General features: G+C 32.2%; 5 protein-coding genes across 6 annotated transcripts; 2 read left to right on the top strand and 3 right to left on the bottom strand.

Moving 5' to 3' along the window:
* The first annotated feature begins 3,113 nt into the window (after positions 1-3,113).
* LOC111704514 (uncharacterized) lies at positions 3,114-13,542 on the top strand. Its single transcript, XM_023476768.1, has 13 exons — positions 3,114-3,408; positions 5,718-5,972; positions 6,375-8,036; positions 8,253-8,308; positions 8,509-8,586; positions 8,675-8,759; positions 8,838-9,282; positions 9,667-9,745; positions 9,891-9,966; positions 10,795-10,947; positions 11,631-11,723; positions 12,865-12,977; positions 13,192-13,542. Exons 1-13 carry the CDS (start codon positions 3,283-3,285, stop codon positions 13,295-13,297), a joined length of 3,327 nt encoding a protein of 1,108 aa, XP_023332536.1. The 5' UTR covers positions 3,114-3,282; the 3' UTR covers positions 13,298-13,542.
* Positions 13,543-14,314: 772 nt separating this feature from the next.
* On the bottom strand, positions 14,315-25,069 carry LOC111704516 (uncharacterized). Its single transcript, XM_023476769.1, has 17 exons — positions 25,017-25,069; positions 24,674-24,710; positions 24,094-24,182; positions 23,767-23,871; positions 22,499-22,662; positions 21,369-21,444; positions 20,932-20,985; positions 20,054-20,115; positions 19,431-19,504; positions 18,735-18,808; positions 17,452-17,530; positions 17,115-17,183; positions 16,438-16,514; positions 15,745-15,792; positions 15,383-15,459; positions 14,952-15,346; positions 14,315-14,447 (listed from the first exon to the last, which is right to left on the bottom strand). The coding sequence occupies exons 4-17, from the start codon at positions 23,842-23,844 to the stop codon at positions 14,398-14,400; spliced, it is 1,377 nt and encodes a 458-aa protein (XP_023332537.1). The 5' UTR covers positions 23,845-23,871; positions 24,094-24,182; positions 24,674-24,710; positions 25,017-25,069; the 3' UTR covers positions 14,315-14,397.
* A 3,293-nt stretch (positions 25,070-28,362) lies between these two features.
* LOC111704521 (inositol 2-dehydrogenase) lies at positions 28,363-40,946 on the top strand. 2 transcript variants are annotated; one of them, XM_023476776.1, is made up of 17 exons: positions 28,363-28,430; positions 28,847-28,874; positions 29,449-29,488; positions 30,527-30,630; positions 32,177-32,224; positions 32,468-32,540; positions 33,183-33,323; positions 33,613-33,674; positions 33,987-34,082; positions 34,855-34,930; positions 35,397-35,474; positions 36,734-36,796; positions 37,285-37,348; positions 38,045-38,123; positions 39,319-39,378; positions 40,061-40,112; positions 40,745-40,946. In XM_023476776.1, exons 1-17 carry the CDS (start codon positions 28,367-28,369, stop codon positions 40,808-40,810), a joined length of 1,194 nt encoding a protein of 397 aa, XP_023332544.1. In that variant the 5' UTR covers positions 28,363-28,366; the 3' UTR covers positions 40,811-40,946. The 2 variants fall into 2 exon arrangements, with proteins under 2 accessions (XP_023332544.1, XP_023332543.1); XM_023476775.1 differs by lacking the exon at positions 28,847-28,874 and having other exon boundaries at positions 29,421-29,488.
* A 1,623-nt stretch (positions 40,947-42,569) lies between these two features.
* LOC111704518 (speckle-type POZ protein-like B) lies at positions 42,570-45,843 on the bottom strand. Its single transcript, XM_023476773.1, has 5 exons — positions 45,743-45,843; positions 45,360-45,460; positions 44,616-44,774; positions 43,990-44,108; positions 42,570-43,297 (listed from the first exon to the last, which is right to left on the bottom strand). Exons 1-5 carry the CDS (start codon positions 45,786-45,788, stop codon positions 43,228-43,230), a joined length of 495 nt encoding a protein of 164 aa, XP_023332541.1. The 5' UTR covers positions 45,789-45,843; the 3' UTR covers positions 42,570-43,227.
* Positions 45,844-46,799: 956 nt separating this feature from the next.
* Positions 46,800-60,231, bottom strand: LOC111704523 (uncharacterized). Its single transcript, XM_023476779.1, has 8 exons — positions 59,594-60,231; positions 59,113-59,216; positions 57,409-57,540; positions 52,048-52,163; positions 51,441-51,533; positions 51,068-51,156; positions 50,037-50,147; positions 46,800-46,911 (listed from the first exon to the last, which is right to left on the bottom strand). Exons 2-8 carry the CDS (start codon positions 59,120-59,122, stop codon positions 46,800-46,802), a joined length of 663 nt encoding a protein of 220 aa, XP_023332547.1. The 5' UTR covers positions 59,123-59,216; positions 59,594-60,231.
* Between the last annotated feature and the right edge of the window lie 11,276 nt (positions 60,232-71,507).

Consider the following 71,507-nt stretch of genomic DNA (forward strand, 5'->3'; position numbering starts at 1 on the left):
GAAAATTTGACTTCTAAGATACCGAGTCTAGGAAGAAAACCAATGTGGTTTATAGAATCGGGGGGGGGGGGGNTGGGAGCTTCAGAGAAATCTCAATAAAATGACCATTTGTCGATATGGCAAACCCCACCTACTTTTCTCACCCGATTGCTAAATTCCTACTCTTTCATCCTTGCTCATCCGTTAAAATTAATTGCCTTATTCATTATTGCTAATAAATATATTTTTATCTACCTTTTCAAGTTTTCTGAATCATCTTTATCAGGTCTTTTTTCAAAACGTATACTTGTTTTCTCTCTAATCCATTCTTAGCTCACTTTTCTTTTAACATATTTTTCATCTTTTCTATTCTTGTTTACACATAATCCTTTCAGTTAACTATTGTTGTCCCTCATGATTCCCAATCATATGCCTAAAGTGGAGCAGTATCATTAATCTTGATTCTTGAACGCTTAATCTTGATTGCCAATGTGGACACCTTTAAATTTAAGGATCAATGCCATTTTGAAGATATCAAAGAGGAATCGAATTACTCCGTAAGTGTCTGCATGAGGTGGAGATCAATTGTCTTGATCCCGAAATTTACAGAAGTTGTGACTAAAGAGCTGGGAACTTTTGAATCTACAGATCAATTAACCTATCGGGATAAAGCATATCCCGTTCTAGAGTTCCCAGCTCAGATCTTTTTCCTGTTTCCTGTTTGTCATTCGTCCATATCCATCCTGATACCTTAATGAATTGTTGTCTCCCATCTTCGATCATATTCTCTCATCCATCTTTTCGTGTCTTTTTACTCCATATTTTCTTTAAAATCTTTTCATACTTCTTAAACTATCTTTTTTCTCTTCATTATTTAATTGTAACATTTCATAACGACAGAACAAGTTTCCCTTTAAATTTCGCGGATTTTTATTTAAAAAAACTTACAATTTTATAAAACTTGAACTGACAAAACTTATATATCCAACCGTAATGTGTTATTTTTTGAAGAAATATGTTTTTTGTTGTGATTTTTCCTTTTTTCTTTGCTTTCAATTGATAATCTAGATATTATATTGAAATTTTTTAAAATTTAAACCTTATAAACAAACAAACAAAAGTAAAAATCCCGGCAAAAAATATATTGTCCCGCATTATAGCACAATACAGCTGTATAAATAGATATTGTGTCTCTTATTTTGTCATCAATCTATGTAGGGCTGGGCTTAAAGCTCCGTTAACGGAACGGAGGTTTACGAAAATTATTCACAATAATCATAATCTTTTTTCAGTCTTTATCTTCTTACTCATCCAAGAGTTGGTCATGTACATTGTACACTGTACATTGTACATTGTACATTGTACATTGTACATTTTGCTTCGTTCGTATTTCAACATCCTGAGAGAAGATATTTAGCAAGAAAACTATCGTAATTTTAACTCCCTTTTTTACATCCTTTTCCTCCTTTTCTCATCCCTATTCTATCTCATCCAAATTCTTTCTCATCCTCTTTTTTTAAAAAAAATAGGAACATTGAGCAAGTTACAAGCTAGGAAAAAAAATGAAAAAACTATCAATTAGGAACAAAAATCAAAGAACTAGGTACGTAATTCGTAAAACATGAAATAATGATCAACACATGAAGGTACATCCTACAGGTTTATTAAGTAAGGAACAAAATATGCAAACAAACATATGCGCATAGCATTGTGCAAAAAAAAGTAATTCATACTGTACATGAACTAATGGAACAATAGTTAATAATAGGAACAAAAAGCAAGTTCAGACCAAAAAGAAATTACTAGGAAAGTTAGATGCATGTAAATTAGGAACAGTATTGCATTTTTGATTACTAGCCTTATAGGGCGCTTCGTGCCCATCTTCTAAATTAATTGTGAACATGTTCTCTTTGTGTACATCGTAAAACAAAACAAAAATAATTCGCGGATTTTCACAAAAAATTTCGTGGATTTTCAAAATTTTAAAAAATTTAATGAAGATCGAATTTTGATGGAGACAAATATTTGAAATTTCGATCATTCATAAACCTTCCCTGTGGTCACGTGATGTCCCACAAAAAATTTGGGCCCGATCGGTTCAGCCGTTTTGACAAACAGACAGACAAGCCAAATTTATATATAGAAGTAGTAAGGCCAACATTACAATGCATATGCAAGTTAGATAGAAACAATATTATAATAAAAACCTTCTCCAGGCCCGTATCTAGGGAGGGGTGCCTAGGGGTTAGGTGTACCCCTCCCCCCCCGGTTTCTCCTAAAATGGGGGTACAAGCAACGGCGAATATTCCCCCCCCCCCCCCTTTTAATTAAGTTGTTTGGATCTTCTCTTGAAAAATTGTTATCATTCTGTATAGTTCGAAACAATTGTTTTTGTTTAATAAAGCTGTTCCATTAGACCAACCAAATAAACCCCTTTTTAAAAAAATATTTATCCTGAGGTTTAAGATTTTCTGATCGAACTGGTTTGTTGTTCTTTTGCATATGTCGATAATCAAACATAATTGATACTATGTAACAAATAATATATGTTCTAGTAGGTATCAAAAATTGATACGTTTTACTCGATGATCCATGGGCTTAAATTAAAACAGAATTTTGGGTTCCTATTTAGAGATTTTTGTGCACCTAAAAAAGCTCCCCCCCCCCCATGGCTGAAATCCTGTGTTTGCCCCTGTCCTATCAAGTCAACTATCCTCATCTGGATTTTAAAAAATTCCTTAATCTTATCCTTCTTCCTGATCTCCACTCTAATAGTTTTCGTATAAATTACCCTTATATATAAATAATTTTTTTAACCTTCATAATTTAAATCTCGCCTATAATAAAATGCGTCATAATTTTAGTCATTCTTTCAAATAAAACTGAGTTTTTTTTATGATTAATATCGTCATCGACAAGAATACTTGGATGCATGCAAAATTTTCTATTAACAACTATAAATCTAAATAAATAAATAAATCTAATTATGGTCTCACATTGTCCTGATTTGAATTGAAACTTTAAAATTCTCAGAATTAGAGGAAATATTTAACCGGCTCGTTAATGCGCAATTTGACGTCATTGACGCAATAACTGCACTCAAGAAAGTTCCGTGTCGGCGTACTGTCTCGACAGCTGTACTCCCCGTACCGACCAATAGGAGCATGGAGAACAACCCATTCTTTTGAAAAATGAACCAGTTAGCAAACTAACTTTGCCGAGGCAGCAAATCAAGATGACCCACATACACCAACACTGATCTAATCAATTTTGTGATAAAACTTAAAAAGTGATAAATTCCAGATGGAATCTACAGATGATTTACCCTTTAACGAGATTAAAGTAGAAGCTGACTCCGTTGATATTAAATATATAGACGTAGAACCATTCCTACCAGAAGATGATTTAAATGCCGATATGTGCTCACAGGTACATTATGTATATATAAAGGGTGAGTAAAAAAAAGTATGATTTGAGGCGTCTGGTGCAAAACTGTACCTTTTTTGTGCAACTCTCCTGAATGGTGATTTTTCAATATTTTTTGAAAATTTGCATTTTTTTGAATAAAATACGCGGACCTTTTTTTCTCTCAAAATCAAAAGTTCAGAATTAAACAAAAATGTGTAAATAAATTGTTGAATCACAGAATCGGGGTCTGTCCTGTATACAATTTTTGGACCCCCCCAGGCCCCCTCCCCCCCCCTCCTATCAATTTTGTACATGACCATTTATTTTTCAGCAAATTTATTATTATTTTTGTTATTTAGGGTTAGGTTAGATTAAGATACTTTCTGGGCCGAGCGCTGCGGCTAGGATGGGCTTGGGGGCCGAGCGCTGCGGCCACGGGTTAGGTTAAGTTAAGAAACTTCCTGTCACACCCATGTACAAAATTGATAGGAGGGGGGGGGAGGGGGCCTGGGGGGGGGTCCAAAAATCGTATACTAGGAAATTACCATCTCAGAAAATTTGCAAAATTGTAATAAGAAAATTCGCAAGTTTCAGTTTTTACGGAAAAATTGTTTTTCAAATGGTTCGTAGGATTCAACTGAACAGCGTTTATTTAATACTTAAGAATATACTAAGAAGAATATATATGTATTCATGTATGTATGAATATATTTATATACATTTTATTAAAATTTAGGAATATGATGAATAGTTTTAGTATTTGTGCGCTGTTCATAGAAATGGAATGCTTATTTTTATTGAAAATTGAACTGATATTTATTACCGAATTTCTTCTAGTTTCAATGATGTAGTCTAGTAATATGTCGAATGCGTATGGGGTTAAATTTGATTTAATTTGGATCATTAAGGCCCAATTCTTTTTGCATGAATTATATTTGGAAATACTATACTTAGAAACAATGGCTTCTAGTTTAATGTTGTTTTTGGGTCTTCCTTCCATTTCATCTATTAAAGCTGTTATTCCAAAATACTGCCCCCCTAGGGGTTTTTTACGACCAACCCCTGGGCCTTAACAATTTAATTTCGTTAAAAGTAGATTCTGTTAGCACTATTCTTCTAGGAAACTCTAAATTCCTAATAACCCCCCCCCCCATTCCTTCTAGTACGCACTTAATCATATGAACGCAGTTTATATCTCATGATGTTTAAATCACACCATACCCCCTTTTATACGATCCTGCCCCCAGCGTATTAATCTTTTCTAAGAAAAATCCTGAAGCAAAAAAAATTTAATTAAATATTTATCAAGGTAATATTCATGAAACTATCTTGGGAACCCAGCTCTGTCTGGAAACTAAGATGTTCATTAAAATGTGCGCCTACTTAATTGACTCTAAATGTTCAAATCAAAACAAGAACATTCCGGTGGGTTTAATGAGTTCCCAATCAAAATTTAAGGCAAATCGGTCTAGGGGTTCATACGTTTTGATCGGACACGCATATTAGAAAGCAGTTGAGGTGTCAACACTTCCCCTCTCAGAGAGAAAGCATGCAAAATGCAATCCTTATATAACCTTTATACTGTTAACGAATATGGGTTCACACCCTTTGCTATAAATGGTAGATGTCAAAGTCTTACAGTAAACAAGAATGGGTTCACACCCTTTGCTAATATCTATTATGTAATAAATGCATTCCTGAAAATGATCTGATTATTTAAGTGCTGACTATAGTATCTGCTTGTAAATGCACAATGAATGTTATTCAGTTGAGATTTCAAAATTAATATAGTTTCGAAACAAATACCGATCAGAACAAAATTATTAAACATTATATTTTCAAATGGTTCATATAAAATTTTCTTTTGTGTTTGTTGTCAGCTGTACCATCATACCATTATTTTCATTTTGTGTAAATAAAATAAAATTATTATAGATAAAATTAATTTCAACCGTTAACTTTGGTCAGGTGGGTCGACCGGCCAATGCCTAAAAAGTTTCCACATTGAGAAGACTTTCACGTGACCCTTCAACTAAAGTTGCATATGTCCTAGTCACAATGGTATCATTTAAAACAAGAAGTTATCATCATTTTTTAATCTTAAAGCGTGTTGAATTATGACAATTTCCGTCATCTTCTATGGTAGCATAAATGCTAAATTGGATTTTTAAACGACAATCAAATGAAAGTAACCAAGTTTTCGAATGAAAAATGGATATATCATTCATTATTAATGAGTCATGTTTAAAGGGTACCATGTGCATTGGCCACTACTCAGTATCGTTTGAACCCGTCAAATACTAAATATTAGTCACAATTATTTTTTTTAGGTAAAAGTAAAGGATAAGGTCTTGGATACAATAACCTCCTCCTCCTACACCACAACCTCTACATCCTCACAGTACTTCCAGGTCGGGGTGATCAAACAAACCTCTCAGTTCAACCCTGACATGAAGAATCCAACCCAACCCGTCTCCTGGAGTAGCTGGACCAGCCAGGTCAAATCTGAGGACGGAATAACGGTTTACGATAAAACCGGTATGTACGCTGACACAGTGTACATAGACAACCTTCATGATGTACAGGTATGTGCAGATACCTTGAGTCGGAAATTGATTAATGAGATAGTTGAACTAGTTTAATTACTGGTTCAATTTGAGCACATAATAGTAGCTTTACTAAGCGTACCAAAGCACAAGTATTTAATTAATTATTGATTACGAACTCAATTAAAAATTACAACTCTGATTTTCTAACTCCCGTATATTTGCACCTCAATGTCGTACCCATTTAATAATTCAAACTATGAATTCTGTTTGAGTCAATAATCCAAGTTTGAATTACCTAAGGTTTTCACTATCAGGTTGCACAATGTATGTTTTAAAAAGAGTTTGTGGCAAAACTTCAGCTTTCCTTTTAACCCTTTCTAGAATTTTTTTTTAATAAATTCTTCGCCTTCAGAATTCTTAATAATTTACCGTGTTTAGATAAGCTCTGATGATCATGAAATAATTACCATCATGGATTCACATAAAGATATCAAGAATCCAGTATCTCTCAACACATATCTCAAGGATCTATCCCCTCCCTACTCTCCTATCATGAACCACAGTATTACTCAACTAGATGGTGCTCCCTCGCCCACCCTCTCAGAGAATTCTTCCGCCTACACGGCACAGAGTTCTCCCACCTACCCGGCACAGAATTCTCCTGCCTACCCAGCACAGAATTCTCCTGCCTTCCCGGCACAAAATTCTCCTGCCTACCCGGCACAGAGTTCTCCCACCTACCCTACACAGAGTTCTCCTCCCAACCCGGCACAGAGTTCTCCCGCCTACCCGGCACAAAGTTCTCCCGCCTATCCGTCTAAGAAGTCTTCCGCAAACTCTGAACAGAATTCTCCCTCAAACCGAGCACAGATTTCTACGGCTTATCCACTACAGAGCTCTCCCGCCTGTCCGGCACAAAACTATCCAGAATTTCCGCCACAGAATTCTCCAATTTATCCGCCACATAGTTTTCCCTCCTACCCACCCCAGAATTCTCCCGCCTACCCGCCACTGAATTCTCCCGACTACCCGCCACAGAATTCTCCAGCCTACCCGCCACAGAATTCTCTAGCCTACCCGCCACACAATTCTCCCGTCAACCCGCCAGAGGTTTCTCCTGCTTACTCACGACAGAGTTCTCCTGATTTTTCACAACAAAATTCTCCTTCCTACCCTGAAGAGAAATCCTTGGCTAAAAAATCAGAAATCAATTCCGCTTTTACTCAGCATAGCATCCAGTCATTCACGGAAATACATTCTAGTCATAACACTCTATCCTACCAGACCCAACATAATCAATACAAACTCATAAATAAGAAAGAACTATCTCCCACATACATATCAATTCCTGAGACATGCTCGCCGTCCTACAGTTTTCAGAATGTCCAAGGCTCACAGTACTTCCACGCATTCAACTCTCCGTTTGTATACGGTCACCAAGACCCAAGTTCAGAGGTGTATCCAGGTGTTGATGCTCCTATGGACTATTCTACCGACTCAAGAACCAGATATAACTCGGAGAATACTGATCTGAATTCAGTTCCATCTCCAACTTGTTATCCACTCAGTTTATCACCTGGAGCTAAACCTCTGGGATATCCAGGTCTAGGTCCTGATAATATGATTGACTCCGGGTATTCTGATACTAGCACGTCATGGATTCAAAGATACTCTGAGGACGGTAAGAGTTCGGATCATTCAACGTCATTAATAAATCAGTACTACCCATACCTGCAAGAGCGTACAAGTGATGTTGCTTCCTACCCAGTTAGAGAGTCTAGTCCTTCAGACTCCCAGTCAAATAAAACCTTTCAGTTTAATTCAAACACTGGGTTTTACCAAGGCGATTCCTCTGTTAACTCAAAGCAAGATATTCTCAAAACCGTTCTCAACACTCTTGGTTTTCCCTCCAGTAGTTCCAGTTCTCCAACTACTCCGGAGATTCTAATCCCAACCACTCTCCAGAATTCCGATCCAAGTGATCCCAACACCTCCGTCGTGGATGAAGACGGACGAAACAATGCCGCCACGAAACCTCGTGCACGGAAACGGAAACGAGAGCCAAGCAATTTCACAGCTAGATACAGAGAAGGAGTTCAAGTAGGGTTTATAAATATTAATCCTTTTTAATAAATGTATCCTAGCTTCCACTTTAATTGACTAAAAAGCAATCTCTTTTGACCAAATTAGGAGAAATTTTTTACGACAGTTTATCGATTTTCATAAAACACAAGTAAATGCAAAAAATGAACTTTTTAGTTGATATAATATTTTTTATAGATCTAATAAAATAGAATAGAAATTTCCTATTTTTAGATACCTGAGGCTGAGAAATCTAAATGGAAAGCAAAGCTGGAGAAGACGAACCAAACGTAAGAATATTTTTTTATTATATTTAATTGGTTGTTTAAGAAAAATCACAAAATAATATTTTGCGTCTGACTTAAAAATTTAGTTTTTTTACTACTTATTGTTAGTAATCATAATAAAAATGCTATTTAAAAATATTTACAAAATCTTTTTAAAAGTTGAATATTTTTGATAAAAAGTTTAAATTAAATCTATTTTTCAGATGTCGGATCTGTGGGGATGTATCCTCTGGAACTCACTACACTTGCTACGCCTGCGAGGGGTGCAAATCTTTTTTTAGGTAATTAAACATCATTTTCTGTCCTAAGATCAATTATATATTTTTTGAAGTTTAAAAATATTTTGCAATTTTATTTTAACTATTTTAGGCGTGCTGTAACGAAGAAAGCCACCTTTAAATGTAGATATTCAAACGGATGTAACATTGTCTTCAGTGTGCGCAATAAGTGTCAAGTAAGTTTTAAAATATAAAAAACACAAAACATTATTTTATTTTATCAAAAGATATATTTCATTGTTTTTTAATTGAAGGCCTGTAGGTTTGCTAAGTGTATAGCTATGAACATGAATCCCCAGTGTGTTCGTGAAGAAGGAAGGAGAGGCAAAAATCCCAAACTAAACCCAACCTCTGATCCTAAAACCCAGGATGAGAAAAAATCCCAATCTACAACAGAAGAACCTGTGTACACAGCTAGAAAATCTGTTGCACCTCTGAAACCGGTAAATAGTGAAACTAGAAAATCCACCGGAGATCTAATCTTAAATGCGGCAATTCGAGCAGTAGCAGACGCTGATTCCGGTATGACTGATAACCAACGCACTGGAGAGGTTTATCAGAATCCTACGATGACCTCCAGGTCCTGGCAAGGAGGAAATAATCCTGAAATAACCTGCAAGGAATATGAAGTGCTGATTAAGCTGGTTAATCTTTACAATCAGCTTGAACATCCTCACCCAACAGATCTTGATGAAATCGGTAGGGGTCAACTTTCAAAGAAAGAACCTGAGCTGGTAACTTTTGTATTGGAGACTCACAATCCCGACCACTTGATATCGATATCCACTGCGGGCTCTTTTAATTTGAGAATCAATGCTTATTTATTCTCTTCATGTCAGTTATTCCTCCAGGGTAACCTGCAGATTAACAAAAGATCTAGATCAAGCATTCAAAATATTGACAATTGACGATACAAGAGTTTCCAGCTCTGGACAATGATTCTTAAGTTTATTTTTAGATCAATTTGCATTTTTTAACTCTAAAACAGGGTGTTTAGTATAACTATTGATAGAAACATTATTTTAATTAAAAATAATTGTAAGATTAATTATATTTTCTTTAAGAATGTTTTTTTTGTTTTAGATGACCTGATTGCACAGGAGAAAACAGATGAGGATAAATACATGACAGAGGTTTTAGAAACTACTTGCCTGGCTGCTAGGTATTTAAATTAAATGTCAATTTAGAAAATAAAATGTTTTTTTCTTATCATAGTCCTTCTTGGCATTTTAGGATCTCAACACTTCTTCCTTTTTAGGGATTTAGTTTTATAAAGTCATTTTCCAGATGTTAATTATATCCTTTAGGTTAATTGTTCAATACAGCAAATTTTTGCCTGGTTTCATTGATGTGGATAGATCAGATCAGATGACTATTCTCAAGGTAGGTTTTACATACAAGTTTCATTTTACTTTTATTCTAGTTTCATCTTCTTTTAATCCTAGTTTCATTTATTTTCAGTCCTAGTTTCATTTCCCTTTCATTTTAGTTTTATTTCCCTTTAATCCTAGTTTCATTTCCCTTTAATCCTAGTTTCATTTCCCTTTAATCCTAGTTTCATTTCCCTTTAATCCTAGTTTCGTTTCCCTTTAATCCTAGTTTCATTTTCCTTTAATCCTAGTTTCATTCCCCTTTAATCCTCGTTTCATTTCCTTTTAATCCTAGTTTCATTTCCCTTTAATCCTAGTTTCGTTTCCCTTTAATCCTAGTTTCATTTCCCTTTAATTTTAGTTTCATTTTCCTTAATTTTCCTTTAATCCTAGTTTCATTTTCCTTTAATTCTAGTTTCATTTTCCTTTAATTTTAGTTTCATTTTCCTTAATTTTAGTTTCATTTCCCTTTAATCCTAGTTTCATCTCCCTTTAATCCTAGTTTCATTTCCCTTTAATCCTAGTTTCATTTCCCTTTAATCCTAGTTTCATTTTCCTTTAATCCAAGTTTCATTTTTCTTTCATCCTTGTTTTATTTTCTTTTAATCCTAGTTTCATTTTCTTTTAATCCTAGTTTCATTTCCCTTTAATCCTAGTTTCATTTCCTATTCATCCTAGTTTCATTTTCCTCGCATTAAAGTTTAATTTCCCTTAAATTTTCCATTTATCCCAGTTCACTTAATTTTATATCTTAGGTTCAGTGTTTATTTACTAGAATCTTGTTTTAACTCCCTAAATTGCGCCAAATAGTTATAAAACCCCAAATTCCATAATATTGCAGGGAAGCTCAAGTGAATGTTTGATTTTGCGAAGCGCCCGACGGTACAATGTTGAGACGGACAGCATAGTGTTCAGTAATAACCACGCCTACACCACCACAACCTGGGACATCGTGGGTCTAGACAATACGGAGCTCATGCGATTTTGCAGAAACGTAAGAATTATTCTATTTTAAACTTTATAATTTAAGTAGCTTGGGAACCCAGCGTTGCCCAGAGGAGTCATAGTTAGTCCCACCATTTATCCGCGAGTGGTCGTAAATTACGATTTAAGCTATTTTTCCCGTTAAAAGTGGACCCTACAACTTAGAATTTCAAAACTAGTGTAAGAACATTCCCGTGGCTCTCCCGAGTTCCTCAATCAAAATTTTTGGCGAATTGGCTCAGGAGTTTCACAAACAAACAGACACACAGACAAGCAAAGTAGTATATATTTCTATATATATAACAGACAGACAAGCAAAGTATATATATCTACATATATATTTTGCTTGTTTGTCTGTTTGTATGCAATAAACGTCCAAACGTCTGAACCGATCGGGTCCAAATTTTATTTTGGGACCTCACATGACCCCCCCCCCCCTCACCCCCTGGGGAAGGTTTATGGATGATCAAAATTTCAAAGATAAGCCTCTAACAAAATTCGATTTTCAATAAAATTTTGAAAATCCAAATTGAAATAGAAGATGGACGCGAAGCGCCCTTGACAGCTTGGTATATATATATTATATATAGATAACGCGCAATTTCCCAAGGTGAGAGACTGCTCCCTTCTATCCCTCCTATCCCTTCTTGCACAAGGTGTTTGGCTGCATGTTTAGATTTTGTATTTATTTAGGTTTGTAGTTTAAACCTGGATAATGCAGAATACGCTCTACTAACTGCAATCATCGTTTTTAGTGATAGGGATAACATCCAGTTTAAACACAAGGTAATAAACCTTATACAGATTTTAATGCTAGGGGGTTCCAATTCCAGGTTTTTTGTGGTAGGTCAGGTCAAAAGCAAAAGTGGTAGATGTTAAGCTCAATCAAATTTTCGTGGCAGATTTTATGCATTAAGACTAAGTTTGTGGTAGATTTTCTAAGCTACAATTGCATGTGTGGCAGATTTCATGTGCCAAGAGTAAGACATTATTTGTGACATGCTTAATAGCAGATTTTTCTTGAAATAAGAAGAATGTTACCAACTGAATATCTCGATTGGCTAAAATCGGCATTTTCTTCTGTTACTTGGACGACTTTTCCTTTAAATTAGCAGATTTGTTCTCTAAATTGACAGATTTTTCTCCCAAATTGGCCGATTTTTTTTTTATACAAATTTAAAGTTGTTGTTTTTTTATTTGAAAGTGGCAGGTCAGTTGGGTCAGGTAAACTGACCCAAATTTGCTCAGGAAGTAATCCAGATTTACTTTTGTTAAATACTGATATGCTGGATTAAAGAAAGTTTTACTACTGTACCAGATTAGTGTAAAATGATAAAGTATAACACTTAAACCAAATAACGCAATTTATAACCAACCTAAGTGAAATATATAACCAAATACAGCAACCTGTGTATCTAAAGAAATGATGAATCATTTCCATTTCTTTCTTTGGTTTCTTACTCTAATATCTTCTAACTTTAGAATCTATGTTTTTTTAAAAACAATTTATGTTTAACTAAACGAGTTTTCCCTAAAAATCGGAAAAGTTAAGCTTAACCATAACCATAACGCACTTTACTCTGCAAACTCAAATTTTCTTTTAAATCTAAATATTTTTTTTTTTTTTCGTTATGTTTTAGTTTTACATATTATCAATTGTGTTACAGAATATATTTTAATACAATATATTTTTAAACTAAAATTTTCTGATCTCTATTTTCTTTCAAGCTAAAAGTTTGTAAACCTAGGTTATTTTTAGTTTTAAATTATCAACATCACGGTTCAAGAAAAATTTCTGGAAGCGTTTTGTTCATTTAAAATAAATTTTAAGAAATTTAAAGAAATTTAAAGAAATTAAGCAAAAATTCTTTTATTGTTTCAAATAAAGTTTTCAATTAATTCCATTAAAATAATTTTTTTTCTACAGTTGGATCGAGTGCGTGAGAAGTACATGAAGCTGCTTAAATCATATATAAAGATGGATCCAAGTAAACCTGGTGACAAGTTTTACAAGCTTATAGACCTTCTTCCTCAACTTAGGTAACCAGAGATATAATTTGAAATGCATAAATCAGGGGCGTATACAGGATTATGGAAGGGGAGTTGGCTCAACCATGACTAACTTTCTGAGGGGTGGGGGCTGGCTTATCATTCAAAATATCACGCCTGATAATTATGCTACTTTATTTTCTAATCATTAAATATAATTATTTTTTGGAGATGTAATTTCTAGATTTCATTTTTCTTGTTGTAGGAAGTTGAATGTGATAAACCAGAATCAGACGGCGGGATTCAAAATTAGAAACCCGAAGTTTCCACCACTCCTGGCGGAGTTATGGGGGGTGGAACTCCTCTCATAGATCCAGACAGATTCTCTGCTCTATTTTATACATTAAGTAATTATGACCATGTTTTTAAAAAAGTTAATTGATACAGGTGTAGTCATAAAATCCCCCATCTCCATTGAATTTTAAACTATTGTACTGTATACCTAGTAGAGTATATATATATAGCCTGAACTGTACAAATCTATATATTATATGTACCTGAATTGTACAAGTGATGTTGTACCGTTTTATTTTGAAATACAAAAACTAAAAAATTATCTGCTTTGTAAGCTTGACAATGAAACATAAAAAAGCGAAATGTTTAAGTTGTTATTTTGACTTCTGCGGAACTGATTTTTAAATGAAAATTGTCCAGAGATAGGAACCATTGTGTTATAGTGTTGTTAATCTTGAATGCTTGATTTTGCCCTCAATTTAAGTTATCCCTGATATGCGGGGAATAAACACCAATAACTATCCAGAGATGGAATTTAAAGAATTTCAGCCGCGGTTTAAATCCGCCAAAACCCGGTTTAAATTTAGCGCCGGCTTAAATCTTGAAACATTTGATACAATTTTAAGTGGAACCAACCATATTTCAACCGCGGCTTAAATTTAAACCGCCGCTCAAATTCTTTAAATTCGGCCACAGAAGGAATTAATTAATTTATAGGTCAGCAGAAGAAGATTATCAATGCTTGATCCCGAGATTCCCAACTCAAAAGTTCCGACAACATTTTCACAGATTTCAACACCTCTTAAAATTTCTTAAATTCAAAATTATTTGAAAACGAAACTTTTCGAATGTAATTTTTTTTAAAATTCATAATCGAAAAATCTCTTGGTTTTTCAAATATATTTTTTTGAAGTAATAGATACATAACAATTAATTTAATAAGATGATTACAGAATTGAAATGTACAAAGTTGAGTTGCTTCGAATAAAATTTAATTCAAATGAATGTTGCATTATCACTGAAAAACGTAAAGAATATTAATAATTTCCTATGTTACAATGTACGTGGAGCCAGTTTTGTTGAAATTTTGATTATTAATTTATTAATGGACTAAAATTAGCAGGTTTTCTTCCACATTGTATTTTCCACATCTGAGGGTCACTGTAAATCCATTTGGTCAGCACCCACTTGTTCCCATATAGTACAGGGCAACCCATGTGAAACATTCTGAAATGTATTACGTTTAATATTATCCAGGTATGGCAAAACTGCTAAAAAACTATAAATAAAACAAGAGATCCTCAGAAGCTTAATTAACTGCCTCTTAAAAAAAGTACAGGGTGACAGTCAATAAACTACTTGCATATCGGTATTTATTAGTCAACTTATTTCTACAACTGTATATTCTTGATACCAAATCATTATATATTTCATATCAAAAATTTCGTTTATTTCGTAATTTTGTAAATAATTGTAAAATTTGGTTGATGAATGAATACTAAACATTATTATGTTTCGTGGGACACCTTGTATCTTAATAAAGCTTATTAGTTTCAGTTCAGTTATTTGCCCATTGCACATAAATCAGTCTTAAAATGCCTGGCTTGTAAAAGGAGAGATTTGACTTAAAAATGTTAAGAGACCTATAAGACCTGCAACTGATTTCCCGGTATTCTTCATGTGAGTTGAGTATATCTGCTGTCATATTTTTCATGTGAGTTGAGTGTATACCTGCTGTCATAATCCTCATGTGAGTTGAGTGTATACCTGCTGTCATAATCCTCATGTGAGTTGAGTGTATACCTGCTGTCATAATCCTCATGTGAGTTGAGTGTATACCTGCTGTCATAATCCTCATGTGAGTTGAGTGTATACCTGCTGTCATATTCCTCATGTGAGTTGAATGTATACCTGCTGTATAATCCTCATGTGAGTTGAGTGTATACCTGCTGTCATAATCCTCATGTGAGTTGAGTGTATACCTGCTGTCATATTCCTCATGTGAGTTGAGTGTATACCTGCTGTCATATTCCTCATGTGAGTTGAGTGTATACCTGCTGTCATAATCCTCATGTGAGTTGAGTGTATACCTGCTGTCATAATCCTCATGTGAGTTGAGTGTATACCTGCTGTCATAATCCTCATGTGAGTTGAGTGTATACCAGAACAAAGCTGAACCTTGCTCAGGGTTGACAGATAAACCTAGTCCAGGGAATACAGTTCGTCCTCCATACCCAACCTAGATATTCATTCATTTAAACCATTCTTGCAATCATCCTTTTATTCGAGCGTAAATCGCCTTTTTATTCTTATCATTTATCTCTTCATCACGTTTTTATTTTTTATTATTTTCTAAATTTAATTTCAAGCATTGCATTGTCATATGATGGATGAGAGTGAGACTAAACAGAAAGAAATGTAAACTGTAATTTTTAAGCAGTCTTTTAATGCTTATGATCGTTAATTTCTACATATATTTATTGATGATTCTTTATTCATATTTTGATACTAAAACTATTCTTACTTGAGAGACGTATCCCAAAAAAGTAGCAATCCTGGATCCACCTCTCCTCTGAAACATGAAAATACTTTGGGAAAAAGTTGATATTTTTAAATCTCCTAGGGGTTTCCTTTTTTAACCTTTTTAAATCATGCACAATAGGAAGACGACATGAAAGTCTTCTTATATGTATGTAATTGATGTTGCACAGTGCACATATCGAGCAAATAGTTTTACCGAAGCTTCTAAAAAGACTTTTTAAGAGAAATAGGCCCAGTGCAAAAAAAGTTGTGGATTTAAAAAAATTCGTTAATTTTTAACATTTAATAAAAATCGAATTTTGTTGGAGGCAAATTTTTGAAATTTTGATTATCTATAAACAACCTACTCTACAGGACATATGAAGTCCCACACAAAATTTGGGCCTGATCGGTTCAGTTGTTATGACGTTTAATAGATACAATTTTACAAACAAACAAACAAACAAACACCAAGACAAGCAAAGTATATATATAGATGTAAACACAAATACACTTTAAATTTTGATCAATGATAATTTTATTTAACAAAATTTAAGGAGAAATGTTAAATTTGGCTCCTGTAGTCCATCAAATTTACTGATGAAAATTTGACATTTCTTGAAGTGTCTTGAGTATTATTCATGATACGAGAAACAGGAAATAGCTGCATTCTCTGATTCAGTAGAATTTTATTTACTTTGTTTTCATGATTCCAGTAGTCCACATGTACTTCTATCTGCCCTCCTATTCCGTAGTTTATCAAACTATACTCGTCTAAAATATTAGGGAAAATCTAAAGATACTGATTATAACAACTGTCAATGTAATTTTAAGTGACACTAAATTTAAAAAGGGACTTTTTTGGAATTGGAATTCCAAGAGGAGGGGGGGCTGAATATTCCTTGACAATCATAGTTCTAACTTCTCCCATTAGCCATTCCCCTGTATAGTGTAGACGCCTCTTTTGACACATGTTGGCCTAAACTTTTGATATTTTAAACTGTGACTATTTAATCTGACAGAGTTAAAAGTTCGAAATCTGTAAGGTTCACACATTAAATTGCAATGATATAGGTATTAAAAAAACAAGATTTTAAAGTAATTGGTTTCCTTTTGGAAGTCTGCCAAAAGTTGATGGAAATTTGTGAAATGGTTCAATTTTATTAGATATTATTGCACGAAGAAAAATATTAGGGGAATCAATCAATACTCAAAACTATAATCATTATAAGGAAAAAAAGCTCTTCGCTGATATATATATTTACATATATTATTTGTCTAGCTGGCCAAACGGCTGGACCAAATTGGCGTAATTTTTTAGGAAACCAGGGTACCCTGGGGGGAACATGGGCTATTTTTTGATATTATCCAAACCTGAAGCCCATTTTTGAGTGTGAACAATCCACTTGGTGGCTAAAGAAATTCTTTTGGAAGACGACATTCCTAAATAATACTGTTAATGAAAATATAATTAATCTTATTTAATCATATGATTATTTCATAAATTCTCTAACTTAATGGTACGTTAAAGATTAACTGTTGACTATTAACGCATTATCCTTAAAAAATTCTCAACTTATAGTTTTCTGAAATATTTCATAAAATCCTAAATAACACCAGAACTTTTGTTTTATATTTCTACATTTAGTCAGATCTGTATGATACATATATATATTCCACAAAAAAACTGATTAGCTCATTTAATCATTACCTTCTTTAAAGCCGTCTTCTTTAAGATGTACTCGTTTACTGACTCGTTGCGTATTGTAGTACTCTGTTCTACCTCTTCCCTATACAAATGTAAAGTTTAAAGAAATTCAAAAGATAATATAATAGAAAAACAAAGAGGTTCTGTACTTGGAAGGTTCTCTACCTGGAAGGTTCTGTACCTGGAAGGTTCTGTATCTGGAGGGGTTTTGTACCTGGAAGGTTCTGTACCTAGAATTGCTTCTGTACCTTGAAATTTCTGTTCCTGGAAGGTTCTGTATTTGGAAGGTTCTGTAACTGGAAGGTTTTGTATCTAGAAAGTTCTTTACCTGGAAAGTTCTGTACCTTAAAGGTTCTGTTTCTGGAAGGTTCTGTTCCTGGAAGGTTCTGTATCTGGAAGGTTCTGTACCTGTAAGGTTCTGTACCTGCAAGGTTCTGTACCTAGATGGTTCTGTTCCTGGAAGGTTCTGTAGCTAGAAGGTTCTGTACCTGGAAAGTTCTGTACCCGGAAGGTTCTTTATCTGGAAAGTTCTGTACCTGTAAGGTTCTGTACTTGGAAGGTTCTGTATCTGGAAGGTTCTGTACCTGGAAGGTTCTGTTCCTGGAAGGTTCTGTACCTGGAAGGGTTCTGTTCCTGGAATGTTCTGTTCCTGGAATGTTCTGTACCTGGAAGGTTCTGTACCTGGAAGGTTCTGTACCTGGAAGGTTCTGTACCTAGAAGGTTCTGTACCTAGAAGGTTCTGTACGTACCTGGAAGGTTCTGTACCTGGAAGGTTCTGTACCTAGAAGGTTCTGTACCTGGAAGGTTCTGTACGTAGAAGGTTCTGTACCTGGAAGGTTCTGTCCTGGAAGGTTCTGTACCTGGAAGGTTCTGTACCTAGAAGGTTCTGTACCTAGAAGGTTCTGTACCTGGAAGGTTCTGTACCTGGAAGGTTCTGTACTTAGAAGGTTCTGTACCTGGAAGGTTCTGTACCTAGAAGGTTCTGTTCCTGGAAGGTTCTTTAACTGGAAAGTTCTTTATCTGGAAAGTTCTGTTCCTAGAAGGTTCTGTACCTAGAAGGTTCTGTACCTAGAAGGTTCTGTACCTAGAAGGTTCTGTACCTAGAAGGTTCTGTACCTGGAAGGTTCTTTATCTGGAAGGTTCTGTATCTGGAAAGTTCTGTTCGTATAAGAGTGTGTACTGCATATACCTGCCGCAGGGCTGGGCAACGTTCTTTTTACAAATGGCAGTTTTTCAAACCGTTTACGTACGGATTAAAAAAGGGAGAATGTGTCCAGCCTTAGTACCTGGAAGGGTGTAGATTTTACATTTCCTCTTCCTCTTTTCTTGATACTCTCACATTCACGAATAGTATAGAAATCTAGAAAATTTTTAATTTTCCCCTCATTTTTCAAAAACTTTGTGATAGGTCCTTGTGGGGTGTCTAAAGTCATCAACATTGGGTCGAGAAACTCAATTCTGGACATTTTAATCCATTTCCCCATGTCCTTATACCATTACCCCACTTTCCCACATTTTTCCCCTCCAAAAGGCCAAAGAATTTCCTTTTGATTTTATTACTCGAGATTTCTCTCTGACTTTTTGCATGCAGACCTGAATTGTGATCTAGTTTTTGAATCAAACACCAAAATGGGGGGGGGGGGGTTGTTTGATTGTGTGTTTGTCAATATCCAATAAAGGTACGTCAAAACTGTTGAACCGATCTAGCCCAAGTTTTTTTTTGCAATTTGTTCATCCTTAAAAAACTTTTTAAAGCAGTCCAAAAATGATTGTTATGTCAAGTTCTTATTGGACAGTTTTTGGACGGTTTTTTTGTCTCTATTTTCTGTCAGGGTCAAAATTTGTCACAATGTAAGCAAAGCAAATATTTCGAATAAACTATTAAAATACAATTGTTTTTCTTGAACTATTCCGAGTTTGGATCCTGAAATAAAAAAAGTCAAAAATCGATCCAATAACAACAAGGAAGAAACGAACATTACCTCTGAATATTCCAACTGGAGGATCTAGGTTCAAATTCTCTAGTTTAAAAGGACCAAGAAGCAGATAGGGATCCCTGCAGGGGTGTATAGATTGTATAAAGATACTGTATTACACCACTTTGTAAAGGAAATCTTTCCATGGGATATTTTCTCATTTGCTCTTGTTTGACCAAAAAATTGCAAAAAATTGAGTGTTTGGCACAAACTCGGATTTTCTAAAAACCATATTTTAACAAACCCAATGTCGTGGACCTTTTATATTTAAAATAATGAATTGTGTAAGATCAAATAATCTAAGTTTGAAATTTCAAAACTTTACACCATCAGGTTGCCGGATATGGGGCTTAGAAAATTTGAGTTTGTTGCAAAATTTGTAGTTTGGAAAATTGCAACTTTATGATCATTAGAAGTTCTTAAATTTCAGCTTATACCCCTTTCATTTTTTCCTTTACAGTCCCTTTAATCTTATTTCATATTAGGAAAATTTGGTCATTTAATCATTAATGCCTTAATATTAAATATCAATTATAAGAAATTTTTGGTGGGGCATACACCAAACGCACTGATTTCATCGCATCGGGAAAATATGGGAAGGGGGGATATAAAGTTAATTTATCACCTCCCTGTAGTGTATATAAGTACATTTAACATCTTTGTCTAAACTTGTTGATCTTAGATTTACTCCCTAGGGATATAAAATATCATAAAAAATTTCTACTTAAATTTAAAATTTTATTATAAAATTTCGTAAAATGTCCAGGAGTTTCAATATAATAAGGAGGAATTGTTTTATTAGATTAAGAGGCTTATACAGGGGGAACCCCCTGTATCAGTGCAATCTATGGTTTCCTTCCAGAGCCCGACATTTAAGACATGAAGTAAATTTGAAGATAGTAAAGTGTTTGTTCTAAAATTATCATACATAATTAGTTTAAATATTTTCTAGTTCTTAAAATGTACGGGAGTTCTAAGGGGCTCAGGCCTCAAACAAGTCCAAGCCCTGATTGGAAAAAAATGCAAGACCCAAGAAAAATTCCTGTTTACCCCTCTGATGTTACAAATACATTTAGTGAAGTGATTGCCAAAGCCATGAATAAGAATTCAATGAATGTTTACATTATTTATGTTGCAGTTCTAGAATTAATCAAGCTTCTCAGTCAGAACTAGTGTTTCCAGCCAAATGGGAAAATCGTTCCGCGAAAATTTCACAATTTTGCGCATTTTCTCTTTTTTCGCAAAATTTTTGTTCGCTAAATTTTGCATCGTTTTTACTTCCTTTTGCGAAATTCATTAACGCGAAAAACTGAAAAATTTCGCTAAAAATGCCTTTTTTTCGCTGGAAACCCTGTCTCAGAACACGGATCAGATAAAGGGCAAAACAAACGCTATTTCACCCTTCTTAGTAATATTCCTCCAAATGATTAAATTTTGTGAAAAATCAAAATCAAAATTAAATGTGTTTTTTTTCTCTCAATAGTTCTTTTAAATATTAATTACTCGCCTGGCAAAGTTGAATGGTTGTGTTCTGATTGTGAAACCACATTCGTTTAAACGTCTGGTCAAAACATTTTTATAAATATATTTTTAATGTAAAAATGTATTTCGTAAAAGAAAAGATCTCTAGGTAAATAACGTCTATCAAATTAGGATGTCGTCAATTGATGAAAAAATTAAATCAAATCATTTATTAACAAAACATAAGAATAGAAAATATGTCTTTTGCTGAAAATACTTTTTTAAAATTGTCATTTATTTAAGTATTCACAAGAGCAGTTTGTGTTGTTTAAATCTAGAGAGTTCAAGGTTGTTTTTAGTTGGATATAAAATGTTTTTAGTTGGATATAAAATGTTTTTGGTTGGATATAAAATGTTTTTAGTTGGATATAAAATGTTTTTAATTGGATATAAAATGTTTTTAGTTGGATATAAAATGTTTTCCTTTGAAAGATATTTGGTTTGTGTAGGAATCTCGTCAACTTTTATATCTTTATAAACCTGGATCCGGGATACCTCACTATATATATCTTTATAAACCTGGACCCGGGATACCTCACTGTATATATCAATTCAAACATTGACTTAGAAACTAGAAGAGATCAGTGCAACAAATTAAAGGTTTTATGTTTTTTTTTAAGTTTAGAGAGAGAAAAATCATTTGAATATTCTTATTTAAAATACCGCTCTATGCACGGATTTGATTTCAAATATATGTAAAATAAATTCAATTCTTTTGGGATAGAAACAGAGGGGGAACTCTTGTATTGTGTATATCGAGATCAATGCTTCATCTTGATCTTTTGTTAATTTAATCTTTATTCGATATTCCGCATGTTAATCGTACCCTGGAGGAGTAACTGAAATGAAGAGATTAAGCATTGATCCTGTTCAGTGGATACAGAGAATTAGCAATCGGAATTATGAGTACTATTCAACGTACAAAAGTTTCAAGCTCTGAGAAGTTTAAAAAAAATTCATTATTTGAAACTGAATCAAAATAAGTTCATTTTCAGCTTTAAAATGTTTGTGTGGTAAAAGATGAATATTTTGAGGGTTTTCTAAACTAGGGAACTTATGAAAAGAACAGGTACACAGGATCAACCCGGCCATATAAGGTTATAAGGTATAAGGTCCTCCGACCTCTATAATATCATAATAATGTTAATTTGAAATAGAGAATTACTTATAACTTACTATAAACAGATCCCAAAAAGATTTCTCCCAATTATCAAATCATCCGAAAAAAATGTTTTCCAACCGGTTAATTATTGACATAATTAATTTCAGTGAGAACCAGAAAACAATGACATAGGAAGACGACATTGTATAGATATTTAAGTATATTTGATGTCTTAAAAACGCAAATAATTTCACTAGACACTTATTACATCACTAATTTAGTGAAATTGGTCTGTTTACACTAGTGCAATTGCTGTATCTCATGTTAATTGAACTATTTAAAGATATAACTTGATTCTAAAAATCGTCTTCTTATTCCAGAGTTTCTGGCTCTCACTTTATATATCCCAGCGAAGCTAAATATTTAGATAAAGTAAAAAACCCTATCTTACCTAGCATGGCGCCTAAGACTGTCTTTCAGAACAGTCGATGGTTCTACTTCATGTTTCTCCGCTAGATGGGGTATATTTAGAGATACACGATAGGGAAATGTAAACACAGGGACTTCAGGTAGTCCATCAGGAGTTATCGTGGAACTTGATCCGTATCCGGATACCTACAAGAAAATCATAGAACTAGATCCGTATCCGGATACCTACAAGATAATCATAGAATTAGATCCGTATCCGGATACCTACAAGATAATCATAGAACTAGATCCGTATCCGGATACCTACAAGATAATCATAGAACTAGATCCGTATCCGGATACCTACAAGATAATCATAGAACTAGATCCGTATCCGGATACCTACAAGATAATCATAGAACTAGATCCGTATCTGGATACCTACAAGATAATCATAGAACTAGGTCCGTATCCGGATACCTACAATATATCCGTATCGTATAGCTATATTCTTATCCGTATCAGTACTTGTAGAATATGATCATCATACAGCTAACTGTAGTTTATACTCGGTACCTGTAGAATATGATCATGATCTCTAACTGTAGTTTATACCCTGTACCTGTAGAATATTATCATGATCTCTAACTGTAGTTTATACCCTGTACCTGTAGAATATGATCATGATCTCTATCTGTAGTTTATACCTGTACCTGAATAATATGATCATGATCTCTATCTGTAGTTTATACCCTGTACCTGTAGAATATGATCATGATTTCTAACGGTAATTTATACCTTTTACCTGTAGGATATGATCATGATCTCTAACTGTAGTTTATACCCTGTACCTGTAGTATATGATCATGAACTCTAACTGTAGTTTATACCCTGTACCTGTAGAATATGATCATGATTTCTAACGGTAGTTTATACCCTGTACCTGTAGAATATGATCATAAACTCCAACTGTAGTTTGTACCCTGTACCTGTAGAATATGATCATGATCTCTGACTGTAGTTTGTACCTTGTACCTGTAGAATATGATCATGATTTCTAACGGTAGTTTATACCCTGTACCTGTAGAATATGATCATGATCTCTATCTGTAGGTTATACCCTGTACCTGTAGAAGATGATCATGATTTCTAACGGTAGTTTATACCCTGTACCTGTAGAATATGATCATGAACTCTATCTGTAGTTTATACCCTGTACCTGTAGAATATGATCATGATCTATTTCTGTAGTTTATACCTTGTACCTGTAGAATATGATCATGATCTCTAACTGTAGTGTATACCCTGTACCTGTAGAATATGATCATGATCTATTACTGCGGTTTCTAAAAGCTTCCTTATTTTTCCTCTGCCATCATTTCCAGCCATTTTTACTCCGATTTGTAACCATTCAATCTTTAAATAAATAGAGCTCTTAAAACATTGTCATTAATAACAGAAAATCTGTTTGGTTAAATTGTGAATTCATATTCTTTAAAGCATTATTTGGTGTGCTACTGCATGGGTAACATTTGAGCCCTTACAAAAGCACTATTCATTCCAATTCATTTCATTAAATTCCATATTGTCATTTGCTTTTATGCATTTCATCTTATTCAGTTTAAAATCTGTTTCTACCTGTTTATCTAATCTTTGAACATAGTTTGCAATTTTAGATATTTCTAAAACATCCTCTAGATCCAGGGGTCTTGATTCCAGATCAGGACCTGCAGTACAGTACAGTACAGTACAGTACAGTACAATACAGTACAGTACAGTACAGTACAGTACAGTACAGTGCATTACAGTACAGAATAGTACAGTACAGTACAATACAGTACAGCACAGTACAGTACAGTACAGTACAGTACATTACAGTACAGTACAGTACAGTACAGTAAAGTAAAGTACAGTACAGTACAGAAGAGGACAGTACAATACAGTACAGTACAGTACAGTACAGTACAATACAGTACAGTACAGTACAGTACAGTAAAGTAAAGTACAGTACAGTACAGAAGAGGACAGTATAGTACAGAACGTACAGTAAAGTAAAGTACAGTACAGTATTGTCAACAAAGTTTTCAGAATTATGCTATTAAGAATTTTGTACGAAAAACTTTGTTAGATGAAAATTTGAACTTTTTTAAGCGCATTACATACATTATAGTATTGTTTAGAATAAACTTAAGAACGTTTAAAAACTTGATAACATTACCTCCAAATGGATTTCGAAATGTCCCATTTATCAAATCCTAAAACAAAAAGGGAATTGAGTTCTTGCCACAAACTCAATGTTTTTAATGAGTTTCTTTGTAATATATACTTCAAACCCTCCTGGAGATTAATGTTATAATATTACTGAAGGATTGGGATAGTGAACCCAGCTCCTCACCCTACTCTAAACCCTCCTGGAGATTAATGTTGTAATATATCTGAAGGGTGAGGATATTGAACCCAGCTCCTCATTCTACTCTGAACCCTACCTGGAGTTTAATGTTGTAATATATTTTAAGGATTAGGATACAGAACCCTGCTTCTAACCCTACTCTGAACCCTACCTGGAGTTCAATGTTGTAATATATCTGAAGACTGAGGATACCAAACCCTGCTCCTAACCCTACTCTGAACCCTACCTGGAGTTCAATGTTGTAATATATCTGAAGGATGAGGATACCAAACCCTGCTATACTCTGTAATTATAAGATGTATTTTCATGACTAATATTTTAAAACTTAAGGTTATTTTGGATTTAAAAGAAAATTTTGTGAATTTTCCCTGATTTAATTTTCTTCAGTTTCGAAGATTTCTGCAAAGATTCAACAAATTTCGGCCATTTCATCGCTGTCCGTTTAACCAGATGAAAACCGTTAAGAGGATTTTTCACGTGGGATAAACAATCAAATTCCTCTTCAGATTCTAACATCCAATCATACTCAGAACTCCTGAACAAAATCTTATTCCTCAAATTATGATGTATTTTTTTTTCAAGATGAAATATGGTTTAATCATGTCTACAGTCGTCGTATATATCAATACAATGAAAATGACTCTCTACCAAGCTTTCAAACAGCATGGATAAACAGGGTGTCCCATATTATATTAGATCGTGTGTACATTTCAAGGACTAATCAGAAAATTAAAAAAAAACATGAATTGTTTATTAAATATGTATAGGCTAATATAAGAATTTTCCTGCAGAAAATACCAGATTTTTATAATATTATGTGCATATATATTTTGGCGTTAAAGCTTGGAGATAATCGATCCAATATGATACGGAACGCTCTCTACATAAACACCGACTACTGTATCATAAGAATCATAAGTCAAATGAGTCCGCCTGAGCTTGTTGATAGTTTTCATTACTTACTTGAATTTAGAAAACAAGGTTTGATCTGAATTTTCCCCGCTTTGTTTGATAACATCTTCAAGTTGTACCAAAAGTCGTCTTTCTTTTTCACATAGGATGGAAAGATCGTCTGTAGACGCAGACACGTACTTTTCCAGTTTATATTCATCTGGTTTTGCATGCACTGCGGCTAGGGCTAACACCAGGGTTAACTGTAAATTTGACTTCATTGTAGTTTTCAATTTTTTTCTTTCTTCACTCAAAATTTTAGAAGAAAATATTCGAAAAAAAGTTTAAGTTTTTATTGGAAGACAGAACTTGAAGGAAAAGGAAACTTGAGATCGTAGGGGAAGTTAAAGATTGGAGGTTTGAGACTTTGCATTTATTTATTGGAGATTGGAGGTTTGAGACTTTTATTTATGTATTGGAGATTGGAGGTTGAGACTTTTCATTTATGTATTGGAGATTGGAGGTTTGAGACTTTTAATTTATGTCTTGGAGATTGGAGGTTTAAGACTTTGGATTTATGTATTGGAGAATGGAGGTTTGAGACTTTGCATTTATGTATTGGAGATTGGAGGTTGAGACTTTTCATTTATGTATTGAAGATTGGAGGTTTGAGACTTTTTATTTATGTATTGGAGAATGGGACTAGAGATTTGATGCGTGAGATGGATACTGAACATTATTAAACCTAACTCACTGAGTGTAAAATCCAGGTTTATACTGATTATTCTCCGTGTATATAATCCAACCTGTTGTATTACCTGTTAATACGTCCTGACTCCTGGTGTGCAATCAACCGAATATGGTTTTATTTTAATTTTATTAGAAAAATTTAAAACGACACTGGGAAGGAGTACACCTTTTAAAAAAAGAGAAAAAAGTCGCAGTCCACTGAATAATCCATTCTTCACAAGAGGACGCACAAATAAGAAATAAATACTCAAACCTGTACGTATATAAAGAGATGAATAAACAGATGTAATATTTGAAATTGATTCATCTGGGTTCTTTTTTTGGGTTTATAATTACAAAAGAGAAAAAAATGAATAAATGAAAGGATAAAAGAAGTACAAAAAGCTTAATTTTAAAAGGCTACTTTCATGAATGACAGATGTGGACGCATAACGTCATGATAGCAATAACGCACAAAAGAACTCTGTATATATGCGTACATATATGAATTTCTACCGTTTTCTACGAAATTTTAAGAAAATAAAGAGCTATTTAATTCAGAGTAAGTCCAAAGCAGTGTCCTAACAAAAAAAATGAATATAATTCGAATAAGAAAAAAAGATTTAATTGTAAACCTGTTTTTAATGAGTCCTGTTAACGCCGTTGAGTATTAAAATTGAGCTGAACTAGTTTTCAGATTAAAATCTTCTCACTTTGTCTCAGTTCTCAAATCTGAACTCCAGACTACAGAAATAAAAAAACTTTAAGTGTAGAAATATAGAAAGTAAATATTGTATTTTGTAGTCTTAAACAAACATTTAGTACGTCAAAAATATTTTTTTAAATTGTTTACTGTAGATTTAAAATTTTTATTATTTTTGAATTAAATGATAAGTTTAATTACTTGCATGCCAAATAATTTTAAAACTTTAAAATCATATTGTTTGCCAATTAGACATCATTAAGGTTGAGTCCCAGTTGTGAGAATGAGAAATAAATACAATTTTAAAATTGTTAAGACGTTAATCTGAGTTCAAATTTAATGCATTTGAGCCGCGTCTCAAATCCGCCAAAAACCGGTTTCAATTGAGTGCCGGCTTAAATCTTGAAACATTGAATACAATTTTAAGTGGAACCAACTTTATTTGAGCCGCGTCTCAAATTTAAGCCACGGCTCAAATTCTTTAAATTAGGGTATTATTTTTTAACCCATTATATGTGCTATTTTAAACTAATTATATGCCATAGACATTTTTGCATGGGAACTCCCAACTATGATAGAGAATTAAATAGGAGAGAGAGTTTTCTTTAAAAATGTTTAACCCAAGAACATCATATCTAAATGACGCCCAAGAAACGAGTACTTTCCTTGGGATTTAAAATCTTTATATCAAGAATTATGATGATAATACCCCATTCACAATAATAACTTTTATGTGATCCTAATGTAAAAGATATTGTCGTTTGTTTAGGTTTAAACGTGTTTAATTCTGATAATTTCTCAATGTTTTACTGCAGTAGAAATGTGCAATTCACTATTGTTTAGAGAAGCTACAGTATTGGTATATAATTTATACTTGATCAGACAAAGCTTTTTAGGGGTGCTGTTGTGAGCCTGTTAGGGTAACTTGAAATTACCCTTACAGCCCCTTGAACGAGATTTCATACACATTTATAAACTTTGTTAAATTCTGAACATAAATTCAAGTTTGGATAAATATGATAACATATCTCCATATGTTATCTCTGTTTAATAAAATTTAGTAATTCTCAGTTACCATTAACCCATCCTGCAGATATTGTAATTAAAACTATTAATAAATCCAATAAACATGTGAATACGTTAACATGATCTATTCATTATTTAGCCTCATGACTTAAATGTGTCTTTCTTCAGCAAAGAAAATGGCAACCCTGCAGTTCAAAGGAAAATCTCCTTATGAAGGTATTATTTAAACTTAACAGTGAACCATTTACTCCCAGAAAAATTAGAATAAATGAAAGTTTAAATCCTGGGTAATTCCATAATAAATTCGTAGCCCAAGGGATCCCAAGGGGGTTTAATTTTCATTGATTCTAATTTTTCTGAGAGTAAATGACAATCCTTTGTAGAGAGCTGGTTTTACCATGGAACTCCATTAATAAGTTTTTAGATTATAAAGATTTAATAAAAATTGTTATGTTCCAAAAACAGCTTTTAATATAGGAATGCAAAGATTGTCTCAAATTTTTGTTAGAATTGAAATTAATGGGAATGTTTAGATACTTTAAGTCGTCTCTTATTTTGGGTAACAATATGTCAGATTTACATAGGTGCTCTTCTTTATAGGTTTGTAACAATATCTGACTTTAAGTTTAAAGGTGTGTTGTCACGAAAACATGATGCTTCTGACTTTAAGTTTAAAGATGTCTTGTCACGAAAACACGATCAGGGGCGGACGAGGGCTTTTGTTTAGGGGGGGGCACACATTTTTTGGTCCCCCCCCTTGGCAACATTGGTCCCCCCCCTTAAAAACCCCTTTTTTGAAAAAATATTAATACCTTTTTTAAATTTTTTTTGCCCCCCCTCTCCCACCTGGACTTATTTTGTTCAACATAAAAATACACCAAAAAGACTACTTTTTTGGGTGTTACTAACCTTAGAGTCAAAAAATTATTCCTTTGCTTGAAAAACTAACTTTTTGACTTTATAAATTTATCACTTAACTCCATCACAGCTAACTAAATCAATAATCACAGCATAATTAAAAATTATATTTATACAAATAAACGAAATTTCTTCTGAAATTTTTAGATAGAATTTACTCAATTTACATTTTAACCAAATCTTTTAAGCTACAATTTTCTGGGATTTGCTTGCACAAACATTTCAATGATTTTTTTCAGTAGAGAGCTATGTCACGAAAACATGATGCTTCTGAATTTAACTTTAAAGGTGTGCTGTCGCGAAAACATGATGCTTCTGACTTCAAGTATGAGAGATATACAAACTTTTTCACTAAGGTAAATTTTAAATATTTAGGCATCACAATTTTTATCTAAATGTTGAAAATTAAAACAAACTTCATTGTGAACATATTAGTAACTATCTAAAGTGCCTGGGGTTGCCCAGGTTTATATTAACATGCATAGTCATAGAATTATTCATGCCGTTTACCTGCGCTTGGCATTAAATCATGATTTCAGCTGAAGTGGCGGAGTTGCTCCTGGAATTTCATTTTTTGTTTGCCTATGTCACCCACGGGGTACCCATATGTGCCCCTCAAGAAATTTCAGCAAATTTGTTTTGGCCAGTTAAAGCGAATATATATAATACAATATACATTCATGAGTGAACATCTTTATGATATACATGAATACAGAGGCGCGCCCATACAACAAAAAGACTACTGATTAGTGATTAATATGATCAAATCCAAGGTTTAAAGTAATCAGTTTTCTGAATTATAAGCATGGATATCTAATGAATACTTGTTCAGACAAAGCTTTTAAGTGTACCGTTGTACCATTTTTGCATGTAGGATCATTTTAAATTACGCTTACAGTCCCTTTAAGATTATTTTGTTAAGGATGTAATTGATAATATAATTGAAACGTCTTTAAAGGGACGTCCGTATTGCTTGACCAGAAATTCCACCAATGGCAGTGCAGTAAAGTGGTCACGTGATACAGGCGGAGACACGTGACCAGTATACTGCTCTGCCATTGGTGATAGTTCTGGTCACGTGATGCAAGTTTAAGATTTTCTAAATTTTACATATATGAACTTTCGTATGATTTTAACACAGTTTTATTTCAATTTCTCGAGACAGGAACATCAGATAAAACTTTCATGGGTCGCGATCAAGAGCTAAAGTGATTAGCTTTCAGCCTAAACCCCCTTTCATTTTTCCTTTACAGTCCCTTTAAACCATTTTTAATAAATTTCTCGAGACAGGAACATCAGATAGAACTTTTATAGGTTTCCAACAACTTCTTAAGTTTCAGCCTGTACCCCCCTTTATTCTACTTTAAGAGCCCCCTTAATATTATTTTGTTTAGGATATTGGATCTAGTTCTCCTGTTTGTCTGGCTCTGTTTGGTTTAGGAAGAGCAGGATCAATTCATCTCTCAAACATTATTGCCAGCCCTAGGCTCAATCTTAGGTCAGTTAAGTGGGATTAATCTTTTTGTATTCTTAAAAAGTGGGTCAGCGGAAGCACTTTTAAAAATCAACAATCGGTTTTTTCAATTTTTTGGAAGCATGTCGATTTGGGTGTCTAAAGTTGCACTTAAAACCACTGAATATTTCCTATTTGTTGGTTTTTTGAAAATGGAAAAAAATTGGTTGATCTAGGGTCAAAAAACTACTATTTTTAGATGACTTCGGCAAATTTCCGCTTAAAAATTCCGTTTTTGCCTATATATTTTTTTTTTATTTTTTAACCAATTTTTATGATTTTAATATTTTTTGATACCCATATCAACATATTTTGAAAATTTTTTTTGTCTGCACTGGTGATTTATTATTGTCCCATTTTTTAAAAAACTGCCAAATTGTCCCATTTTATAAAAACTGCCAAATTGTCCCATTTTATAAAAACTGCCAAATTGTCCCATTTTGTAAAAACTGCCAAATTGTCCCATTTTATAAAAACTGCCAAATTGTCCCATTTTACAAAAAGTGCCAAATTGTCCCATTTTATAAAAAGTGCCAAATTGTTCCATTTTATAAAAAGTGCCAAATTGTCCCATTTTATAAAAAGTGCCAAATTGTCCCATTTTATAAAAAGTGCCAAATTGTCCCATTAAAAGTGCCAAATTGTCCCATTTTATAAAAAGTGCCAAATTGTCCCATTTTATGAAAAGTGCCAAATTGTCCCACCCTTCGTTCATTAAAATCGTTCGTTCAGTTAAGAACTATCGTTTTTTCAAAAGTTTGTTTAAAAAGGTTCTTCCAGTAAAAAAATAACGTTTTTTCAAAGGTTTGGTAATAAAATCGTTCGTTCAGAAAAAAAAACGATATTTAAAAAATCTTTCGGAACATTCAGTAGAAAAACTATGGTTTTTTCAAGTTCGTTCAAGCAATTACAAATCGTTCGTTTTTGTTTTTTTTAGTTCGTTTTAAAAAAACGATAATTTTTTATTTCTCTGAACGATCCGTTTCCTTCACCCATTGTTCGTTTTTTTCTATCATTCTCAAAAACTTCTTACGTTAAAATAAACGATGCCAATCTCTATATACAGGGTTTACCACAAAGGATGAGACTTCAGAGACGACTGTTCATAATTAATAATGTTTGTTTCCTTATATTTATGATTCTATGCAATTGTATGCTGGGTTCTTTCTTTGCCATATCATTAAATATTCCATTAAAATACAATCTTCAGGACAAAAGACTTCATTTAAACCTTGAAAATCGTCATTTCTTTAAAGTCTCAGCCTTCAGGTCGTCGTTACAGTCTCATTCTTTCAGAGTAATACTGTTTCAATTAATGAATTTGTTCAACTATGGGACTCAGCCAGCCATTAGCTCTCTAGATATAGAGCCTGCTGCTGTTATATATATCATATACAATATCTATATACAGTGATTTGTAAATATTGAATTTAATTGCAGAGATTTTTCTGAAAATTTGATTTTTAATATTCAATTATTTAAGTATTTACTAGAATTTTCAAATCCAAAAAAAGTGATGAATTTTGTCCAGGTATATTGTAGAGGCGAACAAGGATCTATGGGAACCTGCTAAAGCTAGGCAGTTTATCTCTTTAACTTGGATAAACATTTTTTTCAAATAATCTAAAAAGACCCCGGAAGTCATTCCGCGGGGCTCATGGCGGCTCTGCACCCCATCCCTCCCTTCCTGCTTACGCTCTTAAACATTATTTATAGAAGACGACATACAAGCAGATGAATAGTTTTTAGCATTATAGGATAATACGAAGGAATAAAAGTGTGAATATTGAACTCCCTAATTAAAGAGTGTACCTGGATACAGATGGAACCTGAAGGATACAATGTTTATCCATCCTGACCAGGTTGATACTGTTTACCAGGATAAAGCGCTCCAGGTACACTGTGAAATAAAATGGCCTCCCCTAAACCCCTTGATTAATGTGTAAGTTAAATGGGACAACTTTTATAAAAAAGTCTAGTTTCTAGGTAAAGTTTGGTTCCCAAGCCACATCACATGTATGCTTTTATAGATGTTTCAAATGTCGTATTTTCTAATTATTTTGAAGTAAATGGGAACTTTTCACACCAAGGGGTAGGTTGGAGTACAGTTAAAATGCGGGTCGGTGTTTCAAAAAAATCAGAAATGGGTAATAATTTTTCTATTAATTAAGGTACAGGGCTAAAATTTATAAATTTGAAACTTATTTATATATTTTAACAGTTTCCCGTCTTTCTTTTTAAACTTTAAAAAAATCCCTCCTTGCACCTTAACCATCAAAGTAACAGATCTATTTTTTTAATTAGCAGGACTTGAAAAGTTGTAATTGAGACATGTATTACACTCTCCTATCTCAATTCTAAGGGCAAAATCATAAGGGGGGGGGGGGCGTCGAACAACCCTCCCTCCTCCCTAATATATATTAGACAAAAATATCCTAATCGGGATAGGGTTAACAGATGGTCAATAGATAATTTTTATTTGAGACACTATCTAAGCTTTTCAATCATAACTTGAAACTTGAGAACAATTTCTTTAGGCGTGTCTGATTGCCACACCTACGTTTACCCATGAGGGTTATATCCTGGGTAGCCTGGGAGCGGGCCTAGCTGTATTCAGTGAGAAACCTATAGCGGAGGATCCTCGTAGTACGGTCAGATGCTACCAGAAGGCTGATCAGGTAAATTGGGAATTGGAATTGTCGTCTTTTCCTGTAGGGTAGCCCAAAGAGAATGCAAACTTCAGAGAATACTGTTAAAAATGTAATTAGTCTTTTACTTACATTTATGACTTCTTTTAATGTAAAGGTTTTTAAATGTAAATTAAATAATCTTACAATGTAAAAAGACTTTTAAAGTTCCACTGGACTAATTTTAACAGCAATATATATTTCTTTAAGCAAAGAATGTCACCTTTTTTGTTCAACCCTGTACAACTCCAAAAATAAAATTTTTTAAATTTTATGTTAGGTTGGGAAACCCCTGTTCTGTGCGTTTAACAGAAGATTTGATCCAGCTTTTGCATCCATCAGGAAATAAATTATCAATTAGTTTAACAGAGATCAATAATTAAATATTTGATTTAACAAAAATCTATCAATAAATTAATTTGTTTAACAAAAATCATTGATCAATTACGACCAGAAGCGTACACAGGATTAGCCAAAAATTTGGCTTCCAGAGGGGTTTCATGTTCCAAGTAGAATTTTTTATAGTAAAATAGATTTCGAACTCTGCAATGTCTACTTTTTGTAAAATGTCCCATTAACATTTAAATATAAAAAAATAAAAAAAGTCTTTCTAATAAATATCTTTTTTATAAATTGATAACTCTGGTTGCCTAGATCCAAGGTTCGATCTGGTAAGGTTGGTCACGTGCAGATGATAAAGACGACCTCTAGAGATTCTCCTCTGCCGTCTCTTGATTATCTCAAGATCAGGAAACCAGGATTAAACAAAGAAAAATAAAAGTGAATTTTAGCTTTATGGTTCTAAGAAATATAGAGGGCTGTAGAGACGACTGTAAAGAATTTATTCTGTCTGTTTCCATGATATTCCATGATTCCCAGACTTCTTTCTTCCTTTGCCAAATCATTGAATAAGCAATTGAATGACTATAGTAAAGGCATAATATATAGCCTCATCCTTTGTACAAGTAATCCTGTATCATCGTTTCATTGGTCCCCAGTAGAGTAATCTATACATTTATTGCAATGATAAACTAGTATTTGGCGGAGCAATCTACCATTTATAATACTTTTCGCAGTTTATTTCGTTTAAAAAAATCCTTAACTCAAAAATATTTTACTTTAAAATCAGTTTTATATAAGTATGAGGCCTTATAATAATTTTCGTGGTACCAGGTGAATAATCTACTATTATTCCATCTTGATTCAATGATCTATCTTGATTTAATGATCTATCTTGATTCAATGATCTATCTTGATTTAATGATCTATCTTGATTCAATGATCTATCTTGATTCAATGATCTATCTTGATTCAATGATGATTCAATGATCTATCTTGATTCAATGATCTATCTTGATTCAATGATCTATCTTGATTCAATGATCTATCTTGATTTAATGAATTCTAACGGAGGATTTTACCAGCGGATGGTTTTTAAAAGGGGAATCTAACATTTCTTCATACTGTATTAATGAATTCCAGTTATCTACCAAAATTCTAATCCAGTTCAATGGTTTCCCAGTGGAGGAATCTACCACGACTGCGCAGTTCATGATATTGACATGATCACATGGGTGCTCGGAGAATATCCAACCCAGGTAATTAAAGGGACTGTGAGTGGATTTCAAGTGACCCTCTATGCAAAAATGGCAATGTCCGACTCACAACGGTATCCCTCAAAGCTTTGAATTGTGGTTTCTCTACAAAGAGATATAAAAACTTTTCAAATTTAAAAAATCGAAAATATCTTCCACATTATTAATCCGATATTGGTTTCAGGTGTATAGTTGTGAATCGGGCATTGTCATTTTTGCATAGAGGCTCACTTGAAATAACGCTAACGATTTCATATCCTCTACAACAGTCCCTTTAATTGATCTCATTAATATTTCACTAATATTTTATTTGATGAACTATCCCGTCTTGCCGCCTATATTTTGCATGCAAAGTTAACACTCTAGCTGCTTCATGTCGTCTCTATGAGTTTAGAGTATACAAGAAATATTTCTGTTTTCCGATTTTTGAAATATTTTAAATAATATTTGTTTACCGGAGTACATTTAGGTGTTCTCTGTAGCGACTGCTGAGATTCCTGAGATCGACGGAATTAACGATTTTGATAATGTTGCAATAACAATGAAGGTAGCTTTGCAACTTACAAATTGTTGACGGTTTATGGAATTAATTAATAGCGAGAAGTACAGGGTGTCCCACTAAACATGGAAGTATAGCAAGACGACTTGAAAGTCATCTTTGATATTGGAATTTATTTGTGAGTCGTCAATTTACTTTAACATTTATGATTCATGTAACAATAACCACAAAATTCTCCTAGTCCTTGCATTTCCAAAATATGGTCTGCTTTTTTGTACTGTTAATACTACTGGGGATAATAAGAATGACATTCAGATTTCAATTTTATTCATGAAATCAAAAATTGTCGAAATTCATTCCGGTCATATTGAAAGCACAATAAAGGTTATAGACTTTATTTTGGAAATGCCAAGACTAGGGGTATTATGTTATTAATGTTACTACTAAAATAATTTTTACGAATAAATGCAGCAAATTAATTTAAAGATAAAAGACCACCATATTTTTGTCTTGCTTTTGTTTCAAGGACACCCTGTTGTTGGATTATGTATGATTGGTGGAAGTAATTGGCTAGCGAATTTTTAGCTACACTGGTTGAGGATATTCATTCATGCAAACCTTTTTTTTCTTCTTCTTATCAACATAAGATTAAAAACAGCTTAACTTATAATTGACGTTAAGTAATAATGAATTCCACTTAGAAAAAAAGTTTAGAAAATCGTTTTCGGGTTTTTTAATGATTTTCTTTTGTTTTATTTCGTGAATGATTTTTAAAAATCTGAAATTAAGGAAAGCAAATTAATAATTTTATTTGCTTTAAGTATTTATTAAGTATCGAGTATTTTCTTCTTTTTCAATATTTTATTTAATAAACAGAACCAATTATATAAAACAAAATATCAAAAGAAGTTGAGTATTTGCCAAAAATCCAAATTTTTAGGTGTTTGGTATTTTTCTTATGGCGTTTTCTCAAGGTTGTCTTCCCAAGTGACAATTTCCCAAGTGTCAACTTCCCAAGGGCTGAGGCGCCGCAGGCTGGAATGGGGGGAGGGGGCGAGCACTGCGGCTAGAACAGACTTGGGAATTTGCCGCATGGGAAATTGCACTGTTGGGAAGTTGCCATTTGGGAAAATACCCTTGGGAAGTTGCCGCTTGGGAAAAATCCTTTGGGAGAGTACCCAACATCGAAGTCATAGTTTGCAATATTCAAGGTCTACGACATTGGGTTGCAAAGATATAGAGATTATAAAATCAGATTTTGTGGCAAAGACTCAAGTCCTTTATAAATTATTCTGACAATATTTCAGTTTCCGTCTGGAAGTATCGGGATGATAGATCTGTGTAGGTTCGCAAACTATGGTTACGACCAGGGATTTTATCTAATAAAATAATAGAAAATATTTAGAACAAAAGATGGTAAAAGTTGTTGTTTGAAAGGACTGTAGATGTTATTTTAACTGCAATATTTAATTTTAATTTTAATTTTAATATTTAATTTTAATTTTAATTTATTGAGTGGCATATTCGATTTAAAACGGTCTAAAGATTTGTATGATTAAGAGGCAAGACTGAAATATTAATGTTTTTCTCTTTGTAAATTATTTTTCCTTTATCTTTATCTTTTAAACCTTCTTCCTTAGTCGTTTTAATTCCCATATTTATTGGGATTAAATTGCATTATTCTTTTCAAATAATTTCCTAAATTACACGCGACATCTTTTTTGGATATTTAAAGATTAATTGACAAATGAAAACTCTTAATAATAGGCCAATAAGTGTCTTATAAAGCTGTTCTCTTTGTATAAAATGAAAAAGCATAAATAAAAAAGAAATAAACTAATAAAAATAAATCGACCAGAGACTTGAAGTTTTTGGACATGAAGGCATGCTCCATGCACAGAATGATACTCCTAACAAAGCAGGTAGTATGTAGTATGTAGCTTTTAGTGTGCAGGGTGTAGTGTGTAGTGTGTAGCTTGTAGTGTGTAGTGGGATGTAGTGTGTAACGTGTAGCGAGTAGTGTAGTGTGTGTAGTGTGTAGTGTGTAGTGTATAGTGTGTAGTGTGTAGTGTGTAGTGTGTAGTGTGTAGTGTGTAGTGTGTAGTGTGTAGTGTGTAGTGTGTAGTGTGCAGTGTGTAGTGTGTAGTGTGTAGTGTGTAGTGTGTAGTGTGTAGTGTGTAGTGTGTAGTGTGTAGTGTGTAGTGTGTAGCTTGTAGTGTGTAGTGGAATGTAGCGTGTAGTGTGTAGTGTAGTGTGTAGTGTGTAGTGTGTAGTGTGTAGTGTGTAGTGTGTAGTGTGTAGTGTGTAGTGTGTAGTGTGTAGTGTGTACTGGAATGTAGCGTGTAGCGTGTAGTGTGCAGCGTGTAGTGTGTAGTGTGTAGTGTGTACTGTGTAGTGTGTAGTGTGTAGTGTATAGCTTGTAGTGTGTACTGGAATGTAGAGTGTAGCGTGTGGTGTGTAGCTTGTAGTGTGTAGTGGAATGTAGCGTGTAGCGTGTAGCGTGCAGCGTGTAGTAACGTGTAGTGAGTAGTGTTTCTAGCGTGTAGTGTGTAGTGTGTACTGTGTAATGTGTAATGTGTAATGTGTACTGTGTAATGTACATATATGTTATTGATAAGAGTACTGTACTGCCGATGGTTCAAGTCAGGCTCCTATGTATTACTCTTTTCCATCAAGGCATGCTGATGGTTACATTAGGTAAATATACATAAATTTCTTTTTAACAAATTGGGAATTTGTTCTTCTTTATATTTATTTACAAATTATATTGTAGTAATTGATACATTGGTCTTCACTTTATTTTACTGTGTTTTGCATTAGCAGCATAACTTCCCTCATGATCAAGGCTAATATGCAATTTGATGAGTTAAAACTTAAAGGGACTGTAAAGGAAAAATGAAAGAGGGTATGTATAGGCTGAAAGCTAATCACTTTAACTCTTGATCGCGACCCATGAAAGTTTTATCTTATGTTCCTGTCTCGAGAAATTGATATACAACTGTGTCAAATTTATACGAAAATTGATATACATACAATTTTGTATAAAAGTAGTGGGTTTAAATAGATCAAATTCAGCAAATAAGCAACCAATCTGAAAACGACGATATCCCTGCATAGGAGCCTTAGAATCTCAGAAACTCCCCTTAAAGGGACTGTAAAGGAAAAATGAAAGGGGGATTAGGCTGAAAGCTAATCACTTTAACTCTTGATCGCGACCCATGAAAGTTCTATCTGATGTTCCTGTCTCGAGAAATTGATATAAAACTGTGTCAAATTTATACGAAAATTCATATATGTAAAATTTTGAAAATCTGAAACTTAAATCACTTGACCAGAACTATCACCAATGGCAGAGCAGTATACTGGTCACAATGAGATAAAACTAGATATAAGAACTGAGCATTCACCTCAAACTCTAATCTAATCAGTTAAAACTAGATTTAAGAACTGATTATTCACCTCAAACTCTAATTTAATGAGTTAAAACTAGATATAAGAACTGATTATTCATCTCAAACTTTAGTTTAATCAGTTAAAACTATATATAAGAACTGATTATTCACCTCAAACTTTAATTTAATCAGTTAAAACTAGATATAAAGAACTGATTATTCACCTCAAACTCTAATTTAATGAGATAAAACTAGATATAAGAACTGATTATTCACCTCAAACTCTAATCTAATCAGTTAAAACTAGATATAATAACTGATTATTCACCTCAAACTCTAATTTAATGAGTTAAAACTAGATATAAGAACTGATTATTCACCTTAAACTCTAATTTAATCCGTTAAAACTAGATATAAGAACTAATTATTCACCTCAAACTGTAATCTAATGAGTTAAAACTAGATATAAGAACTGATTATTCACCTCAAACTTTTTCCAGGGAGCTTGAGCATTTTCTGGATGTAGTGCAGAACAATGAAGAAATGTCAGTCACTGATAGGTACATTTGCAAATTTGCCTTGATGAATTTAAGGTTTTATATTAAATGAAAATGTATTTACATATTTCAAAAAGATAACCCGGCGATGTCCAGGTCGATATTATAATTCATTTTCATAGTTACTTCCGTTGTTTATTCGCGCTTGGTTTTAAATTATGGTTTTAAACTGAAGTGCTCTGCGTTGCCGGTGGAATTAAAAATAAACAAAAATATTCCGAATGTTAACTGAACAAAAGAAATTGAACAAATAAGTAAAAAATTATGAACAAATAAGGAAAACAAAATACAAAAACTAAACAAACCATGGGATACGTCACAAAAACCAAAATATCTTATATGTTTAAAAAACATGCTTTCTAAACTAAATTAGGTTCAATTTTATTTTGTATTCATATCATTTTTTTTATTAATAATTATAACTAACACTTTTGTCAAAAGATTTTTAACTCCTGGTATTAACAAAAAAAAAAGTATTTTAATCAATTTTTCCTTTATTGAGAGTTTTAATTGAAATGTTGCGCATTATTTGTTACAATGAACTAATTAGCATTAAAACAAAATATTTTATATTAGAACAAATAAACTTTAGATTGAGAAAAACAGTTGGAGTTGGGTCTAAGAATGTAAACAATGATAAAAACTTGAATATTTAAATGATTTTAATATTTTTTGTCTATCACAGGATGACAGCAGCAGTTTCTAAGATTGCTGATGCTTGCGAGGAATCTGCCCGGGTAAAAATTAAAAAATGTTAACCCACCCCCTTTTTCCGGCCCGCCCCTTCTTCCCTCCCTTTACCTCCTCACTCTCCGAGGGAATTTATTATTTAACTATTTGGAAAGAAAACTGGGAATTTGACTGTTCAACATTTCCAAAAACCAATAATTCAACTAAAACTTTGTGATTAAAATATTTAAAACAGAAATTTTCTTCCGTAAAACAAGTATTAACCCTGGTCAATGGTTCACGTTGGATCAGTCAATATTTACTTAAAATGCCAATTTTGTGTCGATTGCTCTTTGTGTTTCAAACAGTTATAACTCAAATCATTCAAAACTTTGGTTATCTGACTTATCTGTGTAAGAAGTTTAATTGAAAGAAAGTTTTAAAAAGTTCAAACTTCTTTTTTACCCCCTTTCATTTTCTGGGTTCATATTTTAAACAAACCTTTTTCAAAACAATTTAAAGAGACTGTACTGTGATTGCCAGTGAACCCCCCCATTTGCGGAGTGACATGTCTGATTCAATACCCCCTCCCCATCTTTAGAGTGATATGTCTGATTCAATACTCCACCCTTATTAATAAAGTTTTTTTTAAACCGTAAATCTGGAACACTGACCTAAGTTATATGTTTTATTTGAATAGAGTGGTAAACCTGTACAGCTGAACTGGACGGTGCAAGAGATTCCTAAGGGTTATGTACAAGTTTAGCTTTACACTGTACACTGTACATGATGTATGATGATGTACAATGAATATTTGTTTGTTTTGATGCTTAAATAAACATTAAAAGTAAATTCTATCAATTCTATAAATGAATATGCAAATAAAACTAATCATATTTTTATTTACTCAATACTCTGTACATATTGTACACAGTACAACATCTTTTACTATGTGTGAGTGATTTGAATCCCCCCCCCCCTCCCCATCCACACTCAAATTACACCCTCTCAAGTACATACTACATGTTTGAGACGAATAAAAAATAAATCAATATGCATAGTAATCGAAGTAATTTTTATTTAAAATATATGAAATAAAGCATTTAAATGCTTAATAATTGGTTTCTGGTTGGCGTCTATTTTACTTAATTCAGACAACCACTGTTGTTTAACAATTCTGAAATGATAAATATTTTTAGAAAATAAAACATTTCACATTTTAAAAGAGAAGATTTGTATCTAAAAAGTATAAAAACTGCCATAATTTGTCAATTTTTTTTTCTAAGTCTTTTTCTCCCTCTTTTGTCCTAAATTTTCTTTGTTAACATATGAATAATTATATTTATATTAATATTCTTTGCAACCCTCTTATATTTTAAACTAGATGTTAGATTAAATAATCTGAGTTTAAAATATCAAAGGTTTACACCTTCAGGGTGCAAAGATATTGGGATAAGTCAATCGGAGCCTACCTATGGATAAATTATACTAGAAATCTACCAAAAAACTCCCTGAAATTAGTACAATAGTGTGGGCAATTGATTTCCTTCGTTTTCAAGACTTTTAAGGTTTTTGGACTTTTAAAGGTTCCGCAACAGGTTCCATGAACATTTTAAACATTTTTTTAAGTTTTAAAATTTCTTTTCTTTTAATTTGCTTTTCTTACACTTGATGAAATTTTAATCCTGCTAGAAGATATTTGCATAAACGAACCGAAAAACGAAACGAAAAACGAACTCAAAAACGAACCAAAAAACGATCGTTTTTCAGTCCGTTCTAACAAATATATTTTTCCTCAGGTTAAAACCCAACTTTTCTTGGAAATATTGAAAATTTTAAACCCAGCTAAGAATATTCCCTTGCTTTTTACAAGTTTCCTAATACAAATTTGAGGCAAATTGGCGAAGGGTTCCTGAATTCTAAAATGACCTACAAACTATCAGACAAACAGAGATTACTACTCAATACTGTAAAAAATATTATATATTTTATAAAGCGTTTATAAGGGTTTATAAAAACAGAGATCGGAAATATTGACTGAATATTGTTAATCTTCAACACTTGATCTTGAGATCTGATGGGGGCACTTTTAAATTTGAACTAAGATTAATGCTTGATCCCTGAATGAATGGTATCCCTGAAGGGAATGAATATAACGGGATACCGGAGAGGGATTGAATTAACCCGTAGGTCTAAGATGATCACTGCCGGCCTGATTCATAACACAGAAGTTCTCACTTCAGAGCCGAATTAATTTAAATAATTTGAACCTCGTCTAGAGCAGGTTCAAAAATGAGACGCGGTTTAACATGGTTGGTTAAACTTGAAATTACAATCAGTACGTTTTGATATTTAAAACGATGATTGGCGGTTCAGCGACGCTGTTCAAATTTATTAAATTCGGACTCAGGTCAATTTTAATTTTACAATCTCTCTCTCTCTCTCTCTCTCTCTCTCTCTCTCTTTCGTTCTCTCTCTCTATCTATCTCACTCGCTCTCTATCTATCTANTCTTGATAAATTGAATACAACGTTGATAATGTTTATTGTTGCAGTTATATATATGTAAATATAAATTTATTTACATATATTCAACGATTCAACATTTTTACAATATCCAATACTGATGTTGAGAGAAGTAGGATCCTACAGGGTATAATACGTTTGTCATTTTTGCAAAAAAACAAGAAAGATTTATCCCTGCACTGAACTACTTGACGAAAAATTTAGATTTTTAGCAATAAAATCTTTGAAAATGCAAACACCGGAATAGTTTCACAGGGATTATATGGAAAATAAGCAAAGAAGTATTTCACCGGTTGAACAGGGGGGTATATATTTTATAAATTAACATTTTTATCTTGTTGAGAATTTTCCAAACTAGTTTTTTTCTTTAAAAACATTGATGAAAATACATACCCCCCGTAATAAATAAAAGTTAAATATTATTTAATAAAATGGAAAATTATTAATTTTGGGATAAAATAAATCTGGGTAAAAGCTATTACATTAGTATTTTATTTGATTGTATTATGTATTGTATGGATGGATGAAATGTACTGTAAATATTGTACTATATACTATTCAAGTTTACATGAACCAATGTATGTACATGGGGATTAGCTTAATGCCAAGGAATCATGGTTTTGATTAAATGTTTGATATTGAATAGACAAAAATGGGATTACAACTTTCTGACGTAGGACTTCTTTCTTCCTCCAACACTTCCCTTGCTGCTTTTCTCAACTTCATATCTAAACATTTTAAAACTAGTTCATTTTTAGTATGCAGGGTGTCCCAGAAAACATTTAAATAATATTATTCTTTTACATAGGTCTAGAATTTGTATCATTTTACTTTTAACAATACAGTTTAAGATTTTCAAGAATTTTTGAAACAAATGAATCGAAAAAAATATATAAAATAAAGCCAAGATTATCGTTTTTTACTATAAAAAATTAAAGTTTCCAAATCAGGTTTCTAGAACATGATAATACGGAGTACGGTATACAATACAAAAATACAGTTTACTACATTGATTGTTAATTGTTTGTGTTTATAAATATTTAAGTCATATAATATTATTTCTTGTCACGCAGAAGTAATAACTTGCACAATTGATTCAAGATTACGTCAAAATGAATTTCCAGCTTTTAAATATATATCATACTAGCTTGGGAACCCAGCGTTGTAAAGACTAGTACTCATGTGTTACCCCCGCCGTTTACCCGCATTGGTCGTAAATTACGATTTTCGTTATTTCTCACTATTAAAGTCGACCCACTCAAACTAGAATCGTAAAACCAAGCTAAGAACATTCCTGTGGTTTTACCGAGCTCCCTATTCTAAATTTGAGGCAAATCGGTCAAGGGGCTCATGAGTTATGATCGGACATATAAACAAAGAAACAAACAGAGATTACTAATTTATATATAGATATATCTACCTATTTCCTCCTTTTTTGAGACACTCTGCATGTTTATCACAGGATTCAGGGGCGACAAGTGCCACAGCTTCGGCAAACAATTGCGGATTTTCTTTCTCCATCGTCTTCCATTTAGAATCCTGGTTAAAATCATTATTATGAGAAATCATGGTTTCTTAGGATTTTTTTCTTCTCTTATTTTTTCTTTTTCTGCCAGCACAAATTTTGTCATAGAGGTTTCAACATTTGTGGAAATATATATTTTTTAATTACAATTTTTTAATGATAATAAAGACGCAATTAACCACCAGTAAATAAAAAAAAGAATGATAAAAACAAAAAAGTATTTTTTTAAAGGAAAGCTGTGCCATGCAAAGATAATGCCTGATTTACAACGGTACCCTTAAAAACTTTGTCTGATTAAGTATGAAGTTCATATGCATGTTTAAACTGTTTATTTTCATGCGCATTTCTTGCTTATAAAACACAATGGAAAAGATCACAGAAATAAACATTTTATGAGTCAGAAAAGAGACGTTATCGTCCGCATTTTTTTATCAGATAAGGGTCCGGTTGTAATCGGGTATATTGTTATCTTTACATGGAGGGTCATATTTTTTATAAATAGATTATCAATTAAGATTTACCTTTATGATATATGAATGGTTTTCTCCACAATATGTGAGAGCAGATCTTTTTAGTTCTTTACATGAATAGTTCTCCGATAGTAGAAGAATATCAGATACGTTCAACGGGTTCATAATCTCTCCTAGATGCTTCTCACAGTGGTGCTTCAAGCCCGGTAACTTAATTGGGTTTAAACATTAGAATTCAAGTTTGTTAACATACATATTTAATTTTTTATTTTAAATTTGTTTTTGACAGAATTGAGAGAATTCAAGCTGTCATCGAAGCAGCATATGTCATCAAATTGTAAAAACTAAATTATTAGTTTGTTAGATATACAGTGTGTTCCACAAAACATGACAGTTGGTGAATAGTTTTGAATGAATTCTTCCATATACTGTATTACATATTAAAGATTTTTTCAGTTTATTTTGTTGAAAAATATTTAACTCAAATATATTTTATTTTAAGATCAATTTTGCAATTATATAATTGCCTTATAATATTTCTTTATCATTCTCTTTGGTATCTAACAATGTATAACAAATTATAGAAGAAGACATTTTAAACTATTCACCAACTGTCATGTTTCGTGCGACACCCTGTATACTATTGATTATACTGTATTTTTTTCTCTTAAATCATAAAAAAGTGACAATTAACTTCTATTTTTTTGGACATGAAGATATCTAACTCATTAGCATGCATTAGAATGCCGCGTAGATAAAAGACGACTTTAGATGAATATTTGGTTTAATCAATACCTTGTATCTATCCGAAGCTGCCAGCAAGGTTTGTGAAAATAATTCCACATTATGTGAACTGTCAGTGTAAATATACTTCAGTAGTTCCTCTACTGTGTCACCTGGAAAATACAAATTTTAAAATGACATTAAAAATATATTTTCATATAAAAATTCAGACAGAAGAAATATCAAGTGAGTCTCTATTTTTAAATTTAGATGCCCTGTTCTTGACGCTGACCGTTCAACGTTTATTTAAGTTACAATGAGGAAGATATCGTTGTTTTCCTTTCTTGTAAGACTTGTCAATTTCTCTGCCGTACTTTTATATGGACAAGTAACTCTGTAAAGGAGGGTCACTTGAAACAACGTGGACAGTCCTTTTCATGTAAATATTTACAAACCTGGGAGATCATCAATGACTAATTTCTTCATGGATTTTTCTTCCATTTTAGAATCCTTTCTTCTTTCCTTTTCTTCCACTTTGGAGTCCTTTCTTCCTTCCTTTTCTTCCACTTTGGAGTCCTTTCTTCCTTCCTTTTCTTCCTCTTTGGAGTCCTTTCTTCCTTCCTTTTCTTCCTCTTTGGAGTCCTTTCTTCCTTCCTTTTCTTCCATTTCAGAGTGGTTTCTTTCATCTTTGGAGTATTTCTGTTCTTGTTTTCCGAAATCCTGTTTTCTCTCTGTTCCTTCAGTCCTAGTTGTAGTCTCAGCTAAAATTTGTCCTGATTTCTCCTCTCCACTTTCTTTCCTATTCACAGCCTTTTGATTTGATATCTTATCATTTTCTTCCACAACTTTAGTTTCCACCGTCCCCTCTGTGTTTGCCCCCTCCTTTTCTTCTATTTGGTCAATTTTATCAAAACCAGTCTTATTTTCCATTGATTCTTTTTCAACGATTAAATCATCTTTTTCTACAATACATGCTTCCTTAGCTTCTTCTTCTTTCAACATATCAATCTTTTTGTTCTTGTTCTCCTCCTCCTTCTCCTCTTCTTCTTCCTTCTCCTCCTCCTCCTTCTCCATATCCTTGTGCTCCGAGATGTAGGACAGCTTGGTTCCCTCTTCTCCGACATGGGCCGAGGACTGATTATGAATGAAAGACTGGTTTGAGCATAAGAATGAGCTTGTTTGGTAGGACGAGGTTGCATCTGATTCTCTGATCTCCTCTTCTAACCTAGCCAGCAGATCTGCGAATACAGGAGACCGAGCAGCCAAGATGTTTCTATGCACCATAAATTTCCTGAAAAAAAAATATTTTTTTTGAAGGAAAGATCATTTTCATTTTTAATGTATCTCAAGAAAAAAATATCGATTTCTACAGATTTGTTGTATGACAAAATACATTTTGAGGGAGAAATAATAAAAGGAATTTCTCCTTAGGAATAATTCACTTTCGAAAAAAGTCTATTCATTGGTTATTTTTCAGTCATGATCCATCTCAAATTAATATTTCAAATAAAATTACCTCTCCCCGGCCTCAAGGATAAGATCGGAGGATTTCTCATCGTTGATTAGCGAACCGAGGTCAGAGGATAAACTGTGTGCAGCCTCCTCTTCGCGGATAATAGACAACCTTGAACAAATAAATAAATAGAGTTTATTATATAAAATGCGAGGATTCACACTGAAAGGGACCGTTCACTTTTTTGGGTAATTTCATGGTACTCTAATTAGCCGATTAGCTGTTCATTGGTATTAGTTAATAGATTTACTTTCCAAAGATATCAATGACCGGAAAAAAGTCGATTTATCGTTTGGAATTCCAGCGGAAAGGTATGATACCTTTGCATAGACACTATTTAAACGTTTTTTCAGTAACAACAGTCCAATATAATCTAAAATTATCATATTCAAATGAAATCATGTGTCTCTTCAATAAATCACGGGGATTAATGGAGACGTACAGAAGACGCATGAAACCATCAAATGTTTAGAAGAAGTTATATTTTGAAAATAGACAATTTAAAAATAATTTTGAAAAAAATATAAGATATCTACCATTAACTCTTAGATACTGCAATTCAATTTAATATTTGAAATTTTTTAATCCATCAAATAGTGTAAATGAAAAAGTATCATACCTTTGCGCTGAAATTCTGAATAATAAATCGACTTTTACTCCGGTCACAGTACGTTGTCTTTGAAAAGTAAAACTTATACCAATGAATAGCTAATTGGCTTTTTAGTTTAACCTCAAATTACCAAAATAAGTGAATGGTCCCTTTACAGATCGCAATCTTTAGGGAATCTCAATTTGTAGTAGAGTGGCATGTTCAACGCACAGCGATACTGTCTCTGATCAAGGATGAGTTATTATTTTCGGACTAAAAATTACGTATTTCATCGACATAGACATTTATTATAGTTGAGACAATTTTTTGTATTTCAAAAATATAATTTCATCTGTTTGCTGGAGTCATTTAAAAGTAGATAATTTCATTCGAATGTTAAACAAACCGAGCTTGGCGTCAAATATTCGGAATTCTGGGAATTCCATTTCGAGATGTAACATCATGCTGTTGTCATTTTACATGTAGTCTCACTTATCTTTCAGCGAGAAATTGCAGATGATTAGACAAAGGTTGAAACAGTACCGTTGTTAATCGAACATGTCACTCAAAAAATAAAAAATGGATGGTGCCTGGATCTATCCGTCCCAGTCTGCTATACGAGGAAAATAACGTAATAACAACATGTCAATAGCACTTAGATTTAGTTCCATGTAATTGCTTAAATGACCATTTATTTATCTTTAAGTTTTTTTTCTTTAGTTTTGTTTGGTCACATTTTAAAACCACAGTAGAAAAGAGATTATAAAAGTAGGGAAATAAATCTATCCCTGTTTATGAATATGTTCAGTATGAAAACAGTACAGCAAAATTGCGATTTTACACTTTTTTCGAACTAATTCCACTCTATGCTAATCTATGCTCTTTGGTTATAACACCAAATTGTTGAGAAGAAATCTCTAGTTTAAAACTTCTAATGATTAATGTTTCAAATATTATAGGTAGACAATTGCTTGAGGGCAGTAGGTTTGGTTGGTTAGGATGAAAAGGAAGAGGGTGGGTGAGGGGGGGGGGGGAGGTTGATGACTTCACAAATCACCAATATGGCGTCGCGTAATGAAAGGAGAATAGGAGAGGTTTTTATATATGTCTTCTTGGAAACTAAGCAAACGAATTGAGCATTCGCCACAAACTTTGATTTTCTATATCTTAAAAACCCAATAAAGTATTTTAAACTATGAATTCTGTTAGATCAAATAATATAAGCTTGAACTATCAAAGGCTTACACCATCAGGTTTCAACGATATAGGAATGAAAAAAGTGGTCAATACTCAATATCTTTATTAAGCTATTATTGACAAAATTGAATAAAATTTTTAAGATTGTTTTAAGTTTTATGTCAAACGCGTATAATTTTACCGTTCAAAGGGAAAATAACTTTGTTTCTTTGTTCTTTCAGGTGATTGTACTTTTTCAACGTTGTTTTTATCAAGGTTGCTTGTTTTAATAATAAATATAATAATCAAGACTATAAACCCAATTATTATGTTCATTAGCAGGGTGTTGGATGGATATCAAAAATTGCTAAAAAATTATAACAATAATATATTATATATTTTATGTATTTTGATGAAATATAAACATAAAGTGATATAAGTAAATTAATCTTTGTGACAGAAACAATCTCAAGAACTGACGAAGGTCAACCCAGACCGAAATATATTTTCAATAAATGTGGAACTAACATCTGCTTTTTTTACCCTACAGAGGTTTGGTCCATCACTATCACCAAATTTAAAAGGTTGTATACATGTTTTTGGAACACCAATGATCATTAAGAAATCGATATGTAAAGTTTGTTTTGTGCTTGGGACTCAATTCTTTCAAGCGAGGGGGCATTTTTTACTAAATGAGCTAAGTGGCTAACAGTTCCAAACAATCTAGAATGTTTTTTATATTAATTCTGAATAAAACTACATCTCCTTAAATCTTGTTTCAATAAAAAATGTGAATCGAATTCTCAACGAAAAACTAATTTATTAGCAAAGCTAAAATCTCATTTTTGAACTGATCTAGATTATTTTGGTTTATTCAAAAGTTGAATTCAACTTCATACTTCTTTTCGGAACGGCTCTTTTCTGTATTTAATACATTTTTACATGTTTTATACATTTTTGACCAACACTTTCGATACGTAAGTATGTACTATTTATCATGTAAAATTCACAAAGCATGTTGTATAGAGAGAAATATTAGCGGTATAATTTGCAATCTAGGAGTCATGCAGAACATTTTCCTCAGGCAGTTTCAGCAAAAAGATATTTGCAATCTTTCAACAATCAAACTAAAATTACTATCACAAACTAGTGCAAACCAGATCTTACTCATTTCATGAGTTTGCTGAACAGATTCCATGATTGTTCTTTGTTTATGATAAAACCGGTTCATCCAATGTTTGTAATGTATTGTAAACGTTTTTGCAGTATTTTTAAATAAGGAATTACTGGTAGGACTTTACGACCTTGTCCCTACTTTTGCTTTTAATTCTGGCTGAAAGTTAATTTTTTGTTTGCATGTAAGAACCTATGTTTTTAATAGACAGAGCTATTCAGAAAGCAAAACTGTGTTCAAAACGACTTACTGTTTTTTTCTGTGTTAAAATAGCAAAATATGAATATTGGTTTATACCTTACAAAAAGCAAAACATCCCCAGCAGCATTGACATGCTTATCATTCATGGCAATGTTCTTGTATCCGATAGATTGAAGTTTCTCCTTAGGTTCCAACTTCAGGGACACCCTGTACAAAAAAAGTTTTTAGATCTGTAAAATTTGTAAAATAAAGGGTTGGAATCGTAATTGGTTTAACTCTTAACAACGATATATTTACTTAAGATTATGTATCTAATTACTTTTAATTATGAAAAATAGATAAAAAATATGAATTTTGTTTCTTTAAGTTTTAATAGACAGAGAGAGATTTGAGCCTTATCAGTGAGAGTAAACAATGCATAAGTATTCTTTTATAACATATCTTATTCAATATCATATTACAATGATAACTTTTTCGAGCTTGAACATTTTAAAATTTTTAAGTAAAATTTGAAATTAAATCTGAATGATTTAATCAATGATCTTTACATTTTTAATTTTATGTACACCCTCCCTAGATCTCATTGTCATTTATGTACACCCTCCCTTGATCTCATTGTCATTTATGTTCACCCTCCCTCGATCTCATTGTTTTTTTATGTACACCCTCCCTAGATCTCATTGTCATTTATGTACACCCTCCCTCGATCTCATTGTTTTTTATGTACACCCTCCCTAGATCTCATTGTCATTTATGTACACCCTCCCTAGATCTCATTGTCATTTATGTACACCCTCCCTCGATCTCATCGTTTTTTATGTACACCCTTCCTAGATCTCATTGTCATTTTTTAGTTTTGAATAAATTGCTGATACTGCATCCAACTATCAATTTATACATATTTCCAACATTTTTCTAATTCTTAGTAATAATTTGGTTCCAGGAAATACTTTTTCAGATCAACAAATTGCTTCTTTTTTACAAGAAATTGTTTCTAGTTCGTATTTGAGTTGAGTCATGATAAATCTAGATTATTCCAGATCTATCTAGAGAACAAACTCTTTCCTGAAGAAAGCACAAAAACGTGCGCACCACCTTGTGAGTAAAAATGTAACTAAATATTTGACCTGTCTGGGGGCCCCATCTCTGCCTCCTCAGTGTGTCTGTTGAGAATTCCAAATTTATATTTAACCGCTATCTCCTGGTTTTTCTCAGCCTAAACATTAGCATTTGTTATTCTGTAATATATAAAAAAACAAAAAAAAAACATTCTTTTCGTTTTTTTCTTCGTCGTTTTTAAAACGAAACAAGCGTTTTCAGAAAAGTAAAAAAAGGATCCATCCCTAGATATATCTAGCAATCAAAATAAACATAATAATTTTTTGTTCTTCAAAATTTGGGGCCGAAAAAGACAAAAAAACAATTTTTTAGATAACAACGTTTGATAATAAATCTTTTTAAAGTGAAAATAAAAAGTGATCCCGCGGTGAGGGGTTTAACTCGCCTCACAGAGAGCGTCCATGTTGTTTGAACTCCGTTAACGTTAATATCAAAAGGTTTAGAATCCAGTCCCTCCGTCTTACAGCTCTTTACCTGAACAAAACACTGCGGCTAGAACATTATTTAAAAGCAATTGAGTTTTGGCCACAAACTCTGAGTTTTATCTCTGCAATCTGATTTTGTAGACCTTGGACGTTTCGAACTATGAAATCTGTCAGATTAAGTATTCTAAGTTTGAAAATATCAAAAGTTTACGCCATCAGGTTACAAAGAGATTAGAAAATTCAAGTTTGTGGCAAAAACTCAATTCATTTGAAGGATTTAAAGGGATGTTTGAAATTTTTATGGACTTATCTTTAGTTTAAAATATGTTAGAATGCAGAGGGAAAAGCTGATAAAACCATCCGTTCATCTTTGTTTGAGTTGAGAATGGATTAATTTGCTTAAAACAAATTTTTTTTGATAAGAAGAACAAGATGCATCCTCTTAAAATAAAGATTAAAACATGCAAAGTATAAGCTTACTAATTTTGAAAAATGTAATAATCCTTTTCATAATATGCATTTTTAACATATTTAGATATCTATTTATATAACTTTTTATTCACCTGATGAACAAAGCTTTGTATTGGCCAGGTATACTTGAACTCAACATCAGATGTAGCAGGAGCAACGATCTCTAGACTAGAGCCAGGGTTCTCTAGTTCATTCCCACCCTTCCATCCTAGAATATATATATATATTTCATTCCCACCCTTCCATCCTAGAATATATATAGTTCATTCCCACCCTTCCATCCTAGAATGTATATAGTTCATTCCCACCCTTCCATCCTAGAATATATAGTCCATTTCCATCCTTCCATCCTAGAATATATATAGTTCATTCCTACCCTTCCATCCTAGAATAATTAAAGTTCATTCCCACCCTTCCATCCTAGAATAAATATAGTTCATTCCCACCCTTCCATCCTAGTATAAATATAGTTCATTCCCACCCTTCCATCCTAGAATAAATATAGCTCATTCCCACCCTTCCATCCTAGTATAAATATAGTTCATACCCACCCTTCCATCCTAGAATAACCATTGTTCATTCCTACCCTTCCATCCTAGAATAAATATAGCTCATTCCCACCCTTCCATCCTAGTATAAATATAGTTCATTCCCACCCTTCCATCCTAGAATAAACATTGTTCATTCCTACCCTTCCATCCTAGAAAAAATATAGCTCATTCCCACCCTTCCATCCTAGTATAAATATAGTTCATTCCCACCCTTCCATCCTAGAATAAATATAGCTCATTCCCACCCTTCCATCCTAGAATAAATATAGTTCATTCCCACCCTTCCATCCTAGTATAAATATAGTTCATTCCCACATTTCCTACCTTACATTAGTTAGTTTAATACATGTTTTTCCTTCTTAATAATATATCAATAGAATTACTGTACAGCCTAGTGTCTACCCACTTCCCTATTTTTAGCAAATTTTCCTGGTTTATTATTTCTATATTTTCCTGGTTTCTTATTTCTTTATTTTCCTCGTTTCTTATTCCTATATTTTCCTGGTTTCTTATTTCTATATTTTCCTGGTTTCTTATTTCTATATTTTCCTGGTTTCTTATTTCTATATTTTCATGGTTTCTTATTCCTATATTTTCCTGGTTTCTTATTTCAATATTTTCCTCGTTTCTTATTTCTATATTTTCCTGGTTTCTTATTTCTTTATTTTCCTGGATTTCTTTATTTCCTGGATTTCTTTATTTTCCTGGATTCTTATTTCTTTAATTTCCTGGTCTATTATTTTTATATTTTCCTGGTTTATTATTTCAATATTTTCCTGGTTTCTTATTTCTATAGTTTTCTGGTTTAAATTATTTTTTAATTTCCTGCTTTATTTTTTCTATATTTTCCTGGTTTCTTGCAGTAAGTGACTAATTACTCTATTTATCTACATATCTATCTATCTATCTATCTATCTATCTATCTATCTATCTATCTATCTATCTATCTATCTATCTATCTATCTATCTATATATCTATCTATCTATCTATCTATCTATCCATCTATCCATCTATCCATCTACCCATCTATCTATCTATCTATCTATCTATCTATCTATCTATCTATCTATCTATCTATCTATCTATCTATCTATCTCTCTATCTCTCTATTTCTGTCCATATTATGCCTAAGTATTTATCTCAGGTAGAGCTGAGGGCTAAATCACAGGTTCAAATAAGAGGAAAATAATATTTTAGTTAATGTTAGAGATAGATAGATAGATAGATATAGATAGATAGATAGATATAGATAGATAGATATAGATAGATAGATAGACATTTCAAACTTTGATTATTGATATAACAATTCATAGTTTGAAATATATATGGTCTGCGAGATTGGGTTACAGAGATATGATTAAAGATCAGAGTTTGGGACACAGACTCAACTCCTTTCCAATCTGATAAAAGAATATATATATCCCTCTAGCCTCCCCTCCTCCCCCTCCTTCTTCTCTTTCCTGTTTTGTGGTTGAAGAACACGTTTATCAGTATAGAACAGTACGACAGGATGTCCATATATGGGCACAAATGCTTACATAACCTTTTTTTTCCAGGTCATGCAGCTATGGCCCATCTCTAGACCCATTCTTTACATTCAGGTTTCCTGGAAGTTGTATATCTATATATATCTCATGACTAGCTTTCTTGGAGATTTTCATGTGGCCGGGGGGGAGAGTTTTCTATCACACATTGCATCTAATACACCTAGTATTCTGGTACATGTTGATGTCACACCCTGTCGTCTGGTAAAAAAATAGTATTTGGTCAAATTTTGTATTCTGGTATACAATGTTGACTATTATTCTACGTTTTCTGGTAAACCATTTTAATATACAAGGTGTCCCAATAAACATTGGAATTAATTAAACAAATTTGCAATCGGCTTTGTTAGAGTTATTCTCTGTCGTATTCTATTAAATCATGTTTTTCTGTTTTCTAAATCTTGTGATCCTGTATTTTCTGGAAACTTTTATTGTAAACTTAATTCTAGATTATTCTAATTCTCTTTACCTGGTAAACCATGTTTTTCGATAAACCCTTTTTTCTGTTACACTCTGCTTGTATTGCGTGAACTGTATATTTACTGTATCCCAAGGTTTAGCTAGTCTAAATTAACGGTTCAGAATCTAGTAGAATAAACACAAAGGAATATTATTCTGCTCTAGGTTATTTGTAGAATCTAGAATCTACCAGATCCTTTATCTACACTTTTTATTCTAAATATAAAATACAGGGTGTCCCAATAAACATGGGGATTCAGTGACGAACTCGATGTCGTCTTTTTAAATAATTCTTTAATTTGGTATAGTGATACCTACTGAGAAAGCTGTAATCTGTAAGAGTTTCGTCTCCTATGTTAACATTTTGTTTGTTTATGTTTTGACTGCATACGGTTGTACTTAGTAAAAACAAGAACATTGCAGTATACAAACAGAGTAAACTTGTCCTTCTTCACTGTTCATCTTGAGAAGACATTATAGACACATCTTTGCAGTCTTTTACCCTTTTCATAAAATAAACTATCTATCTATCTATCTATCAATCTATCTATCTATCTATCTATCTATCATGAATATTTTTATATATCTTCATTTTTCATTAGATCGCATATATAAAGGAATTTCCTTAGTCAACATTTTCTAAGGTTTGCAAGATTTGCAAAAATTAATTTCAAGCGTTGATGTGTTAGTTATTTAGAATAATTAAATATTAATTAATAAAATGCTAAAAATAAAGTTCGGAACACCCGGCAGGGCCAAATTCAGTTTTAATTCCGTCTTTAAAGCATTGACGCAATTACTTTTGACGCAACTCTAACTCTGCGTAAGAACTGAATTGTTTAATAAACATTGCATTTTGAAGATTCAACTCTGATGTCACTTTGGTCTGATTCAGAAACTCCGAATTACGAATGGAATTGGAAACACTATTTAATGTGTAGTGTCAATTCTATTTGAAGAAAAGAGAGAGAAAAACTTTTACAGATTCTTTGCGGTATTTTTGGCAATATTTTGATGTTTTCTTCAATTAGTATGACGTTGGTAAATAAGTGATAAATGAATCCAAAGGTTGGATAATGATTAAGCAAAGGGTAAGAAAATGTGGTTTAGCTTGTAAGGGGTAAAAATTACGGGACCCTCCCGGGTTCAAAGATATTCTCTGAAACTAAGGCTCCGATACTTGGGTGTCAGCTGAACTGCCTCGAAATCCAGTTCAATCCAGATATTACCCTTGGATAGATAGATAGTTAGATAGATTGATAGATAGATAGATACTAGGGGATAGTACATATACTGAATGGTACGGGATTTCCAAAGGGGATTCCCTAAATCTTAGTGAGTCAAGGTTATAATCTTTTACGTAATATTTAATCCAAAACCTTTTATTTGAAGCGATTAAGTACTTTCCGAAAACTCTCATTTTTGCTCTTCTCCGATGACCGACAGCAAATTTTTTGTCGCCTCTGATTGGTCGGACCAGTGAAGAATTTTTTAAAGACTTGACTTAATCCGTTGGAATAGATTTAGATTAGCGCTTTCTGAAAACAGAATTAACAATTCAACAGTTCTAATCTCTGATCTGTTTGCAAAACTTGGAAATGTATAAAAAAACGCTACATTAATCTTTTTTATTTTAAAATGATAATCCATTACCCATTAACCATTACAGCATGACCATTACAGAATACAGATCATTAAATGTATTTTGCACTATTTTCTTGAAGAAGCAAGTATATATAAAAAAGTGAAAAGTTAAAAAATCAATTTACCCTTGAGCTAAATATGTTTTAACATCACAGGCAAACTGAGTGCAAATATTATGCAAAATGCATGAAATGATAAGCATTTAAAAAAAGTTCATATTCTAGAGTTCTTAGAATAAAAAATACCAAAACGAAAAGTACTATGAAGACAATCTGCCTTAATAGCACTGTAATCACATAATCATGAAAATTTTTTCAACGAATTTGAAAAAATCTTTTCTTTGGATTCTTTGATTTTTTATAACGATTGAATCAAAGGTGACTTTGATTACATCATTTGAATGTTAGTTCGCATTTGCAAAATATTTACGCGGAAAAGATTGCACAGTTTCAAGTCGTCGAGATAAACTAAATAATTTCCCTCCTATATATCTATTTCTGTTAGATAAAGATACAAGAATATTTAATCTTCTATTTCTACCACTTTAAATATAAACTGATTTAAATCTATCCAATTATAAATATTTTTCTTCTCCTCAAAATTAGATTTTCTCCTTTAGGATTATAAATTTATCTATTCTTCTCCTATTAGTTTATTTGGTTTTATTATCTAATAGTTCTTTTCTAAGTTTTTTCTTCTCTCTTAGTTTCCTATTTCTCCTGCGATTCACCTTTTTCTCCTATTTTGCAATTTCTTCTTATTTTTTTCTAGGCTATATAGTTTTTATTTAGTCACCTTTATTTCTAGTAAACTTTTCCATCGTTCTTCTTTTTTTTATGTCCTTTTTTCTACCCTTTTTCTTCTTCTAGTTACCTTTTTTCTTCTTCTAGTTACTTTTTTTCTATGTCTAGTTACCCCTTTTCTTCTTCTTTTTACTTTTTTTTATGTCTAGTTACCCCTTTTCTTTTTCTAGTTACTTTTTTCTATGTCTTGTTACCCCTTTTCTTCTTCTAGTTACTTTGTTCTATGTCTTGTTACCCCTTTTTTTCTTCTATTTACTTTTTCTATGTCTAAATACCCCTTTTCTTCTTCTATTTACTTTTTCTATGTCTAAATACCCTTCTTCTATTTACTTTTTCTATTTCTAGTTACCCCTTTTGTTCTTCTGTTTATCTTTTTTTCTATGTCTAGTTACCTCTTTTGTTCTTCTATTTTCATTTTTTCTATGTCTAGTTACCCTTTTTACCAAATTACCTCCGAATTTTTTATGTTGTGTTGATGAAACATTTTTCTTCTTATTATTGAGATCCCAGGATCCAGCTGACCCTGACCTCGGCCTCTTCTTGGTTCTCAGAGGCCACGAGAAATTCTTCAATATGGAACTTCCTGAAAAATTGAGATTTTTAGATTAAGAATATTTTTATTTCTAATTTATTTCCTTGTAAAACAATCTTCAGATTCTGAAATTCATTAGTTTGAAACCGCAAAGTAATAAAAAACTATGTCCAGTGGCCTAATGCCTCATATATACACATAACACATTAAACAATACATTCAGTACACTCAGACATAGTTCAAATAATACAGAGAAATGTTACGAATATATAATTTAAAACTGAAAAAAATTATAATCACGCAAAAACTAAATTTGAGTAACTTTAGGATAAACACAATTTTTAGATTTTTTTTATACTTTTACACGACTGCAGTCCCCCCTCTCCCCTCTCTTCGCCTAATAAATACGTTCATCCTCCCCTCTCTCCCTGCTTTTTCTATTTTATCTGTAGGGACCAGCATAAATGTGGTTTTAACCTGACCCGGGTTTTCTAGGAAAATTATGCTCGTAAAACATCGGGATTAGGTCCAATGATATCAATGTGAGAGGATAAAGAACACATAGTATGATTTATATGCAAGTTGTCCTACCAAATTTATCCTAATAAATGAGTCTCCTTGTTTTTATTTATCCTAATAAATGAGTCTACTTGTTTTTATCTATCTTATTAATGAGTCTCCTTATTTTTATCTATCCTAATAAATGAGTCTACTTGTTTTTATCTATCTTAATAAATGAGTCTCCCTGTTTTTATTTATCCTAATGAATGGGTCTCCTTGTTTTTATTTATCCTAATAAATGAGTCTACTTGTTTTTATCTATCTTAATAAATGAGTCTACTTGTTTTTATCTATCCTAATAAATGAGTCTCTTTATTTTTATCTATCCTAATAAATGAGTCTACTTGTTTCTATCCTAATAAATGAGTCTCCTTGTTTTTATTTATCCTAATAAATGAGTCTACTTGTTTTTATCTATCCTAATAAATGAGTCTCCTTGTTTCTATTTATCCTATTAAATGAGTCTCCTTGTTTCTATTTATCCTAATAAATGAGTCTCCTTGTTTCTATCTATTCTAATAAATGAGTCTCCTTGTTTCTATTTATCCTATCAAATGAGTCTCCTTGTTTCTATCTATCCTAATAAATGAGTCTTCTTGTTTTCCTGGTTTGTACTTTGTCTGCTCCTGGTTGGATAAAGAGCCGGCAAGCAAGCATAATTCTAACTCTACTGCACTGGGGGGAGACTAAAGTACAAAGCTCTAAGCTCTCTTTTCTACACAACTACCCACAATCGCTATAAATGGGGAAAAATAAATTTTAAAGAATCCACATTTTTCTATACTTTTATAGAAACAATCTGACAAATATGCTATATGCTAATATACCATCACCGAATTTTAAATATAGAAATAATGGTCACACATAATTGGTATTTTAAACATTGACACTTTTTATTCATAAGAAGTCATAGTTCGATATATTAAAGGTCTAAGCCATCTGGTTGCAAATGAATAAATATTAGAAAATTAAAGTGTACTATAATTCAACTTGACATTTATTCTATGCAAGCTTCTAAATCAACAAAATGTTTAAGTTATTTATTAATAATAAACCATCTACCTGCCGTCATTTTGGATAGTTGGTATTTGTTAGAAGTTGGACTTTGTTCTCTTCTTCTTTCTTCTCCTCTTTTATAATCTTCAAGATCTAGACCTCCATACACCCTGAAACAATTTATTAGTTTGATTTCTATCAATTATGAGATTTAAACAGAAAAAAACTTGCAAACACAAAATAAACTGGGTGCTTGTCACAAACTATGATTTTCGAATCCCTATATATTCAAAACTATGAATTATGTTATATTCAATAATCTAATTTTGAAGTATTAAAGATTTACACTTACACATTTACATTTAAAGATTTAGTTTCAGTTTACAGTTGAAAGATGATAAATCTGACATCTACAATATTTAAGGATAAAAAAGGAAGGAAAGAAAAAAAATTGTTTTTACATATAAGAATAAATTGATATTTTTCTCTTTTTTAAGCGTTTGAGAAGAGAAAAAAAAGATTTTTTAAAATCTGAAATAATGCTCACCCTAAGGACTCTAGACTGTCTGTAATCCTCTCAATGATGTTTCTCTTGTTAAATCCGATTATTCTTAAACCAGGCTGAGGGAAGAAAAGACCTTTCTTTTCCGAAGTTAATTAATAAATAAATAAATATCTATATATCCTAGTCAACACTTTAGCACTGTGCACTGAGCACTGGCTACCGGAGAACTAGAACAGTTCTCTGCAAAGCTCAAACTCCATGCACTCACTGACTGACACCGATACATACATATGCAAAATACGCGCTGTGCGCGGCGCGGCGGCGCTTTGCCGCGCTGATTCTCCGGTAGCGTTGAGCGGAGGAGAGAGCTGACTACTGGGGGGTTGAACAGCTGATAGATAGATAGATATATGGAGGCTATACTCCGGAGGATATGGCTAAGAGTGAACTACACACTGTATACAAGATAGAGAGACAAATAATGTATTCATCTTCATTTCCCGATGATCTAATCTATTTGTTTAAAGTAAATCAAAGTTTTAATAGAAAAACTTAATGCAAGGAATAATAAACCCTTCAGTATCATTTGGGTCGGTTTCGATCCAAGAAATTAATCTCAACATTTTTCAAACTCCTGTAGTGTGAATTTTGATTTTTAAATCAAATCTTGAGAATGGAGACACAGCGACAATGAGGATCTAAAATAATTAAGGCGGAAAGAAGCTTTTTAAAAATATCCGTTTTATTTTCTAACTTTTAAAGGAATTGAGTTTTTGACACAAACTCAAATTTTCTTATCCCTATATCTATAAAACCTAATTGTTTAAACCTTTGATATTTCAAAATTAGATTATTTGATCTAACAGTTTTAATAGTTTGAAATATCTAAGGTCTACGACATAGGGATGTAAAGATATAGGGATTGTGAAATCATAGTTTGTGGCAAAGACTCAATTCCTTTATTCCTTGTAATTGTATCTCATACATCTCTATTTTGAGTGCAAAGTGCTGTAAATCCTGGGATCAAGCATGCATTAATCTGTGTAGTAAATCCTGGGATCAAGCATGCATTGATCTGTGTTGTAAATCCTGGGATCAATCATGCATTGATCTGTATTGTAGATCCTGGGATCAAGCTTGCATTTATCTGTGTTGTAAATCCTGGGATCAAGCATGCATTGATCTGTGTTGTAAATCCTGTGATCATGCATGCATTGATCTGTGTTGTAAATCCCGGGATCAAGTATGCATTGATCTGTGTTGTAAATCCTGGGATCAAGCATGCATTAATCTGTGTTGTAAATCCTGGGATCAAGCATGCATTGATCTTTGTTGTAGATCCTGGGATCAAGCATGCATTTATCTGTGTTGTAAATCCTGGGATCAAGCATGCATTGATCTGTGTTGTAAATCCCGGGATCAAGTATGCATTGTTCTCTGTTGTAAATCCTGGGATCAAGCATGCATTAATCTGTGTTGTAAATCCTGGGATCAAGCATGCATTGATCTGTGTTGTTAATCCTGGGATCAAGTGACTTTCCAATTTTAGACTGGCTTGTTCGATTCACACCAGTATCTTTAAAATCTTTTGTCTGATTAAGAATGAAAAAGTGTTTTTTCATTGACTATGTAAAGGTTTTTTCATTGAGTATATAATGGTTTTTTCATTGACTATATAAAGGTTCTTTTCATTGACTATACAAAGGTTTTTTCATTGACTATATAAAGGTTTTTTCATTGACTATATAAAGGTTTTTTCACTGACTATATAAAGATTTTTTCATTGACTATATAATGGTTTTTTCATTGACTATATAAAGTTTTTTTCATTGACTATATAAAGGTTTTTTCACTGACTATATAAAGATTTTTTCATTGACTATATAATGGGTTTTTCATTGACTATATAAAGTTTTTTTCATTGACTATTTAATTGTTTTTTTTTCATTGACTATATAAAGGTTTTTTTTCATTGACTATATAAAGTTTTTTTTCATTGACTATATAAAGTTTTTTTTCATTGACTATATAAAGGTTTTTTCATTGACTATATAAAGTTTTTTTCACTGACTATATAAAGATTTTTTCACTGACTATATAATGGTTTTTTTCATTGACTATATAAAGTTTTTTTTCATTGACTATATAAAGTTTTTTTTCATTGACTATATAAAGGTTTATTTCATTGACTATATAAAGGTTTTTTCATTGACTATATAAAGGTTTTTTCATTGACTATATAACGGTTTTTTCATTGACTATAAAAAGGTTTTATGGAAACCGTGGTGAATCAGGCATGTTTATTTTTCTAAATTGGAAGTTCATTTGAATGAAATTGCAATGGTTAAAAATATAAAAGATTACTATAGTTGTTTTCACTTTTTACAGGAAAAGCTTTTCATTTAATTCGTAAACAATAATTGTTTCACAAAGATGTTAAATTTGATTACATTCATATTATAACTCTGTGAAGGTCAAACTGAATTATAAACATTTAGGACTTGTTGACAAAATCTGTAATTCTACGCATCTATTTGAATATTTTGATTTTGATTATGGCGCCTTCTCCATCTAAATATACAAAACACGTGAGATATGAAAATACGCGGATTCATGTTTCTGAATCAAATAAACAAATCTTAAATAATCTTTACATTTTCCTGTTACCGATGAGGATAAAAATGTGCATTTTTTTGGCAACTTTAACATCCTAATCAACAAAGAGATCAAACAATATATATAAGACCGTTTCCTGCCCATCTAAAAACATACATACCTAGAATTGAAGTGAATACCGTACTTTTAAATTTCGTCCAGAACTGTATCAGTCCAGGTACAACTCATCAGCTATAAATGTTAACCAGGACACAAACTCTTCAGCAATTAATAATGCCAAACCAATGGACAAAATCGTATCGGCTCTGAATGTGATCGATTCACAACGTTACTCTGTAAACCTCTGTCCGAGCAAATATAATGAAAATATTCTGGTTTTTGTGTCAGAAAACAGATAATAAATATAAAGCTCGGGTTCCAAAAAATAATTTACATTTTGTGGATTTTGCTACTGAGAAGAAAAAATAGTTGAAAAATGTTTGTAAAGGGCCAATTTAATTTCTAATTCAATGTCCAGTACAGAGAAAGAAAACAAATCCTGATGTTTTTTGAGTGAAAATATTCAATAAGATGGCAATGAAATGATGCAACAAATAATTGATAATTAAGGCATGGCATTTTCAAATCAAGTTTTAAGTTTCTTAGAATCCATTTTCATGAACTTTACCTAGAAAAAAATGCTTCACCTTTAAACATTTTCCAACTGAACAGTGGAAAATTACAAACTACAATATTACATTTTGAAAATAAAACCCATAATTACAAACCGAGCTGTAGTATAGAATATTGTTGCATTATACTCGTAAACGTGATACTGATCAATGAAATAGCATTAGTTTTAACGTGATACTAATCAATGAAATAGCATTAGTTTTAACGTGATACTGATCAATGATATCGCATTAGTTTTAACGTAAAAACTGATCAATGATATCGCATTAGTTTAAAGTGATACTGATCAATGATATCGTGTTAGTTTAACGTGAAACTGATCAATGATATCACATTAGTTTAATATGATACTGATCAGTGATCAATTATATTGTATTAGTTTTTAATCGTGACTGGTGATATCACATTAGTTTAACGTGAAACAGATCAATGATATTTTATAAGTTCACTTGGTCCAAGGGCGTATACAGAAATAAGGGGGGGGGGGCAAAATATGCGCGTAGCGAAATTGGTTTGCCCCCCAAATTTGAAAATTTGAATTGTAAATTTAAAACATTTGGCTTCTTAAACATCAGGCATGTTTTTTGAGGGTGGCGGGGGCTCCACTCAAATCCCCAATTCTTAACAGCAAACTAATCTTTTAAAGTTCTTCGCCACTCAGTTTGTCCCCCCCCCTGTATACGCCCTTGCCTGGCACTGATCAATTATATTACTTTTATAGTTTTACATGACCATGGTGATCTATGATATCGTATTAGTTTAACGTGACCAGTGATCTATGATATCGTATTATAGTTTAACGTGACCAGTGATCTATGATATCGTATTAGTTTAACGTGACCAGTGATCTATGATATTGTATTAGTTTAACATGACCAGTGATCTATGATATCGTATTAGTTTAACGTGACACAAGGAGTACTCAATGCAACAGCAGATCACTGATCAACGAAATTATATTCCCGAAACATTTTAAATAAACTTGAAACACTTTAAAAGATTATGTCAGTTCTACCGAAGTTAAAAGATAGGTCTTGAGCCCGAACTTTTAACAGAAATGAAACTTTGTAAAATAAAGGGAAATTTTATTTTTTTTACAGAAGAAGGAAAACTGCAATTTTTCAGAAGTCAGATGTTAACCTGTCTAAGTTAAAAGAGGGGTCATGAGAAAAAATTTGTTCACAGAAGTGAAATTTTAAAAAGAAAATTGAATTTTTTACATATGGAGAAAAACAACGATTTTAAGAAGTCAGAAAATAAAAGTTTTAGAAATATTTTCCAATTAAACTAAAGATTTTTAACTTTATAATTTTAATTTTAATTAACTAGTTAAACCACAGACTAGATTTGACATTTTTAGAAGCATGAAAAAAATATTCAATCAATCAAAGATGTTACATCGACGCTAAACATAAAATTTGTTTTCTTTAAATGTTACACAATAAAATTCAAGATTGTGCATTTATTCAAAATCGCGTAATCGGACAATCACACTAATATCATTGAATAGATTACATTAAAGTTTTGAATTATTTTTGTTTGTTATTTAAGCAACTAGAAATATTCCGATTCTTAATGCAATGGTAAATTCAACTTGCCAGTTGCTTTGATTCTGTTTTATTTAATAAATTATTCAATAAGTAGGATTTACAAAGCGCCACTTCTGGACCCACAACCATGGCGCCACTTTTGCGCCACCACCTGATGGCCGAAAATGGCAACTAATTATTGCTTAATTTTGAATAAATTTGTGTGCTTAACAAATCTTAAAATATTTTAATCAAAATTAGTGCTGTGATCGCACTATTAAAAAAACATTAAAAATAAACGTTTTTAAACTGCGAATAATTCAATATCAATGATTAGTGTTTTCAAAAGTTTTGATCAGTAAACATTTTTTTATTGGATTCATTTGAAAAATTTAAGGTGCATTGAAATCCTCGTATCATTCTGAATTAAATAGATTGATATGTATTTTTCTGAAAATAATAATAATTGTTTTTGAAATAAAAAATAACGAGATTTCAAAATTTCTAAATAATTGAAATAAAGTTTTTTCTTTCTATCTATACATTTCACCTGTTTGTTTCTTACAGTTCATATAATTAGCTAGACAAATCAGGCTCAATTTTTTTAAAAACTCGTCTAACTCTTGCTGGCCGGTTGAAATAGAACAATTTCACTCAGACAAAGTATTTGTTGTTTTTAGAAATCCATTAATGCTATTAATGAGAAAAGAAAGTTCCGAGAAGTTTTTTTTTGGAACTTTAAAATTGTAACTGGAAAAACTCTTTAGTGTTTAAGGCATTTTTTTGCGAGCATCTCAAAGAAATCTCTTATATTTTCAAACAAAGGAAAGTAAGTTAAGACTATGTTGTGCATTAGGACGGATAAGAAGTAACAGAAAATTAAGAAAATTTGAAGAAAAGAATAAGTGATAAAGACAATTCTCCTTGTTCTTCTTCTGCATTATTCCAGTAAGTTTTCAAATCAAATCAATCTTGACTTCTTCTTTACTGATAAATACTCTAAAAAGACAGGCTGAACATTTTCCACGAAAAACTAAAATATAAATAATAGGAACATTTTTGGAAAATGTTCTGCTAAAAAACAAAGAAAGTTTTATTTTATGTTTTAAAAAGTAAAGTACTTTTAAGTTGTAGTAAATTCTAGAACTCTAATCAAGATTCTTCAGATCTGCATTTATAACAGGAGCTGTATATTTACAAACAGGAATTTGTAGGAAAAAGTAGAAGGAAATTTTAAAGGTTTTTTCCAGGATCTGAAACTGGATAATACTTTTTTTTACGGGAGAGTTCCTACTTTCAACCAGTATTAAAGGAACTGTATGCGTAATTTCATGCCTTAAAACCGTTGACTGTTGGCTGTTTTAAGTTTAAAATATTAATATTAACTTTCTAGAATTGTTATATTTTTCTCGAATTTTTGGACACCGCTTTTAATGTAAAATATTCGGTAACGTTAAGGGACATATGTCCGCAGCATACAATACGTTTTACGATATTTTAATGGTTTCTCCGATATTTAAACATAGAACTTTCTTTACTCGATGAGCAGTCAACAGGCTAAAAGGGTATCGTTGTAAATCGGCCATTGCCCTCTTTGCATGCAGGGTCACTTGAAATTACGCTTACAGTCTCTATAAACAAATGCTTGTTGATATTTATTTTAATTGTACGAGATCAAATAATTTCGCATTTTTTCGCGAAAGTTTTTGTTCGCTGGAAACCCTGATCATCAGGTTCCAAGAAACAGAGCTAATCTGGTCAACTAAGAAAATGTTGCGTCAGTTCTCATAGGATTTGATTTTACCATACAAACTCACTCATACTTTTCGAAGCCTACAGACATTTTAAAATACTAACACGCTTTTTTCTATTAAACCTAATCTTTTGTACTACGATATTGCATACTCTGCTAAAAAGAATTCTGAGGCAGGCTCCCCCTTTATATAGAAAACTAGACTTTATTATACTTCTGAAACTTGCCTTATATCAATCAAAAGCAGGACAAATTTAAGTTTTATATAACTTTTGTAATTATAGCATCTAAAAGTTCAAATAAAAAAGTTCTAGAGAGTATTATTGGAGAAAAGGCTTGCTGCAAAAAAGAGGAACTTTTTTCCCAAGGAGCAATTAAATTTTTATTCTTTTTTCATTTTAATTAATTTTTCCTTTTATCTATCCTTTGATTAAGAATTCCTATGTTGGATTGACGTTATTTAAAGAGACGAGAGACGTAATTTCAAGCAACCCTTCATTTGATGAGTGGCAGGTTCAATTCTTCTAGGTACGCTTTATCTTTAAACCTTTATCCTTAAACCTTTATCCTTAAACCTTTATCTTTAAACCTTTATCTTTAAACCCTTATCTTTAAACCTTTATCTTTAACCTTTATCTTTAAACCTTTATCTTTAAACCTTTATCCTTAAACCTTTATCCTTAAACCTTTATCCTTAAACCTTTATCTTTAAACCTTTATCTTTAAACCTTTATCTTTAAACATTTATCTTTAAACCTTTATCTTTAAACATTTATCTTTAAACCTTTATCTTTAAACATTTATCGCCAGTATAAATGAGAAAGATATTATTAAAGGGTCAAGTTCTGACCATTAACTCTACAGTTATTAATCACCAGATTTTATAAAAAAAATTAACTACAGTGATAACCAGAAAACTGTAGAATAGGAAGACGACATTTAAGCAGCTAAACTGCATGTGATGATATTACAAAGCAAAGAGCTTTACTATTAAGTAATTAAATAGATTACTATCTGAAATGGGTCTGTTTACACTGCACAAACGCTGTGTCTCCTGTTCAATGTACTATTTAAAGCCATAACTTGAGTCTAAAAGTCGACTTTCTATTCCAGAGTTTTCTAGTTATCACTGAACCAAAAAATGAGGTATTTTTGTTATTTCTTGATACTAAAAAGATTCAAAGAATTTCGCTTTATATTTGACATGAAGGAGCACCTTAAATTACGTTTACAGTCTTTTTAATTAAAAAATAAACATAAAGATTTGAACTTTTTCGTTTCTTTCTCCACCTATCACGTTTAATTAGGTTTCAGACTGAATCTTTATGCAATCTGAATGAGTAAACAGAAAACAGAGTTCAGCTTTCTTCACGTTTAAAGTACAAGTTTATCAAGCTATAGCTGAGTTTATAGTAAAAGAGTAAAAAAACAAAAATAACAGGTTTAGGACTTTTTAACTATAAACATATTATGTACTATCTAAGGAACCGGCGCCAGTCCTTTTACATTATTAATCATATTAATATTATATTGAAATTGAAATTATTGTTTTTTAAGTTCAGAAACTTCAGTACTCTACAAAACTAATGAGCTATAGAACAAAATTCTCTAACGGAAAGTTTTAACCAAATCTTAAATTAAATTAAGATTCTAAAATTGGTTACAACAGGCCACTATAGTAGATTTATAGAAAAACCTTGTTTTGGCATCCGTTTTATCATCAGTGTTATTATTATAAAAATATTATTTGTTTCATTTTGTTTTTAGCATTTTTAAAATCTAAAATTAGAAACCTTGTGAGAAGTAATACAAGATTCTATTTTTGACGAGAAATATAATTTTTAAACAAAAAATGCAAAGCATTAGAACTATTCAAGACTTCAAAGCTTTTCAAGAACGTATTTCAAGGATTGAAAATTTATGCCAAAATAAATGTTTTTCTCTTTTTAATTGTTTTTTTTTTGCCAGATCTAAACCTTTGATTAATCCCACCATTTTGTATAACCCCCCCCCCCCCTCAAGTTGGAATTAATATCGGGCAAAAAGTTTTGGGTTGGGTTGGAATTTATCTTGAAAATGCAGATTTCTATAGAAAACTAACATTTTTTCATCATTTGGAGTGTACCTTCGGTATTTTTTCTCTGAGCAGAACAATAATTCATCATTGAAAAGTTCAAAAATGCTAATTATTTTATTCATTTTCACTTTTGTAATGAAACAATCAGCATCAATAGAAGTTATTTTTTACTGTCAGATATTACTAAGAAAATTATTTTAGCGGATTTCAGTTTACGTGAACTCACTGATATTAGTTTCAGTATACGTGAACTCAATGATATTAGTTTTAGTATACGTGAACTCACTGATATTAGTTTTAGTATACGTGAACTCACTGATATTAGTTTAGTATACGTGACCTCACTGATATTAGTTTCAGTATACGTGAACTCACTGATATTAGTTTTAGTATACGTGAACTCACTGATATTAGTNAATCAAAACTTTAATAGAAAAGTCGTTTTCATTGTATTGATATAAACGAGAACTCACTGATATTAGTTTTAGTATACGTGAACTCACTGATATTAGTTTCAGTAAACCGTGAACTCACTGATATTAGTTTTAGTATATGTGAACTCACTGATATTAGTTTTAGTATACTTGAACTTACTGATATTAGTTTCAGTATACGTGAACTCACTGATATTAGTTTCAGTATACATGAACTCACTGAGATTAGTTTTAGTATACATGAACTCACTGATATTAGTTTTAGTATATGTGAACTCACTGATATTAGTTTCAGTATATGTGAACTCACTGATATTAGTTTCAGTATACGTGAACTCACTGATATTAGTTTTAGTATTCATGAACTCACTGATATTAGTTTCAGTCTACGTGAACTCACTGATATTAGTTTCAGTATACGTGAACTCACTGATATTAGTTTCAGTATACGTGCACTTACTGATATTTATAGTTTCAGTATACTCACGTGAACTCACTGATATTAGTTTCAGACGTGAACTCACTGATATTAGTTTCAGACGTGAACTCACTGATATTAGTTTCAGACGTGAACTCACTGATATTAGTTTTAGTATACGTGAACTCACTGAGATTAGTTTCAGTATTCGTGAACTCACTTATATTAGTTTTAGTATACGTGAACTCACTTATATTAGTTTCAGGAAGGAAGAGTTGACAGTTTCTTTTGAACTTAGATTTTAAATCAGTTACTGTCAGTCTTCGATATCTCAAATCCTAGAAATCTGCGAAACTAATGACCTAAAAAATCACCGGTGGGGTCTGAATACCCTCCTGGAAATTCTAGATTTACCCATCCCGAGTGGGGGGAGGGCAATGGAGCTCAGCCCCCTCACCTCCCTCCTTATTATTTCATAGTTTGAAATATCAAAGGTGTACGACATTGGGTTGTAATGATATATGGATTAGAATATCAGAATTTGTGGCAAAAACTCAAATTCCTTCCAAATATAGAGGGGAGAATCCATGCGCCAGCCCCTCCACCAGGACCATAACAGACAATTTAGATGTTAAGATTCAATAATATTTCATTCCTTGCATTGTGAATTTTCGTAAATGTGAAGAAAAATGCTCAAAATGTCCTTTTTGATGACGTTTTTGTTGATTTATCATTACTTTTCAGAAATATTTTTACCATCACCTCACATTTCCAAAAACTGCATTTTTTAAGAAAAAATCTTTTGATTAATATGTTATATGGCGTTAATTCCTTGCCCAGGATAAATTAAAATTCAACTAGAATATTATTAATTGTTACCAGAACTTTAATTAATTATACCTTTAATCACACTATGCGTAAAATCATTAATAGGTTTATGGGATTATTATTTTTATTCTATTCTATCCTGTCTTCAACATTCTAATACAAATCTTCCTGAAAACCTTGTACGGCAAGATTGTAACTAAGCTGAGTCTAGGTCAAAGTTTTTTGTTCACTTGTATATAGTCCCTCTGTATAATATAACCTCTTTTATAAGCCTTTATGCAAAATATGAACTAAACATATTTTATAATTCAGAGTAAAAAGGAATTTTTTTTTTAACCAATATATTTTCTATTTTCGTAAACATATTTAGGTTCACAAAGTTTACATGTAATCATTACAAGAGTTATACGAAAAAAGCATTTTATTTTATAAATATAAATTGGCTTATAGTATTACAGTTGAAAAGGTTCAAGAAATTGATTTCATGATAAAGATTATGCAAAAGAGAGATTTTAATTAATAACAATGGGCTATAATATCATAGCACTTTGTATAATTAATAAAGTTTAAGATAAAGACTTTTAGGTTTACAAAATTTGCACTTGGAATAAAAACAACATTCATTTTTCTAAGTTTCGGTGAGAAGAGAACATAACAGTTTATCATTTATTTTGCATTGTGTTTACAGTCTCAATAAACTGACACGTTTGACAAGATTTAATCTATTAAGATTACAACTTTTAAGCAAGTTTCCTTACTAAGAACTTTAGCGAGTTCGTTTTATCCGTGTTAAAAAGGAATTTCTTATCATCGTTGTAAACTGACGGTGTAAACCTTTTATATTTCAAACTAGGACTACTTTATCTTACAGAACTCATAGTTTGAAATATCAAAGGTCTTCGACATTGAGTTGCAAAGATAAAGTGATTAGAAAGTTTTTGAAATTATCATTCAACAAATTTTAAAGAAATGTGCTGCAAAGGAATATGAGTCTTTGCCACAAACTCTGATTTACTAATCCCAATATAATAATCCCTATATCTTTGCAACACAATGTCGCAGACCTTAGATATTTCAAACTGTGAATTCTTTTGGATCAAATAGTAAGTTTAAAATATCAAATGTTTACACAATCATGTTGCAGAGATATAGGGATAAGAAAATGTGAATTTGTGGCAAAGACTCAATTCCTTTGGCTTAAGTGCTCCAACGAGTTTTTTAATTAAAACATTTGACATTTCTTAGCTTGTGTGGATTAAACTCCTGTCTATTTTTTCTAATACATTGGTATACTATGATTATATCAATACAATGACGACGAATTTTGATTTAAATTTGATACTTATATCAAGTTGTTAAATAGCATGGAATGGATACACATAAACATAGAAGTCAAGAGACCCTGTCAATTAATAAAGATTCTTTTTGAACGTAATTCGAAAAAAAGATTGTTAACAATCAAAACTTAAATGAAAAGTCGTTTTCATTGTATTGATATAATCGCCTACCACTGTAATCGAACTGAAATGAGTTGACCGTGAAAAATAAATTCACAAAGAGAGAAAAAAAAACTATTTTCTGGATGTTTTCGTATTCAAATCTATGCAAAGAAGTAAACTTGAAAATCAA

This window comes from Eurytemora carolleeae, unplaced genomic scaffold (assembly GCF_000591075.1).
Source record: "Eurytemora carolleeae unplaced genomic scaffold, Eaff_2.0 scaffold589, whole genome shotgun sequence".
Classification (NCBI taxonomy): domain Eukaryota; kingdom Metazoa; phylum Arthropoda; class Copepoda; order Calanoida; family Temoridae; genus Eurytemora; species Eurytemora carolleeae.

What these genes read in the sequence shown, in the direction of transcription:
- LOC111704514 (XM_023476768.1), top strand. Translation starts at nt 3,283, where the DNA reads ATGGAATCTACAGATGATTTACCCTTTAACGAGATTAAAGTAGAAGCT. An exon ending in ACAACCTTCATGATGTACAG is followed by an intron (nt 5,973 to 6,374) that starts GTATGTGCAGAT and finishes TACCGTGTTTAG; the next exon opens with ATAAGCTCTGATGATCATGA. An exon ending in ATCAGATGACTATTCTCAAG is followed by an intron (nt 9,967 to 10,794) that starts GTAGGTTTTACA and finishes ATAATATTGCAG; the next exon opens with GGAAGCTCAAGTGAATGTTT.
- LOC111704516 (XM_023476769.1), bottom strand. Translation starts at nt 23,844, where the DNA reads ATGGCTGGAAATGATGGCAGAGGAAAAATAAGGAAGCTTTTAGAAACC. An exon ending in ACTGGAATCATGAAAACAAA is followed by an intron (nt 15,793 to 16,437) that starts GTAAATAAAATT and finishes TTCATGTTTCAG; the next exon opens with AGGAGAGGTGGATCCAGGAT. An exon ending in CAAGGTTCAGCTTTGTTCTG is followed by an intron (nt 15,347 to 15,382) that starts GTATACACTCAA and finishes TTATGACAGCAG; the next exon opens with GTATACACTCAACTCACATG.
- LOC111704521 (XM_023476776.1), top strand. Translation starts at nt 28,367, where the DNA reads ATGTGTCTTTCTTCAGCAAAGAAAATGGCAACCCTGCAGTTCAAAGGA. An exon ending in ATACAAACTTTTTCACTAAG is followed by an intron (nt 29,489 to 30,526) that starts GTAAATTTTAAA and finishes TATTTTGTTTAG; the next exon opens with GATATTGGATCTAGTTCTCC. An exon ending in TCGGAGAATATCCAACCCAG is followed by an intron (nt 34,931 to 35,396) that starts GTAATTAAAGGG and finishes GAGTACATTTAG; the next exon opens with GTGTTCTCTGTAGCGACTGC.
- LOC111704518 (XM_023476773.1), bottom strand. Translation starts at nt 45,788, where the DNA reads ATGGAAGAAAAATCCATGAAGAAATTAGTCATTGATGATCTCCCAG. An exon ending in AGTCATTGATGATCTCCCAG is followed by an intron (nt 45,461 to 45,742) that starts GTTTGTAAATAT and finishes TGTATTTTCCAG; the next exon opens with GTGACACAGTAGAGGAACTA. An exon ending in CTCAAAAAAGGAGGAAATAG is followed by an intron (nt 43,298 to 43,989) that starts GTAGATATATCT and finishes TAAAATGTTTAG; the next exon opens with ATATGAAGTTGAGAAAAGCA.
- LOC111704523 (XM_023476779.1), bottom strand. An exon ending in ACAACATAAAAAATTCGGAG is followed by an intron (nt 52,164 to 57,408) that starts GTAATTTGGTAA and finishes TATATATTCTAG; the next exon opens with GATGGAAGGGTGGGAATGAA. An exon ending in TACAAAGCTTTGTTCATCAG is followed by an intron (nt 51,534 to 52,047) that starts GTGAATAAAAAG and finishes TGTTTTGTTCAG; the next exon opens with GTAAAGAGCTGTAAGACGGA.